Below are 67,991 nucleotides of genomic sequence, written 5' to 3'. Positions count from 1 at the left end.
CTCCAAGTCGGGTAAGATTCCAGGTTTTCCCCCTGGATGGAAGTGGGGAAAAAAAAGAACACTTTACGTGCTTTAAAACAGCACACAAGCACCCTCACAGTGCCAGCACTGGGCCTGCAATGTCCCTGGCCCATTTGCAACCTTCCAGGCAGCTATTTTACACATTATGGGTGTTTCAGCTCCAAGGGGGAAAAGTCACTCCTTCTACCCAGGGCTGCGGAGCTCCAAGTAGGGTAAGATTCCAGGTTTTCCCCCTGGATGGAAGTGGAGTAAAAAGAACACTTTACGTGCTTCAAAACGGTACACAAGCACCCTCACAGCGTCAGCACTGGGCCTGCAATGTCCCTGGCCCATTTGCAACCTCCAGGCAGCTGTTTTCGACATTAGGCTCCAAGGGGGCAAAGTCACTCCTTCTACCCAGGGCTACGGAGCTCCAAGTAGGGTAATATTCCAGGTTTTCCCCCTGGATGGAAGTGGAAAAAAAAAGAACACTTTACGTGCTTCAAAATGTTACACAAGCACCCTCACAGTGTCAGCGCTGGGCCTGCAATGTCCCTGGGCCATTTGCAACCTTCCAGGCAGCTATTTTACACATTATGGGTGTTTCAGCTCCAAGGGGGCAAAGTCACTCCTTCTACCCAGGGCTACGGAGCTCCAAGTAGGGTAAGATTCCAGGTTTTCCCCCTGGATGGAAGTGGGATAAAAAAGAACACTTTACGTGCTTTAAAACCGCACACAAGCACCCTCACAGTGCCAGCACTGGGCCTGCAATGTCCCTGGCCCTTTTGCAACCTTCCAGGCTGCTATTTTACACATTATGGGTGTTTCAGCTCCAAGGGGGCAAAGTCACTCCTTCTACCCAGGGCTACGGAGCTCCAAGCAGGGTAAGATTCCAGGTTTTCCCCCTGGATGGAAGTGGAGAAAAAAGAACACTTTACGTGCTTTTAAACTGTACACAAGCACCCTCACAGTGCCAGCAGTGAGCCTGCAATGTCCCTGGCCCATTTGCAACCTTCCAGGCTGTTATTTTACACATTATGGGTGTTTCAGCTCCAAGGGGGCAAAGTCACTCCTTCTACCCAGGGCTACGGAGCTCCAAGTAGGGTAAGATTCCAGGTTTTCCCCCTGGATGGAAGTGGGAAAAAAAAGAACACTTTACGTGCTTTAAAACCGCACACAAGCACCCTCACAGTGCAAGCACTGGGCCTGCAATGTCCCTGGCCCATTTGCAAGCTCCAGGCAGCTGTTTTCGACATTAGGCTCCAAGGGGGCAAAGTCACTCCTTCTACCCAGGGCTACGGAGCTCCAAGTAGGGTAAGATTCCAGGTTTTACCCCTGGATGGAAGTGGAAAAAAAGAGAACACTTTACGTGCTTCAAAGAGGTACACAAGCACCCTCACAGTGTCAGCGCTGGGCCTACAATGTCCCTGGCCCTTTTTTAACCTCGTTTTACACATTATGAGTGTTTCAGCTCCACGGGGGTAAAGTCACTCCTTCTACCCAGGGCTACGGAGCTCCAAGTCGGGTAAGATTCCAGGTTTTCCCCCTGGATGGAAGTGGGAAAAAAAGAACACTTTACGTGCTTCAAAGAGGTACACAAGCACCCTCACAGTGTCAGCACTGGGCCTGCAGTGTCCCTGGGCCCATTTGTAACCTTCCAGGCAGCTATTTTACACATTATGAGTGTTTCAGCTCCAAGGGGGCAAAGTCACTCCTTCTACCCAGGGCTACGGAGCTCCAAGTAGGGTAAGATTCCAGGTTTAACCCCGGGATGGAAGTGAAAAATAAAAGAACACTTTACATGATTCAAAACGGTACACAAGCACCCTCACAGTGTCAGCACTGGGCCTGCAATGTCCCTGGCCCATTTGCAACCTCCAGGCAGCTGTTTTCGACATTAGGCTCCAAGGGGGCAAAGTCACTCCTTCTACCCAGGGCTACGGAGCTCCAAGTAGGGTAAGATTCCAGGTTTTCCCCCTGGATGGAAGTGGAGAAAAAAGAACACTTTACGTGCTTCAAAACTGTACACAAGCACCCACACAGTGTCAGCACTGGGCCTGCAATGTCCCTGGGCCATTTGCTACCTTCCAGGGAGCTATTTTACACATTATGGGTGTTTCAGCTTCAAGGGGGCAAAGTCACTCCTTCTACCCAGGGCTACGGAGCTCCAAGTAGGGTAAGATTCCAGGTTTTCCCACTGGATGGAAGTGGGGAAAAAAAGAACACTTTACGTGCTTTAAAACCGCACACAAGCACCCTCACAGTGCCAGCAGTGAGCCTGCAATGTCCCTGGCCCATTTGCAACCTTCCAGGCTGTTATTTTACACATTATGGGTGTTTCAGCTCCAAGGGGGCAAAGTCACTCCTTCTACCCAGGGCTACGGAGCACCAAGTAGGGTAAGATTCCAGGTTTTCCCCCTGGATGGAAGTGGAGAAAAAAGAACACTTTACGTGCTTCAAAACTGTGCACAAGCACCCTCACAGTGTCAGCACTGGGCCTGCAATGTCCCTGGCCCATTTGCAACCTTCCAGGAAGCTATTTTACACATTATGGGTGTTTCAGTTCCAAGGGGGCAAAGTCACTCCTTCTACCCAGGGCTACGGAGCTCCAAGTAGGGTAAGATTCCAGGTTTTCCCCCTGGATGGAAGTGGGAAAAAAAAGAACACTTTACGTGCTTTAAAACCGCACACAAGCACCTTCACAGTGCCAGCACTGAGCCTGCAATGTCCCTGTCCCATTTGCGACCTTCCAGGCTGCTATTTTACACATTATGAGTGTTTCAGCTCCAAGGGGGCAAAGTCACTCCTTCTACCCAGGGCTACGGAGCTCCAAGTAGGGTAAGATTCCAGGTTTTCCCCCTGGATGGAAGTGGAGAAAAAAGAACACTTTACGTGCTTCAAAACTGTACACAAGCACCCTCACAGTGTCAGCACTGGGCCTGCAATGTCCCTGGGCCATTTGCAACCTTCCAGGCAGCTATTTTACACATTATGAGTGTTTCAGCTCCAAGGGGGCAAAGTCACTCCTTCTACACGGGGCTACGGAGCTCCAAGTAGGGTAAGATTCCAGGTTTAACCCCGGGATGGAAGTGAAAAATAAAAGAACACTTTACATGATTCAAAACGGTACACAAGCACCCTCACAGTGTCAGCACTGGGCCTGCAATGTCCCTGGCCCATTTGCAACCTCCAGGCAGCGGTTTTCGACATTAGGCTCCAAGGGGGCAAAGTCACTCCTTCTACCCAGGGCTACGGAGCTCCAAGTAGGGTAAGATTCCAGGTTTTCCCCCTGGATGGAAGTGGGAAAAAAAAGAACACTTTACGTGCTTTAAAACGGTACACAAGCACCCTCACAGCGTCAGCACTGGGCCTGCAATGTCCCTGGCCCATTTGCAACCTTCCAGGCAGCTATATTTCACATTATGGGTGTTTCAGCTCCAAGGGGGCAAAGTCACTCCTTCTACCCAGGGCTACGGAGCTCCAAGTAGGGTAAGATTCCAGGTTTTCCCCCTGGATGGAAGTGGAGAAAAAAGAACTCTTTACGTGCTTCAAAACTGTACACAAGCACCCTCACAGTGTCAGCACTGGGCCTGCAATGTCCCTGGGCCATTTGCTACCTTCCAGGCAGCTATTTTACACATTATGGGTGTTTCAGCTCCAAGGGGGCAAAGTCACTCCTTCTACCCAGGGCTACGGAGCTCCAAGTAGTGTAAGATTCCAGGTTTTCCCCCTGGATGGAAGTGGAAAAAAAAGAACACTTTACGTGCTTCAAAACGGTACACAAGCACCCTCACAGTGTCAGCACTGGGCCTGCAATGTCCCTGGCCCATTTGCAAGCTCCAGGCAGCTGTTTTCGACATTAGGCTCCAAGGGGGAAAAGTCACTCCTTCTACCCAGGGCTACGGAGCTCCAAGTAGGGTAAGATTCCAGGTTTTTCCCCTGGATGGAAGTGGGGAAAAAAAAGAACACTTTACGTGCTTTAAAACCGCACATAAGCACCCTCACAGTGCAAGCACTGGGCCTGCAATGTCCCTGGCCCATTTGCAACCTCCAGGCAGCTGTTTTCGACATTAGGCTCCAAGGGGGCAAAGTCACTACTTCTACCCAGGGCTACGGAGCTCCAAGTAAGGTAAGATTCCAGGTTTTCCCCCTGGATGGAAGTGGAGAAAAAAGAACACTTTACGTGCTTTTAAACTGTACACAAGCACCCTCACAGTGCCAGCAGTGAGCCTGCAATGTCCCTGGCCCATTTGCAACCTTCCAGGCTGCTATTTTACTCATTATGAGTGTTTCAGCTCCAAGGGGGCAAAGTCACTCCTTCTACCCAGGGCTACGGAGCTCCAAGTATGGTAAGATTCCAGGTTTTCCCCCTGGATGGAAGTGGAGAAAAAAGAACACTTTACGTGCTTCAAAACTGTACACAAGCACCCCCACCGTGTCAGCACTGGGCCTGCAATGTCCCTGGGCCATTTGCAACCTTCCAGGCAGCTATTTTACACATTATGAGTGTTTCAGCTTCAAGGGGGCAAAGTCACTCCTTCTACACAGGGCTACGGAGCTCCAAGTAGGGTTAGATTCCAGGTTTTCCCCCTGGATGGAAGTGGAAAAAAAAGAACACTTTACGTGCTTCAAAACTGTACACAAGCACCCTCACAGTGTCAGCACTGGGCCTGCAATGTCCCTGGCCATTTGCAACCTCCAGGCAGCTGTTTTCGACATTAGGCTCCAAGGGGGCAAAGTCACTCCTTCTACCCAGGGCTACGGAGCTCCAAGTTGGGTAAGATTCCAGGTTTTCCCCCTGGATGGAAGTGGAGAAAAAAGAACACTTTACGTGCTTCAAAACTGTACACAAGCACCCTCACAGTGTCAGCACTGGGCCTGCAATGTCCCTCGGCCATTTGCAACCTTCCAGGCAGCTATTTTACACATTATGGGTGTTTCAGCTCCAAGGGGGCAAAGTCACTCCTTCTACCCAGGGCTACGGAGCACCAAGTAGGGTAAGATTCCAGGTTTTCCCCCTGGATGGAAGTGGAGAAAAAAGAACACTTTACGTGCTTCAAAACTGTGCACAAGCACCCTCACAGTGTCAGCACTGGGCCTGCAATGTCCCTGGCCCATTTGCAACCTTCCAGGAAGCTATTTTACACATTATGGGTGTTTCAGTTCCAAGGGGGCAAAGTCACTCCTTCTACCCAGGGCTACGGAGCTCCAAGTAGGGTAAGATTCCAGGTTTTCCCCCTGGATGGAAGTGGAAAAAAAAAGAACACTTTACGTGCTTCAAAATGTTACACAAGCACCCTCACAGTGTCAGCGCTGGGCCTGCAATGTCCCTGGGCCATTTGCAACCTTCCAGGCAGCTATTTTACACATTATGGGTGTTTCAGCTCCAAGGGGGCAAAGTCACTCCTTCTACCCAGGGCTACGGAGCTCCAAGTAGGGTAAGATTCCAGGATTTCCCCCTGGATGGAAGTTGGAAAAAAAGAACACTTTACGTGCTTCAAAACGGTACACAAGCACCCTCACAGCGTCAGCACTGGGCCTGCAATGTCCCTGGCCCATTTGCAAGCTCCAGGCAGCTGTTTTCGACATTAGGCTCCAAGGGGGCAAAGTCACTCCTTCTACCCAGGGCTACGGAGCTCCAAGTAGGGTAAGATTCCAGGTTTTCCCCCTGGATGGAAGTGGAAAAAAAATAACACTTTACGTGCTTCAAAACTGTACACAAGCACCCTCACAGTGTCAGCACTGGGCCTGCAATGTCCCTGGCCCATTTGTAACCTTCCAGGCTGCTATTTTACACATTATGAGTGTTTCAGCTCCAAGGGGACAAAGTCACTCCTTCTACCCAGGGCTACGGAGCTCCAAGTAGGGTAAGATTCCAGTTTTTCCCCCTGGATGGAAGTGGAAAAAAAAGAACACTTTACGTGCTTTTAAACTGTACACAAGCACCCTCACAGTGTCATCACTGGGCCTGCAATGTCCCTGGGCCATTTGCACCCTTCCAGGCAGCTATTTTACACATTATGAGTGTTTCAGCTCCAAGGGGGCAAAGTCACTCCTTCTACCCAGGGCTACGGAGCTCCAAGTAGGGTAAGATTCCAGTTTTTCCCCCTGGATGGAAGTGGAAAAAAAAGAACACTTTACGTGCTTCAAAACGGTACACAAGCACCCTCACAGTGTCAGCACTGGGCCTGCAATGTCCCTGGCCCATTTGCAACCTCCAGGCAGCTGTTTTCGACATTAGGCTCCAAGGGGGAAAAGTCACTCCTTCTACCCAGGGCTACGGAGCTCCAAGTAGGGTAAGATTCCAGGTTTTCCCCCTAGATGGAAGTGGAAAAAAAGATCATTTTTCGTGCTTCAAAACTGTACACAAGCACCATCACAGTGTCAGCACTGGGCCTGCAATGTCCCTGGGCCATTTGCAACCTTCCAGGCAGCTATTTTACACATTATGGGTGTTTCAGCTCCAAGGGGGCAAAGTCACTCCTTCTACCCAGGGCTACGGAGCTCCAAGTAGGGTTAGATTCCAGGTTTTCCCCCTGGATGGAAGTGGAAAAAAAAGAACACTTTACGTGCTTCAAAACTGTACACAAGCACCCTCACAGTGTCAGCACTGGGCCTGCAATGTCCCTGGCCCATTTGCAACCTCCAGGCAGCTGTTTTCGACATTAGGCTCCAAGGGGGCAAAGTCACTCCTTCTACCCAGGGCTACGGAGCTCCAAGTAGGGTAAGATTCCAGGTTTTCCCCCTAGATGGAAGTGGAAAAAAAGATCATTTTTCGTGCTTCAAAACTGTACACAAGCACCATCACAGTGTCAGCACTGGGCCTGCAGTGTCCCTGGGCCATTTGCAACCTTCCAGGCAGCTATTTTACACATTATGGGTGTTTCAGCTCCAAGGGGGAAAAGTCACTCCTTCTACCCAGGGCTGCGGAGCTCCAAGTAGGGTAAGATTCCAGGTTTTCCCCCTTGATGGAAGTGGAAAAAAAAGAACATGTTACGTGCTTCAAAACTGTACACAAGCACCCTCACAGTGTCAGCACTGGGCCTGCAATGTCCCTGGGCCATTTGCTACCTTCCAGGCAGCTATTTTACACATTATGGGTGTTTCAGCTCCAAGGGGGCAAAGTCACTCCTTCTACCCAGGGCTACGGAGCTCCAAGTAGGGTAAGATTCCAGGTTTTGCCCCTGGATGGAAGTGGAAAAAAAAGAACACTTTAAGGCCCGTATTTATACTTTTTTTAGCGCCGCATTTGCGCCGCTTTTTGACGGCTAACGGCGCAAACCTACAAAATACAATGGTATTTTGCAAGTTTGCGCCGTTTTTGCGTCAAAAAACGACGCAAATGCGGCGCTAAAAAAAGTATAAATACGGGCCTAAGTGCTTTAAAACCGCACACAAGCACCCTCACAGTGCCAGCAGTGAGCCTGCAATGTCCCTGGCCCATTTGCAACCTTCCAGGCAGCTATTTTACACATTATGGGTGTTTCAGCTCCCAGGGGGCAAAGTCACTCCTTCTACCCAGGGCTACGGAGCTCCAAGTAGGGTAAGATTCCAGGTTTTCCCCCTGGATGGAAGTGGAGAAAAAAGAACACTTTACGTGCTTCAAAACTGTACACAAGCACCCTCACAGTGTCAGCACTGGGCCTGCAATGTCCCTGGCCCATTTGCAACCTCCAGGCAGCTGTTTTCGACATTAGGCTCCAAGGGGGAAAAGTCACTCCTTCTACCCAGGGCTACGGAGCTCCAAGTAGGGTAAGATTCCAGGTTTTCCCCCTAGATGGAAGTGGAAAAAAAGATCATTTTTCGTGCTTCAAAACTGTACACAAGCACCATCACAGTGTCAGCACTGGGCCTGCAATGTCCCTGGGCCATTTGCAACCTTCCAGGCAGCTATTTTACACATTATGGGTGTTTCAGCTCCAAGAGGGAAAAGTCACTCCTTCTACCCAGGGCTACGGAGCTCCAAGTAGGGTAAGATTCCAGGTTTTCCCCCTGGATGGAAGTGGAAAAAAAAGAACACTTTACGTGCTTCAAAACGGTACACAAGCACCCTCACAGTGTCAGCACTGGGCCTGCAATGTCCCTGGCCCATTTGCAAGCTCCAGGCAGCTGTTTTCGACATTAGGCTCCAAGGGGGAAAAGTCACTCCTTCTACCCAGGGCTACGGAGCTCCAAGTAGGGTAAGATTCCAGGTTTTCCCCCTGGATGGAAGTGGGGAAAAAAAAGAACACTTTACGTGCTTTAAAACCGCACACAAGCACCCTCACAGTGCAAGCACTGGGCCTGCAATGTCCCTGGCCCATTTGCAACCTCCAGGCAGCTGTTTTCGACATTAGGCTCCAAGGGGGCAAAGTCACTCCTTCTACCCAGGGCTACGGAGCTCCAAGTAGGGTAATATTCCAGGTTTTCCCCCTGGATGGAAGTGGAAAAAAAAAGAACACTTTACGTGCTTCAAAATGTTACACAAGCACCCTCACAGTGTCAGCGCTGGGCCTGCAATGTCCCTGGGCCATTTGCAACCTTCCAGGCAGCTATTTTACACATTATGGGTGTTTCAGCTCCAAGGGGGCAAAGTCACTCCTTCTACCCAGGGCTACGGAGCTCCAAGTAGGGTAAGATTCCAGGATTTCCCCCTGGATGGAAGTTGGAAAAAAAGAACACTTTACGTGCTTCAAAACGGTACACAAGCACCCTCACAGCGTCAGCACTGGGCCTGCAATGTCCCTGGCCCATTTGCAAGCTCCAGGCAGCTGTTTTCGACATTAGGCTCCAAGGGGGCAAAGTCACTCCTTCTACCCAGGGCTACGGAGCTCCAAGTAGGGTAAGATTCCAGGTTTTCCCCCTGGATGGAAGTGGAAAAAAAATAACACTTTACGTGCTTCAAAACTGTACACAAGCACCCTCACAGTGTCAGCACTGGGCCTGCAATGTCCCTGGCCCATTTGTAACCTTCCAGGCTGCTATTTTACACATTATGAGTGTTTCAGCTCCAAGGGGACAAAGTCACTCCTTCTACCCAGGGCTACGGAGCTCCAAGTAGGGTAAGATTCCAGTTTTTCCCCCTGGATGGAAGTGGAAAAAAAAGAACACTTTACGTGCTTTTAAACTGTACACAAGCACCCTCACAGTGTCATCACTGGGCCTGCAATGTCCCTGGGCCATTTGCACCCTTCCAGGCAGCTATTTTACACATTATGAGTGTTTCAGCTCCAAGGGGGCAAAGTCACTCCTTCTACCCAGGGCTACGGAGCTCCAAGTAGGGTAAGATTCCAGTTTTTCCCCCTGGATGGAAGTGGAAAAAAAAGAACACTTTACGTGCTTCAAAACGGTACACAAGCACCCTCACAGTGTCAGCACTGGGCCTGCAATGTCCCTGGCCCATTTGCAACCTCCAGGCAGCTGTTTTCGACATTAGGCTCCAAGGGGGAAAAGTCACTCCTTCTACCCAGGGCTACGGAGCTCCAAGTAGGGTAAGATTCCAGGTTTTCCCCCTAGATGGAAGTGGAAAAAAAGATCATTTTTCGTGCTTCAAAACTGTACACAAGCACCATCACAGTGTCAGCACTGGGCCTGCAATGTCCCTGGGCCATTTGCAACCTTCCAGGCAGCTATTTTACACATTATGGGTGTTTCAGCTCCAAGGGGGAAAAGTCACTCCTTCTACCCAGGGCTGCGGAGCTCCAAGTAGGGTAAGATTCCAGGTTTTCCCCCTGGATGGAAGTGGAGTAAAAAGAACACTTTACGTGCTTCAAAACGGTACACAAGCACCCTCACAGCGTCAGCACTGGGCCTGCAATGTCCCTGGCCCATTTGCAACCTCCAGGCAGCTGTTTTCGACATTAGGCTCCAAGGGGGCAAAGTCACTCCTTCTACCCAGGGCTACGGAGCTCCAAGTAGGGTAATATTCCAGGTTTTCCCCCTGGATGGAAGTGGAAAAAAAAAGAACACTTTACGTGCTTCAAAATGTTACACAAGCACCCTCACAGTGTCAGCGCTGGGCCTGCAATGTCCCTGGGCCATTTGCAACCTTCCAGGCAGCTATTTTACACATTATGGGTGTTTCAGCTCCAAGGGGGCAAAGTCACTCCTTCTACCCAGGGCTACGGAGCTCCAAGTAGGGTAAGATTCCAGGTTTTCCCCCTGGATGGAAGTGGAGAAAAAAGAACACTTTACGTGCTTTTAAACTGTACACAAGCACCCTCACAGTGCCAGCAGTGAGCCTGCAATGTCCCTGGCCCATTTGCAACCTTCCAGGCTGCTATTTTACACATTATGAGTGTTTCAGCTCCAAGGGGGCAAAGTCACTCCTTCTACCCAGGGCTACGGAGCTCCAAGTCGGGTAAGATTCCAGGTTTTCCCCCTGGATGGAAGTGGGGAAAAAAAAGAACACTTTACGTGCTTTAAAACAGCACACAAGCACCCTCACAGTGCCAGCACTGGGCCTGCAATGTCCCTGGCCCATTTGCAACCTTCCAGGCAGCTATTTTACACATTATGGGTGTTTCAGCTCCAAGGGGGAAAAGTCACTCCTTCTACCCAGGGCTGCGGAGCTCCAAGTAGGGTAAGATTCCAGGTTTTCCCCCTGGATGGAAGTGGAGTAAAAAGAACACTTTACGTGCTTCAAAACGGTACACAAGCACCCTCACAGCGTCAGCACTGGGCCTGCAATGTCCCTGGCCCATTTGCAACCTCCAGGCAGCTGTTTTCGACATTAGGCTCCAAGGGGGCAAAGTCACTCCTTCTACCCAGGGCTACGGAGCTCCAAGTAGGGTAATATTCCAGGTTTTCCCCCTGGATGGAAGTGGAAAAAAAAAGAACACTTTACGTGCTTCAAAATGTTACACAAGCACCCTCACAGTGTCAGCGCTGGGCCTGCAATGTCCCTGGGCCATTTGCAACCTTCCAGGCAGCTATTTTACACATTATGGGTGTTTCAGCTCCAAGGGGGCAAAGTCACTCCTTCTACCCAGGGCTACGGAGCTCCAAGTAGGGTAAGATTCCAGGTTTTCCCCCTGGATGGAAGTGGGATAAAAAAGAACACTTTACGTGCTTTAAAACCGCACACAAGCACCCTCACAGTGCCAGCACTGGGCCTGCAATGTCCCTGGCCCTTTTGCAACCTTCCAGGCTGCTATTTTACACATTATGGGTGTTTCAGCTCCAAGGGGGCAAAGTCACTCCTTCTACCCAGGGCTACGGAGCTCCAAGCAGGGTAAGATTCCAGGTTTTCCCCCTGGATGGAAGTGGAGAAAAAAGAACACTTTACGTGCTTTTAAACTGTACACAAGCACCCTCACAGTGCCAGCAGTGAGCCTGCAATGTCCCTGGCCCATTTGCAACCTTCCAGGCTGTTATTTTACACATTATGGGTGTTTCAGCTCCAAGGGGGCAAAGTCACTCCTTCTACCCAGGGCTACGGAGCTCCAAGTAGGGTAAGATTCCAGGTTTTCCCCCTGGATGGAAGTGGGAAAAAAAAGAACACTTTACGTGCTTTAAAACCGCACACAAGCACCCTCACAGTGCAAGCACTGGGCCTGCAATGTCCCTGGCCCATTTGCAAGCTCCAGGCAGCTGTTTTCGACATTAGGCTCCAAGGGGGCAAAGTCACTCCTTCTACCCAGGGCTACGGAGCTCCAAGTAGGGTAAGATTCCAGGTTTTACCCCTGGATGGAAGTGGAAAAAAAGAGAACACTTTACGTGCTTCAAAGAGGTACACAAGCACCCTCACAGTGTCAGCGCTGGGCCTACAATGTCCCTGGCCCTTTTTTAACCTCGTTTTACACATTATGAGTGTTTCAGCTCCACGGGGGTAAAGTCACTCCTTCTACCCAGGGCTACGGAGCTCCAAGTCGGGTAAGATTCCAGGTTTTCCCCCTGGATGGAAGTGGGAAAAAAAGAACACTTTACGTGCTTCAAAGAGGTACACAAGCACCCTCACAGTGTCAGCACTGGGCCTGCAGTGTCCCTGGGCCCATTTGTAACCTTCCAGGCAGCTATTTTACACATTATGAGTGTTTCAGCTCCAAGGGGGCAAAGTCACTCCTTCTACCCAGGGCTACGGAGCTCCAAGTAGGGTAAGATTCCAGGTTTAACCCCGGGATGGAAGTGAAAAATAAAAGAACACTTTACATGATTCAAAACGGTACACAAGCACCCTCACAGTGTCAGCACTGGGCCTGCAATGTCCCTGGCCCATTTGCAACCTCCAGGCAGCTGTTTTCGACATTAGGCTCCAAGGGGGCAAAGTCACTCCTTCTACCCAGGGCTACGGAGCTCCAAGTAGGGTAAGATTCCAGGTTTTCCCCCTGGATGGAAGTGGAGAAAAAAGAACACTTTACGTGCTTCAAAACTGTACACAAGCACCCACACAGTGTCAGCACTGGGCCTGCAATGTCCCTGGGCCATTTGCTACCTTCCAGGGAGCTATTTTACACATTATGGGTGTTTCAGCTTCAAGGGGGCAAAGTCACTCCTTCTACCCAGGGCTACGGAGCTCCAAGTAGGGTAAGATTCCAGGTTTTCCCACTGGATGGAAGTGGGGAAAAAAAGAACACTTTACGTGCTTTAAAACCGCACACAAGCACCCTCACAGTGCCAGCAGTGAGCCTGCAATGTCCCTGGCCCATTTGCAACCTTCCAGGCTGTTATTTTACACATTATGGGTGTTTCAGCTCCAAGGGGGCAAAGTCACTCCTTCTACCCAGGGCTACGGAGCACCAAGTAGGGTAAGATTCCAGGTTTTCCCCCTGGATGGAAGTGGAGAAAAAAGAACACTTTACGTGCTTCAAAACTGTGCACAAGCACCCTCACAGTGTCAGCACTGGGCCTGCAATGTCCCTGGCCCATTTGCAACCTTCCAGGAAGCTATTTTACACATTATGGGTGTTTCAGTTCCAAGGGGGCAAAGTCACTCCTTCTACCCAGGGCTACGGAGCTCCAAGTAGGGTAAGATTCCAGGTTTTCCCCCTGGATGGAAGTGGGAAAAAAAAGAACACTTTACGTGCTTTAAAACCGCACACAAGCACCTTCACAGTGCCAGCACTGAGCCTGCAATGTCCCTGTCCCATTTGCGACCTTCCAGGCTGCTATTTTACACATTATGAGTGTTTCAGCTCCAAGGGGGCAAAGTCACTCCTTCTACCCAGGGCTACGGAGCTCCAAGTAGGGTAAGATTCCAGGTTTTCCCCCTGGATGGAAGTGGAGAAAAAAGAACACTTTACGTGCTTCAAAACTGTACACAAGCACCCTCACAGTGTCAGCACTGGGCCTGCAATGTCCCTGGGCCATTTGCAACCTTCCAGGCAGCTATTTTACACATTATGAGTGTTTCAGCTCCAAGGGGGCAAAGTCACTCCTTCTACACGGGGCTACGGAGCTCCAAGTAGGGTAAGATTCCAGGTTTAACCCCGGGATGGAAGTGAAAAATAAAAGAACACTTTACATGATTCAAAACGGTACACAAGCACCCTCACAGTGTCAGCACTGGGCCTGCAATGTCCCTGGCCCATTTGCAACCTCCAGGCAGCGGTTTTCGACATTAGGCTCCAAGGGGGCAAAGTCACTCCTTCTACCCAGGGCTACGGAGCTCCAAGTAGGGTAAGATTCCAGGTTTTCCCCCTGGATGGAAGTGGGAAAAAAAAGAACACTTTACGTGCTTTAAAACGGTACACAAGCACCCTCACAGCGTCAGCACTGGGCCTGCAATGTCCCTGGCCCATTTGCAACCTTCCAGGCAGCTATATTTCACATTATGGGTGTTTCAGCTCCAAGGGGGCAAAGTCACTCCTTCTACCCAGGGCTACGGAGCTCCAAGTAGGGTAAGATTCCAGGTTTTCCCCCTGGATGGAAGTGGAGAAAAAAGAACTCTTTACGTGCTTCAAAACTGTACACAAGCACCCTCACAGTGTCAGCACTGGGCCTGCAATGTCCCTGGGCCATTTGCTACCTTCCAGGCAGCTATTTTACACATTATGGGTGTTTCAGCTCCAAGGGGGCAAAGTCACTCCTTCTACCCAGGGCTACGGAGCTCCAAGTAGTGTAAGATTCCAGGTTTTCCCCCTGGATGGAAGTGGAAAAAAAAGAACACTTTACGTGCTTCAAAACGGTACACAAGCACCCTCACAGTGTCAGCACTGGGCCTGCAATGTCCCTGGCCCATTTGCAAGCTCCAGGCAGCTGTTTTCGACATTAGGCTCCAAGGGGGAAAAGTCACTCCTTCTACCCAGGGCTACGGAGCTCCAAGTAGGGTAAGATTCCAGGTTTTTCCCCTGGATGGAAGTGGGGAAAAAAAAGAACACTTTACGTGCTTTAAAACCGCACATAAGCACCCTCACAGTGCAAGCACTGGGCCTGCAATGTCCCTGGCCCATTTGCAACCTCCAGGCAGCTGTTTTCGACATTAGGCTCCAAGGGGGCAAAGTCACTACTTCTACCCAGGGCTACGGAGCTCCAAGTAAGGTAAGATTCCAGGTTTTCCCCCTGGATGGAAGTGGAGAAAAAAGAACACTTTACGTGCTTTTAAACTGTACACAAGCACCCTCACAGTGCCAGCAGTGAGCCTGCAATGTCCCTGGCCCATTTGCAACCTTCCAGGCTGCTATTTTACTCATTATGAGTGTTTCAGCTCCAAGGGGGCAAAGTCACTCCTTCTACCCAGGGCTACGGAGCTCCAAGTATGGTAAGATTCCAGGTTTTCCCCCTGGATGGAAGTGGAGAAAAAAGAACACTTTACGTGCTTCAAAACTGTACACAAGCACCCCCACCGTGTCAGCACTGGGCCTGCAATGTCCCTGGGCCATTTGCAACCTTCCAGGCAGCTATTTTACACATTATGAGTGTTTCAGCTTCAAGGGGGCAAAGTCACTCCTTCTACACAGGGCTACGGAGCTCCAAGTAGGGTTAGATTCCAGGTTTTCCCCCTGGATGGAAGTGGAAAAAAAAGAACACTTTACGTGCTTCAAAACTGTACACAAGCACCCTCACAGTGTCAGCACTGGGCCTGCAATGTCCCTGGCCATTTGCAACCTCCAGGCAGCTGTTTTCGACATTAGGCTCCAAGGGGGCAAAGTCACTCCTTCTACCCAGGGCTACGGAGCTCCAAGTTGGGTAAGATTCCAGGTTTTCCCCCTGGATGGAAGTGGAGAAAAAAGAACACTTTACGTGCTTCAAAACTGTACACAAGCACCCTCACAGTGTCAGCACTGGGCCTGCAATGTCCCTCGGCCATTTGCAACCTTCCAGGCAGCTATTTTACACATTATGGGTGTTTCAGCTCCAAGGGGGCAAAGTCACTCCTTCTACCCAGGGCTACGGAGCACCAAGTAGGGTAAGATTCCAGGTTTTCCCCCTGGATGGAAGTGGAGAAAAAAGAACACTTTACGTGCTTCAAAACTGTGCACAAGCACCCTCACAGTGTCAGCACTGGGCCTGCAATGTCCCTGGCCCATTTGCAACCTTCCAGGAAGCTATTTTACACATTATGGGTGTTTCAGTTCCAAGGGGGCAAAGTCACTCCTTCTACCCAGGGCTACGGAGCTCCAAGTAGGGTAAGATTCCAGGTTTTCCCCCTGGATGGAAGTGGAAAAAAAAAGAACACTTTACGTGCTTCAAAATGTTACACAAGCACCCTCACAGTGTCAGCGCTGGGCCTGCAATGTCCCTGGGCCATTTGCAACCTTCCAGGCAGCTATTTTACACATTATGGGTGTTTCAGCTCCAAGGGGGCAAAGTCACTCCTTCTACCCAGGGCTACGGAGCTCCAAGTAGGGTAAGATTCCAGGATTTCCCCCTGGATGGAAGTTGGAAAAAAAGAACACTTTACGTGCTTCAAAACGGTACACAAGCACCCTCACAGCGTCAGCACTGGGCCTGCAATGTCCCTGGCCCATTTGCAAGCTCCAGGCAGCTGTTTTCGACATTAGGCTCCAAGGGGGCAAAGTCACTCCTTCTACCCAGGGCTACGGAGCTCCAAGTAGGGTAAGATTCCAGGTTTTCCCCCTGGATGGAAGTGGAAAAAAAATAACACTTTACGTGCTTCAAAACTGTACACAAGCACCCTCACAGTGTCAGCACTGGGCCTGCAATGTCCCTGGCCCATTTGTAACCTTCCAGGCTGCTATTTTACACATTATGAGTGTTTCAGCTCCAAGGGGACAAAGTCACTCCTTCTACCCAGGGCTACGGAGCTCCAAGTAGGGTAAGATTCCAGTTTTTCCCCCTGGATGGAAGTGGAAAAAAAAGAACACTTTACGTGCTTTTAAACTGTACACAAGCACCCTCACAGTGTCATCACTGGGCCTGCAATGTCCCTGGGCCATTTGCACCCTTCCAGGCAGCTATTTTACACATTATGAGTGTTTCAGCTCCAAGGGGGCAAAGTCACTCCTTCTACCCAGGGCTACGGAGCTCCAAGTAGGGTAAGATTCCAGTTTTTCCCCCTGGATGGAAGTGGAAAAAAAAGAACACTTTACGAGCTTCAAAACGGTACACAAGCACCCTCACAGTGTCAGCACTGGGCCTGCAATGTCCCTGGCCCATTTGCAACCTCCAGGCAGCTGTTTTCGACATTAGGCTCCAAGGGGGAAAAGTCACTCCTTCTACCCAGGGCTACGGAGCTCCAAGTAGGGTAAGATTCCAGGTTTTCCCCCTAGATGGAAGTGGAAAAAAAGATCATTTTTCGTGCTTCAAAACTGTACACAAGCACCATCACAGTGTCAGCACTGGGCCTGCAATGTCCCTGGGCCATTTGCAACCTTCCAGGCAGCTATTTTACACATTATGGGTGTTTCAGCTCCAAGGGGGCAAAGTCACTCCTTCTACCCAGGGCTACGGAGCTCCAAGTAGGGTTAGATTCCAGGTTTTCCCCCTGGATGGAAGTGGAAAAAAAAGAACACTTTACGTGCTTCAAAACTGTACACAAGCACCCTCACAGTGTCAGCACTGGGCCTGCAATGTCCCTGGCCCATTTGCAACCTCCAGGCAGCTGTTTTCGACATTAGGCTCCAAGGGGGCAAAGTCACTCCTTCTACCCAGGGCTACGGAGCTCCAAGTAGGGTAAGATTCCAGGTTTTCCCCCTAGATGGAAGTGGAAAAAAAGATCATTTTTCGTGCTTCAAAACTGTACACAAGCACCATCACAGTGTCAGCACTGGGCCTGCAGTGTCCCTGGGCCATTTGCAACCTTCCAGGCAGCTATTTTACACATTATGGGTGTTTCAGCTCCAAGGGGGAAAAGTCACTCCTTCTACCCAGGGCTGCGGAGCTCCAAGTAGGGTAAGATTCCAGGTTTTCCCCCTTGATGGAAGTGGAAAAAAAAGAACATGTTACGTGCTTCAAAACTGTACACAAGCACCCTCACAGTGTCAGCACTGGGCCTGCAATGTCCCTGGGCCATTTGCTACCTTCCAGGCAGCTATTTTACACATTATGGGTGTTTCAGCTCCAAGGGGGCAAAGTCACTCCTTCTACCCAGGGCTACGGAGCTCCAAGTAGGGTAAGATTCCAGGTTTTGCCCCTGGATGGAAGTGGAAAAAAAAGAACACTTTAAGGCCCGTATTTATACTTTTTTTAGCGCCGCATTTGCGCCGCTTTTTGACGGCTAACGGCGCAAACCTACAAAATACAATGGTATTTTGCAAGTTTGCGCCGTTTTTGCGTCAAAAAACGACGCAAATGCGGCGCTAAAAAAAGTATAAATACGGGCCTAAGTGCTTTAAAACCGCACACAAGCACCCTCACAGTGCCAGCAGTGAGCCTGCAATGTCCCTGGCCCATTTGCAACCTTCCAGGCAGCTATTTTACACATTATGGGTGTTTCAGCTCCCAGGGGGCAAAGTCACTCCTTCTACCCAGGGCTACGGAGCTCCAAGTAGGGTAAGATTCCAGGTTTTCCCCCTGGATGGAAGTGGAGAAAAAAGAACACTTTACGTGCTTCAAAACTGTACACAAGCACCCTCACAGTGTCAGCACTGGGCCTGCAATGTCCCTGGCCCATTTGCAACCTCCAGGCAGCTGTTTTCGACATTAGGCTCCAAGGGGGAAAAGTCACTCCTTCTACCCAGGGCTACGGAGCTCCAAGTAGGGTAAGATTCCAGGTTTTCCCCCTAGATGGAAGTGGAAAAAAAGATCATTTTTCGTGCTTCAAAACTGTACACAAGCACCATCACAGTGTCAGCACTGGGCCTGCAATGTCCCTGGGCCATTTGCAACCTTCCAGGCAGCTATTTTACACATTATGGGTGTTTCAGCTCCAAGAGGGAAAAGTCACTCCTTCTACCCAGGGCTACGGAGCTCCAAGTAGGGTAAGATTCCAGGTTTTCCCCCTGGATGGAAGTGGAAAAAAAAGAACACTTTACGTGCTTCAAAACGGTACACAAGCACCCTCACAGTGTCAGCACTGGGCCTGCAATGTCCCTGGCCCATTTGCAAGCTCCAGGCAGCTGTTTTCGACATTAGGCTCCAAGGGGGAAAAGTCACTCCTTCTACCCAGGGCTACGGAGCTCCAAGTAGGGTAAGATTCCAGGTTTTCCCCCTGGATGGAAGTGGGGAAAAAAAAGAACACTTTACGTGCTTTAAAACCGCACACAAGCACCCTCACAGTGCAAGCACTGGGCCTGCAATGTCCCTGGCCCATTTGCAACCTCCAGGCAGCTGTTTTCGACATTAGGCTCCAAGGGGGCAAAGTCACTCCTTCTACCCAGGGCTACGGAGCTCCAAGTAGGGTAATATTCCAGGTTTTCCCCCTGGATGGAAGTGGAAAAAAAAAGAACACTTTACGTGCTTCAAAATGTTACACAAGCACCCTCACAGTGTCAGCGCTGGGCCTGCAATGTCCCTGGGCCATTTGCAACCTTCCAGGCAGCTATTTTACACATTATGGGTGTTTCAGCTCCAAGGGGGCAAAGTCACTCCTTCTACCCAGGGCTACGGAGCTCCAAGTAGGGTAAGATTCCAGGATTTCCCCCTGGATGGAAGTTGGAAAAAAAGAACACTTTACGTGCTTCAAAACGGTACACAAGCACCCTCACAGCGTCAGCACTGGGCCTGCAATGTCCCTGGCCCATTTGCAAGCTCCAGGCAGCTGTTTTCGACATTAGGCTCCAAGGGGGCAAAGTCACTCCTTCTACCCAGGGCTACGGAGCTCCAAGTAGGGTAAGATTCCAGGTTTTCCCCCTGGATGGAAGTGGAAAAAAAATAACACTTTACGTGCTTCAAAACTGTACACAAGCACCCTCACAGTGTCAGCACTGGGCCTGCAATGTCCCTGGCCCATTTGTAACCTTCCAGGCTGCTATTTTACACATTATGAGTGTTTCAGCTCCAAGGGGACAAAGTCACTCCTTCTACCCAGGGCTACGGAGCTCCAAGTAGGGTAAGATTCCAGTTTTTCCCCCTGGATGGAAGTGGAAAAAAAAGAACACTTTACGTGCTTTTAAACTGTACACAAGCACCCTCACAGTGTCATCACTGGGCCTGCAATGTCCCTGGGCCATTTGCACCCTTCCAGGCAGCTATTTTACACATTATGAGTGTTTCAGCTCCAAGGGGGCAAAGTCACTCCTTCTACCCAGGGCTACGGAGCTCCAAGTAGGGTAAGATTCCAGTTTTTCCCCCTGGATGGAAGTGGAAAAAAAAGAACACTTTACGTGCTTCAAAACGGTACACAAGCACCCTCACAGTGTCAGCACTGGGCCTGCAATGTCCCTGGCCCATTTGCAACCTCCAGGCAGCTGTTTTCGACATTAGGCTCCAAGGGGGAAAAGTCACTCCTTCTACCCAGGGCTACGGAGCTCCAAGTAGGGTAAGATTCCAGGTTTTCCCCCTAGATGGAAGTGGAAAAAAAGATCATTTTTCGTGCTTCAAAACTGTACACAAGCACCATCACAGTGTCAGCACTGGGCCTGCAATGTCCCTGGGCCATTTGCAACCTTCCAGGCAGCTATTTTACACATTATGGGTGTTTCAGCTCCAAGGGGGAAAAGTCACTCCTTCTACCCAGGGCTGCGGAGCTCCAAGTAGGGTAAGATTCCAGGTTTTCCCCCTGGATGGAAGTGGAGTAAAAAGAACACTTTACGTGCTTCAAAACGGTACACAAGCACCCTCACAGCGTCAGCACTGGGCCTGCAATGTCCCTGGCCCATTTGCAACCTCCAGGCAGCTGTTTTCGACATTAGGCTCCAAGGGGGCAAAGTCACTCCTTCTACCCAGGGCTACGGAGCTCCAAGTAGGGTAATATTCCAGGTTTTCCCCCTGGATGGAAGTGGAAAAAAAAAGAACACTTTACGTGCTTCAAAATGTTACACAAGCACCCTCACAGTGTCAGCGCTGGGCCTGCAATGTCCCTGGGCCATTTGCAACCTTCCAGGCAGCTATTTTACACATTATGGGTGTTTCAGCTCCAAGGGGGCAAAGTCACTCCTTCTACCCAGGGCTACGGAGCTCCAAGTAGGGTAAGATTCCAGGTTTTCCCCCTGGATGGAAGTGGAGAAAAAAGAACACTTTACGTGCTTTTAAACTGTACACAAGCACCCTCACAGTGCCAGCAGTGAGCCTGCAATGTCCCTGGCCCATTTGCAACCTTCCAGGCTGCTATTTTACACATTATGAGTGTTTCAGCTCCAAGGGGGCAAAGTCACTCCTTCTACCCAGGGCTACGGAGCTCCAAGTCGGGTAAGATTCCAGGTTTTCCCCCTGGATGGAAGTGGGGAAAAAAAAGAACACTTTACGTGCTTTAAAACAGCACACAAGCACCCTCACAGTGCCAGCACTGGGCCTGCAATGTCCCTGGCCCATTTGCAACCTTCCAGGCAGCTATTTTACACATTATGGGTGTTTCAGCTCCAAGGGGGAAAAGTCACTCCTTCTACCCAGGGCTGCGGAGCTCCAAGTAGGGTAAGATTCCAGGTTTTCCCCCTGGATGGAAGTGGAGTAAAAAGAACACTTTACGTGCTTCAAAACGGTACACAAGCACCCTCACAGCGTCAGCACTGGGCCTGCAATGTCCCTGGCCCATTTGCAACCTCCAGGCAGCTGTTTTCGACATTAGGCTCCAAGGGGGCAAAGTCACTCCTTCTACCCAGGGCTACGGAGCTCCAAGTAGGGTAATATTCCAGGTTTTCCCCCTGGATGGAAGTGGAAAAAAAAAGAACACTTTACGTGCTTCAAAATGTTACACAAGCACCCTCACAGTGTCAGCGCTGGGCCTGCAATGTCCCTGGGCCATTTGCAACCTTCCAGGCAGCTATTTTACACATTATGGGTGTTTCAGCTCCAAGGGGGCAAAGTCACTCCTTCTACCCAGGGCTACGGAGCTCCAAGTAGGGTAAGATTCCAGGTTTTCCCCCTGGATGGAAGTGGGATAAAAAAGAACACTTTACGTGCTTTAAAACCGCACACAAGCACCCTCACAGTGCCAGCACTGGGCCTGCAATGTCCCTGGCCCTTTTGCAACCTTCCAGGCTGCTATTTTACACATTATGGGTGTTTCAGCTCCAAGGGGGCAAAGTCACTCCTTCTACCCAGGGCTACGGAGCTCCAAGCAGGGTAAGATTCCAGGTTTTCCCCCTGGATGGAAGTGGAGAAAAAAGAACACTTTACGTGCTTTTAAACTGTACACAAGCACCCTCACAGTGCCAGCAGTGAGCCTGCAATGTCCCTGGCCCATTTGCAACCTTCCAGGCTGCTATTTTACACATTATGAGTGTTTCAGCTCCAAGGGGGCAAAGTCACTCCTTCTACCCAGGGCTACGGAGCTCCAAGTAGGGTAAGATTCCAGGTTTTCCCCCTGGATGGAAGTGGAGAAAAAAGAACACTTTACGTGCTTTTAAACTGTACACAAGCACCCTCACAGTGCCAGCAGTGAGCCTGCAATGTCCCTGGCCCATTTGCAACCTTCCAGGCTGCTATTTTACACATTATGAGTGTTTCAGCTCCAAGGGGGCAAAGTCACTCCTTCTACCCAGGGCTACGGAGCTCCAAGTCGGGTAAGATTCCAGGTTTTCCCCCTGGATGGAAGTGGGGAAAAAAAAGAACACTTTACGTGCTTTAAAACAGCACACAAGCACCCTCACAGTGCCAGCACTGGGCCTGCAATGTCCCTGGCCCATTTGCAACCTTCCAGGCAGCTATTTTACACATTATGGGTGTTTCAGCTCCAAGGGGGAAAAGTCACTCCTTCTACCCAGGGCTACGGAGCTCCAAGTAGGGTAAGATTCCAGGTTTTGCCCCTGGATGGAAGTGGAAAAAAAAGAACACTTTAAGGCCCGTATTTATACTTTTTTTAGCGCCGCATTTGCGCCGCTTTTTGACGGCTAACGGCGCAAACCTACAAAATACAATGGTATTTTGCAAGTTTGCGCCGTTTTTGCGTCAAAAAACGACGCAAATGCGGCGCTAAAAAAAGTATAAATACGGGCCTTAAGTGCTTTAAAACCGCACACAAGCACCCTCACAGTGCCAGCAGTGAGCCTGCAATGTCCCTGGCCCATTTGCAACCTTCCAGGCAGCTATTTTACACATTATGGGTGTTTCAGCTCCCAGGGGGCAAAGTCACTCCTTCTACCCAGGGCTACGGAGCTCCAAGTAGGGTAAGATTCCAGGTTTTCCCCCTGGATGGAAGTGGAGAAAAAAGAACACTTTACGTGCTTCAAAACTGTACACAAGCACCCTCACAGTGTCAGCACTGGGCCTGCAATGTCCCTGGCCCATTTGCAACCTCCAGGCAGCTGTTTTCGACATTAGGCTCCAAGGGGGAAAAGTCACTCCTTCTACCCAGGGCTACGGAGCTCCAAGTAGGGTAAGATTCCAGGTTTTCCCCCTAGATGGAAGTGGAAAAAAAGATCATTTTTCGTGCTTCAAAACTGTACACAAGCACCATCACAGTGTCAGCACTGGGCCTGCAATGTCCCTGGGCCATTTGCAACCTTCCAGGCAGCTATTTTACACATTATGGGTGTTTCAGCTCCAAGAGGGAAAAGTCACTCCTTCTACCCAGGGCTACGGAGCTCCAAGTAGGGTAAGATTCCAGGTTTTCCCCCTGGATGGAAGTGGAAAAAAAAGAACACTTTACGTGCTTCAAAACGGTACACAAGCACCCTCACAGTGTCAGCACTGGGCCTGCAATGTCCCTGGCCCATTTGCAAGCTCCAGGCAGCTGTTTTCGACATTAGGCTCCAAGGGGGAAAAGTCACTCCTTCTACCCAGGGCTACGGAGCTCCAAGTAGGGTAAGATTCCAGGTTTTCCCCCTGGATGGAAGTGGGGAAAAAAAAGAACACTTTACGTGCTTTAAAACCGCACACAAGCACCCTCACAGTGCAAGCACTGGGCCTGCAATGTCCCTGGCCCATTTGCAACCTCCAGGCAGCTGTTTTCGACATTAGGCTCCAAGGGGGCAAAGTCACTCCTTCTACCCAGGGCTACGGAGCTCCAAGTAGGGTAATATTCCAGGTTTTCCCCCTGGATGGAAGTGGAAAAAAAAAGAACACTTTACATGCTTCAAAATGTTACACAAGCACCCTCACAGTGTCAGCGCTGGGCCTGCAATGTCCCTGGGCCATTTGCAACCTTCCAGGCAGCTATTTTACACATTATGGGTGTTTCAGCTCCAAGGGGGCAAAGTCACTCCTTCTACCCAGGGCTACGGAGCTCCAAGTAGGGTAAGATTCCAGGATTTCCCCCTGGATGGAAGTTGGAAAAAAAGAACACTTTACGTGCTTCAAAACGGTACACAAGCACCCTCACAGCGTCAGCACTGGGCCTGCAATGTCCCTGGCCCATTTGCAAGCTCCAGGCAGCTGTTTTCGACATTAGGCTCCAAGGGGGCAAAGTCACTCCTTCTACCCAGGGCTACGGAGCTCCAAGTAGGGTAAGATTCCAGGTTTTCCCCCTGGATGGAAGTGGAAAAAAAATAACACTTTACGTGCTTCAAAACTGTACACAAGCACCCTCACAGTGTCAGCACTGGGCCTGCAATGTCCCTGGCCCATTTGTAACCTTCCAGGCTGCTATTTTACACATTATGAGTGTTTCAGCTCCAAGGGGACAAAGTCACTCCTTCTACCCAGGGCTACGGAGCTCCAAGTAGGGTAAGATTCCAGTTTTTCCCCCTGGATGGAAGTGGAAAAAAAAGAACACTTTACGTGCTTTTAAACTGTACACAAGCACCCTCACAGTGTCATCACTGGGCCTGCAATGTCCCTGGGCCATTTGCACCCTTCCAGGCAGCTATTTTACACATTATGAGTGTTTCAGCTCCAAGGGGGCAAAGTCACTCCTTCTACCCAGGGCTACGGAGCTCCAAGTAGGGTAAGATTCCAGTTTTTCCCCCTGGATGGAAGTGGAAAAAAAAGAACACTTTACGTGCTTCAAAACGGTACACAAGCACCCTCACAGTGTCAGCACTGGGCCTGCAATGTCCCTGGCCCATTTGCAACCTCCAGGCAGCTGTTTTCGACATTAGGCTCCAAGGGGGAAAAGTCACTCCTTCTACCCAGGGCTACGGAGCTCCAAGTAGGGTAAGATTCCAGGTTTTCCCCCTAGATGGAAGTGGAAAAAAAGATCATTTTTCGTGCTTCAAAACTGTACACAAGCACCATCACAGTGTCAGCACTGGGCCTGCAATGTCCCTGGGCCATTTGCAACCTTCCAGGCAGCTATTTTACACATTATGGGTGTTTCAGCTCCAAGGGGGAAAAGTCACTCCTTCTACCCAGGGCTGCGGAGCTCCAAGTAGGGTAAGATTCCAGGTTTTCCCCCTGGATGGAAGTGGAGTAAAAAGAACACTTTACGTGCTTCAAAACGGTACACAAGCACCCTCACAGCGTCAGCACTGGGCCTGCAATGTCCCTGGCCCATTTGCAACCTCCAGGCAGCTGTTTTCGACATTAGGCTCCAAGGGGGCAAAGTCACTCCTTCTACCCAGGGCTACGGAGCTCCAAGTAGGGTAATATTCCAGGTTTTCCCCCTGGATGGAAGTGGAAAAAAAAAGAACACTTTACGTGCTTCAAAATGTTACACAAGCACCCTCACAGTGTCAGCGCTGGGCCTGCAATGTCCCTGGGCCATTTGCAACCTTCCAGGCAGCTATTTTACACATTATGGGTGTTTCAGCTCCAAGGGGGCAAAGTCACTCCTTCTACCCAGGGCTACGGAGCTCCAAGTAGGGTAAGATTCCAGGTTTTCCCCCTGGATGGAAGTGGAGAAAAAAGAACACTTTACGTGCTTTTAAACTGTACACAAGCACCCTCACAGTGCCAGCAGTGAGCCTGCAATGTCCCTGGCCCATTTGCAACCTTCCAGGCTGCTATTTTACACATTATGAGTGTTTCAGCTCCAAGGGGGCAAAGTCACTCCTTCTACCCAGGGCTACGGAGCTCCAAGTCGGGTAAGATTCCAGGTTTTCCCCCTGGATGGAAGTGGGGAAAAAAAAGAACACTTTACGTGCTTTAAAACAGCACACAAGCACCCTCACAGTGCCAGCACTGGGCCTGCAATGTCCCTGGCCCATTTGCAACCTTCCAGGCAGCTATTTTACACATTATGGGTGTTTCAGCTCCAAGGGGGAAAAGTCACTCCTTCTACCCAGGGCTGCGGAGCTCCAAGTAGGGTAAGATTCCAGGTTTTCCCCCTGGATGGAAGTGGAGTAAAAAGAACACTTTACGTGCTTCAAAACGGTACACAAGCACCCTCACAGCGTCAGCACTGGGCCTGCAATGTCCCTGGCCCATTTGCAACCTCCAGGCAGCTGTTTTCGACATTAGGCTCCAAGGGGGCAAAGTCACTCCTTCTACCCAGGGCTACGGAGCTCCAAGTAGGGTAATATTCCAGGTTTTCCCCCTGGATGGAAGTGGAAAAAAAAAGAACACTTTACGTGCTTCAAAATGTTACACAAGCACCCTCACAGTGTCAGCGCTGGGCCTGCAATGTCCCTGGGCCATTTGCAACCTTCCAGGCAGCTATTTTACACATTATGGGTGTTTCAGCTCCAAGGGGGCAAAGTCACTCCTTCTACCCAGGGCTACGGAGCTCCAAGTAGGGTAAGATTCCAGGTTTTCCCCCTGGATGGAAGTGGGATAAAAAAGAACACTTTACGTGCTTTAAAACCGCACACAAGCACCCTCACAGTGCCAGCACTGGGCCTGCAATGTCCCTGGCCCTTTTGCAACCTTCCAGGCTGCTATTTTACACATTATGGGTGTTTCAGCTCCAAGGGGGCAAAGTCACTCCTTCTACCCAGGGCTACGGAGCTCCAAGCAGGGTAAGATTCCAGGTTTTCCCCCTGGATGGAAGTGGAGAAAAAAGAACACTTTACGTGCTTTTAAACTGTACACAAGCACCCTCACAGTGCCAGCAGTGAGCCTGCAATGTCCCTGGCCCATTTGCAACCTTCCAGGCTGTTATTTTACACATTATGGGTGTTTCAGCTCCAAGGGGGCAAAGTCACTCCTTCTACCCAGGGCTACGGAGCTCCAAGTAGGGTAAGATTCCAGGTTTTCCCCCTGGATGGAAGTGGGAAAAAAAAGAACACTTTACGTGCTTTAAAACCGCACACAAGCACCCTCACAGTGCAAGCACTGGGCCTGCAATGTCCCTGGCCCATTTGCAAGCTCCAGGCAGCTGTTTTCGACATTAGGCTCCAAGGGGGCAAAGTCACTCCTTCTACCCAGGGCTACGGAGCTCCAAGTAGGGTAAGATTCCAGGTTTTACCCCTGGATGGAAGTGGAAAAAAAGAGAACACTTTACGTGCTTCAAAGAGGTACACAAGCACCCTCACAGTGTCAGCGCTGGGCCTACAATGTCCCTGGCCCTTTTTTAACCTCGTTTTACACATTATGAGTGTTTCAGCTCCACGGGGGTAAAGTCACTCCTTCTACCCAGGGCTACGGAGCTCCAAGTCGGGTAAGATTCCAGGTTTTCCCCCTGGATGGAAGTGGGAAAAAAAGAACACTTTACGTGCTTCAAAGAGGTACACAAGCACCCTCACAGTGTCAGCACTGGGCCTGCAGTGTCCCTGGGCCCATTTGTAACCTTCCAGGCAGCTATTTTACACATTATGAGTGTTTCAGCTCCAAGGGGGCAAAGTCACTCCTTCTACCCAGGGCTACGGAGCTCCAAGTAGGGTAAGATTCCAGGTTTAACCCCGGGATGGAAGTGAAAAATAAAAGAACACTTTACATGATTCAAAACGGTACACAAGCACCCTCACAGTGTCAGCACTGGGCCTGCAATGTCCCTGGCCCATTTGCAACCTCCAGGCAGCTGTTTTCGACATTAGGCTCCAAGGGGGCAAAGTCACTCCTTCTACCCAGGGCTACGGAGCTCCAAGTAGGGTAAGATTCCAGGTTTTCCCCCTGGATGGAAGTGGAGAAAAAAGAACACTTTACGTGCTTCAAAACTGTACACAAGCACCCACACAGTGTCAGCACTGGGCCTGCAATGTCCCTGGGCCATTTGCTACCTTCCAGGGAGCTATTTTACACATTATGGGTGTTTCAGCTTCAAGGGGGCAAAGTCACTCCTTCTACCCAGGGCTACGGAGCTCCAAGTAGGGTAAGATTCCAGGTTTTCCCACTGGATGGAAGTGGGGAAAAAAAGAACACTTTACGTGCTTTAAAACCGCACACAAGCACCCTCACAGTGCCAGCAGTGAGCCTGCAATGTCCCTGGCCCATTTGCAACCTTCCAGGCTGTTATTTTACACATTATGGGTGTTTCAGCTCCAAGGGGGCAAAGTCACTCCTTCTACCCAGGGCTACGGAGCACCAAGTAGGGTAAGATTCCAGGTTTTCCCCCTGGATGGAAGTGGAGAAAAAAGAACACTTTACGTGCTTCAAAACTGTGCACAAGCACCCTCACAGTGTCAGCACTGGGCCTGCAATGTCCCTGGCCCATTTGCAACCTTCCAGGAAGCTATTTTACACATTATGGGTGTTTCAGTTCCAAGGGGGCAAAGTCACTCCTTCTACCCAGGGCTACGGAGCTCCAAGTAGGGTAAGATTCCAGGTTTTCCCCCTGGATGGAAGTGGGAAAAAAAAGAACACTTTACGTGCTTTAAAACCGCACACAAGCACCTTCACAGTGCCAGCACTGAGCCTGCAATGTCCCTGTCCCATTTGCGACCTTCCAGGCTGCTATTTTACACATTATGAGTGTTTCAGCTCCAAGGGGGCAAAGTCACTCCTTCTACCCAGGGCTACGGAGCTCCAAGTAGGGTAAGATTCCAGGTTTTCCCCCTGGATGGAAGTGGAGAAAAAAGAACACTTTACGTGCTTCAAAACTGTACACAAGCACCCTCACAGTGTCAGCACTGGGCCTGCAATGTCCCTGGGCCATTTGCAACCTTCCAGGCAGCTATTTTACACATTATGAGTGTTTCAGCTCCAAGGGGGCAAAGTCACTCCTTCTACCCGGGGCTACGGAGCTCCAAGTAGGGTAAGATTCCAGGTTTAACCCCGGGATGGAAGTGAAAAATAAAAGAACACTTTACATGATTCAAAACGGTACACAAGCACCCTCACAGTGTCAGCACTGGGCCTGCAATGTCCCTGGCCCATTTGCAACCTCCAGGCAGCGGTTTTCGACATTAGGCTCCAAGGGGGCAAAGTCACTCCTTCTACCCAGGGCTACGGAGCTCCAAGTAGGGTAAGATTCCAGGTTTTCCCCCTGGATGGAAGTGGGAAAAAAAAGAACACTTTACGTGCTTTAAAACGGTACACAAGCACCCTCACAGCGTCAGCACTGGGCCTGCAATGTCCCTGGCCCATTTGCAACCTTCCAGGCAGCTATATTTCACATTATGGGTGTTTCAGCTCCAAGGGGGCAAAGTCACTCCTTCTACCCAGGGCTACGGAGCTCCAAGTAGGGTAAGATTCCAGGTTTTCCCCCTGGATGGAAGTGGAGAAAAAAGAACTCTTTACGTGCTTCAAAACTGTACACAAGCACCCTCACAGTGTCAGCACTGGGCCTGCAATGTCCCTGGGCCATTTGCTACCTTCCAGGCAGCTATTTTACACATTATGGGTGTTTCAGCTCCAAGGGGGCAAAGTCACTCCTTCTACCCAGGGCTACGGAGCTCCAAGTAGTGTAAGATTCCAGGTTTTCCCCCTGGATGGAAGTGGAAAAAAAAGAACACTTTACGTGCTTCAAAACGGTACACAAGCACCCTCACAGTGTCAGCACTGGGCCTGCAATGTCCCTGGCCCATTTGCAAGCTCCAGGCAGCTGTTTTCGACATTAGGCTCCAAGGGGGAAAAGTCACTCCTTCTACCCAGGGCTACGGAGCTCCAAGTAGGGTAAGATTCCAGGTTTTTCCCCTGGATGGAAGTGGGGAAAAAAAAGAACACTTTACGTGCTTTAAAACCGCACATAAGCACCCTCACAGTGCAAGCACTGGGCCTGCAATGTCCCTGGCCCATTTGCAACCTCCAGGCAGCTGTTTTCGACATTAGGCTCCAAGGGGGCAAAGTCACTACTTCTACCCAGGGCTACGGAGCTCCAAGTAAGGTAAGATTCCAGGTTTTCCCCCTGGATGGAAGTGGAGAAAAAAGAACACTTTACGTGCTTTTAAACTGTACACAAGCACCCTCACAGTGCCAGCAGTGAGCCTGCAATGTCCCTGGCCCATTTGCAACCTTCCAGGCTGCTATTTTACTCATTATGAGTGTTTCAGCTCCAAGGGGGCAAAGTCACTCCTTCTACCCAGGGCTACGGAGCTCCAAGTATGGTAAGATTCCAGGTTTTCCCCCTGGATGGAAGTGGAGAAAAAAGAACACTTTACGTGCTTCAAAACTGTACACAAGCACCCCCACCGTGTCAGCACTGGGCCTGCAATGTCCCTGGGCCATTTGCAACCTTCCAGGCAGCTATTTTACACATTATGAGTGTTTCAGCTTCAAGGGGGCAAAGTCACTCCTTCTACACAGGGCTACGGAGCTCCAAGTAGGGTTAGATTCCAGGTTTTCCCCCTGGATGGAAGTGGAAAAAAAAGAACACTTTACGTGCTTCAAAACTGTACACAAGCACCCTCACAGTGTCAGCACTGGGCCTGCAATGTCCCTGGCCATTTGCAACCTCCAGGCAGCTGTTTTCGACATTAGGCTCCAAGGGGGCAAAGTCACTCCTTCTACCCAGGGCTACGGAGCTCCAAGTTGGGTAAGATTCCAGGTTTTCCCCCTGGATGGAAGTGGAGAAAAAAGAACACTTTACGTGCTTCAAAACTGTACACAAGCACCCTCACAGTGTCAGCACTGGGCCTGCAATGTCCCTCGGCCATTTGCAACCTTCCAGGCAGCTATTTTACACATTATGGGTGTTTCAGCTCCAAGGGGGCAAAGTCACTCCTTCTACCCAGGGCTACGGAGCACCAAGTAGGGTAAGATTCCAGGTTTTCCCCCTGGATGGAAGTGGAGAAAAAAGAACACTTTACGTGCTTCAAAACTGTGCACAAGCACCCTCACAGTGTCAGCACTGGGCCTGCAATGTCCCTGGCCCATTTGCAACCTTCCAGGAAGCTATTTTACACATTATGGGTGTTTCAGTTCCAAGGGGGCAAAGTCACTCCTTCTACCCAGGGCTACGGAGCTCCAAGTAGGGTAAGATTCCAGGTTTTCCCCCTGGATGGAAGTGGAAAAAAAAAGAACACTTTACGTGCTTCAAAATGTTACACAAGCACCCTCACAGTGTCAGCGCTGGGCCTGCAATGTCCCTGGGCCATTTGCAACCTTCCAGGCAGCTATTTTACACATTATGGGTGTTTCAGCTCCAAGGGGGCAAAGTCACTCCTTCTACCCAGGGCTACGGAGCTCCAAGTAGGGTAAGATTCCAGGATTTCCCCCTGGATGGAAGTTGGAAAAAAAGAACACTTTACGTGCTTCAAAACGGTACACAAGCACCCTCACAGCGTCAGCACTGGGCCTGCAATGTCCCTGGCCCATTTGCAAGCTCCAGGCAGCTGTTTTCGACATTAGGCTCCAAGGGGGCAAAGTCACTCCTTCTACCCAGGGCTACGGAGCTCCAAGTAGGGTAAGATTCCAGGTTTTCCCCCTGGATGGAAGTGGAAAAAAAATAACACTTTACGTGCTTCAAAACTGTACACAAGCACCCTCACAGTGTCAGCACTGGGCCTGCAATGTCCCTGGCCCATTTGTAACCTTCCAGGCTGCTATTTTACACATTATGAGTGTTTCAGCTCCAAGGGGACAAAGTCACTCCTTCTACCCAGGGCTACGGAGCTCCAAGTAGGGTAAGATTCCAGTTTTTCCCCCTGGATGGAAGTGGAAAAAAAAGAACACTTTACGTGCTTTTAAACTGTACACAAGCACCCTCACAGTGTCATCACTGGGCCTGCAATGTCCCTGGGCCATTTGCACCCTTCCAGGCAGCTATTTTACACATTATGAGTGTTTCAGCTCCAAGGGGGCAAAGTCACTCCTTCTACCCAGGGCTACGGAGCTCCAAGTAGGGTAAGATTCCAGTTTTTCCCCCTGGATGGAAGTGGAAAAAAAAGAACACTTTACGTGCTTCAAAACGGTACACAAGCACCCTCACAGTGTCAGCACTGGGCCTGCAATGTCCCTGGCCCATTTGCAACCTCCAGGCAGCTGTTTTCGACATTAGGCTCCAAGGGGGAAAAGTCACTCCTTCTACCCAGGGCTACGGAGCTCCAAGTAGGGTAAGATTCCAGGTTTTCCCCCTAGATGGAAGTGGAAAAAAAGATCATTTTTCGTGCTTCAAAACTGTACACAAGCACCATCACAGTGTCAGCACTGGGCCTGCAATGTCCCTGGGCCATTTGCAACCTTCCAGGCAGCTATTTTACACATTATGGGTGTTTCAGCTCCAAGGGGGCAAAGTCACTCCTTCTACCCAGGGCTACGGAGCTCCAAGTAGGGTTAGATTCCAGGTTTTCCCCCTGGATGGAAGTGGAAAAAAAAGAACACTTTACGTGCTTCAAAACTGTACACAAGCACCATCACAGTGTCAGCACTGGGCCTGCAATGTCCCTGGGCCATTTGCAACCTTCCAGGCAGCTATTTTACACATTATGGGTGTTTCAGCTCCAAGGGGGCAAAGTCACTCCTTCTACCCAGGGCTACGGAGCTCCAAGTAGGGTTAGATTCCAGGTTTTCCCCCTGGATGGAAGTGGAAAAAAAAGAACACTTTACGTGCTTCAAAACTGTACACAAGCACCCTCACAGTGTCAGCACTGGGCCTGCAATGTCCCTGGCCCATTTGCAACCTCCAGGCAGCTGTTTTCGACATTAGGCTCCAAGGGGGCAAAGTCACTCCTTCTACCCAGGGCTACGGAGCTCCAAGTAGGGTAAGATTCCAGGTTTTCCCCCTAGATGGAAGTGGAAAAAAAGATCATTTTTCGTGCTTCAAAACTGTACACAAGCACCATCACAGTGTCAGCACTGGGCCTGCAGTGTCCCTGGGCCATTTGCAACCTTCCAGGCAGCTATTTTACACATTATGGGTGTTTCAGCTCCAAGGGGGAAAAGTCACTCCTTCTACCCAGGGCTGCGGAGCTCCAAGTAGGGTAAGATTCCAGGTTTTCCCCCTTGATGGAAGTGGAAAAAAAAGAACATGTTACGTGCTTCAAAACTGTACACAAGCACCCTCACAGTGTCAGCACTGGGCCTGCAATGTCCCTGGGCCATTTGCTACCTTCCAGGCAGCTATTTTACACATTATGGGTGTTTCAGCTCCAAGGGGGCAAAGTCACTCCTTCTACCCAGGGCTACGGAGCTCCAAGTAGGGTAAGATTCCAGGTTTTGCCCCTGGATGGAAGTGGAAAAAAAAGAACACTTTAAGGCCCGTATTTATACTTTTTTTAGCGCCGCATTTGCGCCGCTTTTTGACGGCTAACGGCGCAAACCTACAAAATACAATGGTATTTTGCAAGTTTGCGCCGTTTTTGCGTCAAAAAACGACGCAAATGCGGCGCTAAAAAAAGTATAAATACGGGCCTAAGTGCTTTAAAACCGCACACAAGCACCCTCACAGTGCCAGCAGTGAGCCTGCAATGTCCCTGGCCCATTTGCAACCTTCCAGGCAGCTATTTTACACATTATGGGTGTTTCAGCTCCCAGGGGGCAAAGTCACTCCTTCTACCCAGGGCTACGGAGCTCCAAGTAGGGTAAGATTCCAGGTTTTCCCCCTGGATGGAAGTGGAGAAAAAAGAACACTTTACGTGCTTCAAAACTGTACACAAGCACCCTCACAGTGTCAGCACTGGGCCTGCAATGTCCCTGGCCCATTTGCAACCTCCAGGCAGCTGTTTTCGACATTAGGCTCCAAGGGGGAAAAGTCACTCCTTCTACCCAGGGCTACGGAGCTCCAAGTAGGGTAAGATTCCAGGTTTTCCCCCTAGATGGAAGTGGAAAAAAAGATCATTTTTCGTGCTTCAAAACTGTACACAAGCACCATCACAGTGTCAGCACTGGGCCTGCAATGTCCCTGGGCCATTTGCAACCTTCCAGGCAGCTATTTTACACATTATGGGTGTTTCAGCTCCAAGAGGGAAAAGTCACTCCTTCTACCCAGGGCTACGGAGCTCCAAGTAGGGTAAGATTCCAGGTTTTCCCCCTGGATGGAAGTGGAAAAAAAAGAACACTTTACGTGCTTCAAAACGGTACACAAGCACCCTCACAGTGTCAGCACTGGGCCTGCAATGTCCCTGGCCCATTTGCAAGCTCCAGGCAGCTGTTTTCGACATTAGGCTCCAAGGGGGAAAAGTCACTCCTTCTACCCAGGGCTACGGAGCTCCAAGTAGGGTAAGATTCCAGGTTTTCCCCCTGGATGGAAGTGGGGAAAAAAAAGAACACTTTACGTGCTTTAAAACCGCACACAAGCACCCTCACAGTGCAAGCACTGGGCCTGCAATGTCCCTGGCCCATTTGCAACCTCCAGGCAGCTGTTTTCGACATTAGGCTCCAAGGGGGCAAAGTCACTCCTTCTACCCAGGGCTACGGAGCTCCAAGTAGGGTAATATTCCAGGTTTTCCCCCTGGATGGAAGTGGAAAAAAAAAGAACACTTTACGTGCTTCAAAATGTTACACAAGCACCCTCACAGTGTCAGCGCTGGGCCTGCAATGTCCCTGGGCCATTTGCAACCTTCCAGGCAGCTATTTTACACATTATGGGTGTTTCAGCTCCAAGGGGGCAAAGTCACTCCTTCTACCCAGGGCTACGGAGCTCCAAGTAGGGTAAGATTCCAGGATTTCCCCCTGGATGGAAGTTGGAAAAAAAGAACACTTTACGTGCTTCAAAACGGTACACAAGCACCCTCACAGCGTCAGCACTGGGCCTGCAATGTCCCTGGCCCATTTGCAAGCTCCAGGCAGCTGTTTTCGACATTAGGCTCCAAGGGGGCAAAGTCACTCCTTCTACCCAGGGCTACGGAGCTCCAAGTAGGGTAAGATTCCAGGTTTTCCCCCTGGATGGAAGTGGAAAAAAAATAACACTTTACGTGCTTCAAAACTGTACACAAGCACCCTCACAGTGTCAGCACTGGGCCTGCAATGTCCCTGGCCCATTTGTAACCTTCCAGGCTGCTATTTTACACATTATGAGTGTTTCAGCTCCAAGGGGACAAAGTCACTCCTTCTACCCAGGGCTACGGAGCTCCAAGTAGGGTAAGATTCCAGTTTTTCCCCCTGGATGGAAGTGGAAAAAAAAGAACACTTTACGTGCTTTTAAACTGTACACAAGCACCCTCACAGTGTCATCACTGGGCCTGCAATGTCCCTGGGCCATTTGCACCCTTCCAGGCAGCTATTTTACACATTATGAGTGTTTCAGCTCCAAGGGGGCAAAGTCACTCCTTCTACCCAGGGCTACGGAGCTCCAAGTAGGGTAAGATTCCAGTTTTTCCCCCTGGATGGAAGTGGAAAAAAAAGAACACTTTACGTGCTTCAAAACGGTACACAAGCACCCTCACAGTGTCAGCACTGGGCCTGCAATGTCCCTGGCCCATTTGCAACCTCCAGGCAGCTGTTTTCGACATTAGGCTCCAAGGGGGAAAAGTCACTCCTTCTACCCAGGGCTACGGAGCTCCAAGTAGGGTAAGATTCCAGGTTTTCCCCCTAGATGGAAGTGGAAAAAAAGATCATTTTTCGTGCTTCAAAACTGTACACAAGCACCATCACAGTGTCAGCACTGGGCCTGCAATGTCCCTGGGCCATTTGCAACCTTCCAGGCAGCTATTTTACACATTATGGGTGTTTCAGCTCCAAGAGGGAAAAGTCACTCCTTCTACCCAGGGCTGCGGAGCTCCAAGTAGGGTAAGATTCCAGGTTTTCCCCCTGGATGGAAGTGGAAAAAAAAGAACACTTTACGTGCTTCAAAACGGTACACAAGCACCCTCACAGCGTCAGCACTGGGCCTGCAATGTCCCTGGCCCATTTGCAACCTCCAGGCAGCTGTTTTCGACATTAGGCTCCAAGGGGGCAAAGTCACTCATTCTACCCAGGGCTACGGAGCTCCAAGTAGGGTAATATTCCAGGTTTTCCCCCTGGATGGAAGTGGAAAAAAAAAGAACACTTTACGTGCTTCAAAATGTTACACAAGCACCCTCACAGTGTCAGCGCTGGGCCTGCAATGTCCCTGGGCCATTTGCAACCTTCCAGGCAGCTATTTTACACATTATGGGTGTTTCAGCTCCAAGGGGGCAAAGTCACTCCTTCTACCCAGGGCTACGGAGCTCCAAGTAGGGTAAGATTCCAGGTTTTCCCCCTGGATGGAAGTGGAGAAAAAAGAACACTTTACGTGCTTTTAAACTGTACACAAGCACCCTCACAGTGCCAGCAGTGAGCCTGCAATGTCCCTGGCCCATTTGCAACCTCCAGGCAGCTGTTTTCGACATTAGGCTCCAAGGAGGCAAAGTCACTCCTTCTACCCAGGGCTACGGAGCTCCAAGTAGGGTAAGATTCCAGGTTTTCCCCCTGGATGGAAGTGGAAAAAAAAGAACACTTTACGTGCTTCAAAACGGTACACAAGCACCCTCACAGTGTCAGCACTGGGCCTGCAATGTCCCTGGCCCATTTGCAACCTCCAGGCAGCTGTTTTCGACATTAGGCTCCAAGGGGGCAAAGTCACTCCTTCTACCCAGGGCTACGGAGCTCCAAGTAGGGTAAGATTCCAGGTTTTCCCCCTGGATGGAAGTGGAGAAAAAAGAACACTTTACGTGCTTCAAAACTGTACACAAGCACCCTCACAGTGTCAGCACTGGGCCTGCAATGTCCCTGGGCCATTTGCTACCTTCCAGGCAGCTATTTTACACATTATGGGTGTTTCAGCTCCAAGGGGGCAAAGTCACTCCTTCTACCCAGGGCTACGGAGCTCCAAGTAGGGTAAGATTCCAGGTTTTCCCCCTGGATGGAAGTGGAGAAAAAAGAACACTTTACGTGCTTCAAAACTGTACACAAGCACCCTCACAGCGTCAGCACTGGGCCTGCAATGTCCCTGGCCCATTTGCAACCTCCAGGCAGCTGTTTTCGACATTAGGCTCCAAGGGGGCAAAGTCACTCCTTCTACCCAGGGCTACGGAGCTCCAAGTAGGGTAAGATTCCAGGTTTTCCCCCTGGATGGAAGTGGAAAAAAAAGAACACTTTACGTGCTTCAAAACTGTACACAAGCACCCTCACAGTGTCAGCACTGGGCCTGCAATGTCCCTGGCCCATTTGTAACCTTCCAGGCTGCTATTTTACACATTATGAGTGTTTCAGCTCCAAGGGGACAAAGTCACTCCTTCTACCCAGGGCTACGGAGCTCCAAGTAGGGTAAGATTCCAGGTTTCCCCCCTGGATGGAAGTGGGAAAAAAAGAACACTTTACGTGCTTTAAAACCGCACACAAGCACCCTCACAGTGCCAGCACTGAGCCTGCAATGTCCCTGGCCCATTTGCGACCTTCCAGGCTGCTATTTTACACATTATGAGTGTTTCAGCTCCAAGGGGGCAAAGTCACTCCTTCTACCCAGGGCTACGGAGCTCCAAGTAGGGTAAGATTCCAAGTTTTCCCCCTGGATGGAAGTGGAGAAAAAAGAACACTTTACGTGCTTCAAAACTGTACACAAGCACCCTCACAGTGTCAGCACTGGGCCTGCAATGTCCCTGGGCCATTTGCTACCTTCCAGGCAGCTATTTTACACATTATGGGTGTTTCAGCTCCAAGGGGGCAAAGTCACTCCTTCTACCCAGGGCTACGGAGCTCCAAGTAGGGTAATATTCCAGGTTTTCCCCCTGGATGGAAGTGGAAAAAAAAAGAACACTTTACGTGCTTCAAAATGTTACACAAGCACCCTCACAGCGTCAGCACTGGGCCTGCAATGTCCCTGGCCCATTTGCAAGCTCCAGGCAGCTGTTTTCGACATTAGGCTCCAAGGGGGCAAAGTCACTCCTTCTACCCAGGGCTACGGAGCTCCAAGTAGGGTAAGATTCCAGGTTTTCCCCCTGGATGGAAGTGGAGTAAAAAGAACACTTTACGTGCTTCAAAACGGTACACAAGCACCCTCACAGCGTCAGCACTGGGCCTGCAATGTCCCTGGCCCATTTGCAACCTCCAGGCAGCTGTTTTCGACATTAGGCTCCAAGGGGGCAAAGTCACTCCTTCTACCCAGGGCTACGGAGCTCCAAGTAGGGTAAGATTCCAGGTTTTCCCCCTGGATGGAAGTGGAGTAAAAAGAACACTTTACGTGCTTCAAAACGGTACACAAGCACCCTCACAGCGTCAGCACTGGGCCTGCAATGTCCCTGGGCCATTTGCAACCTCCAGGCAGCTGTTTTCGACATTAGGCTCCAAGGGGGCAAAGTCACTCCTTCTACCCAGGGCTACGGAGCTCCAAGTAGGGTAAGATTCCAGGTTTTCCCCCTGGATGGAAGTGGGAAAAAAAAGAACACTTTACGTGCTTCAAAACTGTACACTAGCACCCTCACAGTGCCAGCACTGAGCCTGCAATGTCCCTTGCCCATTTGCAACCTTCCAGGCTGCTATTTTACACATTATGAGTGTTTCAGCTCCAAGGGGGCAAAGTCACTCCTTCTACCCAGGGCTACGGAGCTCCAAGTAGGGTAAGATTCCAGGTTTTCCCCCTGGATGGAAGTGGAGAAAAAAGAACACTTTACGTGCTTTTAAACTGTACACAAGCACCCTCACAGTGCCAGCAGTGAGCCTGCAATGTCCCTGGCCCATTTGCAACCTTCCAGGCTGCTATTTTACACATTATGGGTGTTTCAGCTCCAAGGGGGCAAAGTCACTCCTTCTACCCAGGGCTACGGAGCTCCAAGTAGGGTTAGATTCCAGGTTTTCCCCCTGGATGGAAGTGGAAAAAAAAGAACACTTTACGTGCTTCAAAACTGTACACAAGCACCCTCACAGTGTCAGCACTGGGCCTGCAATGTCCCTGGCCCATTTGCAACCTCCAGGCAGCTGTTTTCGACATTAGGCTCCAAGGGGGCAAAGTCACTCCTTCTACCCAGGGCTACGGAGATCCAAGTAGGGTAAGATTCCAGGTTTTCCCCCTGGATGGAAGTGGGAAAAAAAAAGAACACTTTACGTGCTTTAAAACCGCACACAAGCACCCTCACAGTGCAAGCACTGGGCCTGCAATGTCCCTGGCCCATTTGCAACCTCCAGGCAGCTGTTTTCGACATTAGGCTCCAAGGGGGAAAAGTCACTCCTTCTACCCAGGGCTACGGAGCTCCAAGTAGGGTAAGATTCCAGGTTTTCCCCCTAGATGGAAGTGGAAAAAAATATCATTTTTCGTGCTTCAAAACTGTACACAAGCACCATCACAGTGTCAGCACTGGGCCTGCAATGTCCCTGGGCCATTTGCAACCTTCCAGGCAGCTATTTTACACATTATGGGTGTTTCAGCTCCAAGGGGGAAAAGTCACTCCTTCTACCCAGGGCTGCGGAGCTCCAAGTAGGGTAAGATTCCAGGTTTTCCCCCTTGATGGAAGTGGAAAAAAAAGAACATGTTACGTGCTTCAAAACTGTACACAAGCACCCTCACAGTGTCAGCACTGGGCCTGCAATGTCCCTGGGCCATTTGCAACCTTCCAGGCAGCTATTTTACACATTATGAGTGTTTCAGCTCCAAGGGGGCAAGGTCACTCCTTCTACCCAGGGCTACGGAGCTCCAAGTAGGGTTAGATTCCAGGTTTTCCCCCTGGATGGAAGTGGAGAAAAAAGAACTTGTTACGTGCTTCAAAACTGTACACAAGCACCCTCACAGTGTCAGCACTGGGCCTGCAATGTCCCTGGTCCATTTGTAACCTTCCAGGCAGCTAATTTACACATTATGAGTGTTTCAGCTCCAAGGGGGCAAAGTCACTCCTTCTACCCAGGGCTGCGGTGCTCCAAGTAGGGTAAGATTCCAGGTTTTACCCCTGGATGGAAGTGGAAAAATAAAAGAACACTTTACGTGCTTCAAAACTGTACACAAGCACCCTCACAGTGTCAGCACTGGGCCTGCAATGTCCCTGGCCCATTTGCAACCTCCAGGCAGCTGTTTTCGACATTAGGCTCCAAGGGGGAAAAGTCACTCCTTCTACCCAGGGCTACGGAGCTCCAAGTAGGGTAAGATTCCAGGTTTTCCCCCTGGATGGAAGTGGAAAAAAAAAAAGAACACTTTACGTGCTTTAAAACCGCACACAAGCACCCTCACAGTGCAAGCACTGGGCCTGCAATGTCCCTGGCCCATTTGCAACCTCCAGGCAGCTGTTTTCGACATTAGGCTCCAAGGGGGCAAAGTCACTACTTCTACCCAGGGCTACGGAGCTCCAAGTAGGGTAAGATTCCAGGTTTTCCCCCTGGATGGAAGTGGAAAAAAAAGAACACTTTACGTGCTTCAAAGAGGTACACAAGCACCCTCACAGTGTCAGCACTGGGCCTGCAATGTCCCTGGCCCATTTGCAACCTCCAGGCAGCTGTTTTCGACATTAGGCTCCAAGGGGGCAAAGTCACTACTTCTACCCAGGGCTACGGAGCTCCAAGTAGGGTAAGATTCCAGGTTTTCCCCCTGGATGGAAGTGGAGAAAAAAGAACACTTTACGTGCTTTTAAACTGTACACAAGCACCCTCACAGTGCCAGCAGTGAGCCTGCAATGTCCCTGGCCCATTTGCAACCTTCCAGGCTGCTATTTTACACATTATGAGTGTTTCAGCTCCAAGGGGGCAAAGTCACTCCTTCTACCCAGGGCTACGGAGCTCCAAGTAGGGTTAGATTCCAGGTTTTCCCCTTGAATGGAAGTGGAAAAAAAAAAGAACACTTTACGTGCTTTAAAACCGCACACAAGCACCCTCACAGTGCCAGCACTGAGCCTGCAATGTCGCTGGCCCATTTGCGACCTTCCAGGCTGCTATTTTACACATTATGAGAGTTTCAGCTCCAAGGGGGCAAAGTCACTCCTTCTACCCAGGGCTGCGGAGCTCCAAGCAGGGTAAGATTCCAGGTTTTCCCCCTGGATGGAAGTGGGAAAAAAAGAACACTTTACGTGCTTCAAAGAGGTACACAAGCACCCTCACAGTGTCAGCACTGGGCCTGCAGTGTCCCTGGCCCATTTGCAACCTCCAGGCAGCTGTTTTCGACATTAGGCTCCAAGGGGGCAAAGTCACTCCTTCTACCCAGGGCTACGGAGCTCCAAGTAGGGTAAGATTCCAGGTTTTCCCCCTGGATGGAAGTGGAGAAAAAAGAACACTTTACGTCCTTCAAAACTGTACACAAGCACCCTCACAGTGTCAGCACTGGGCCTGCAATGTCCCTGGGCCATTTGCAACCTTCCAGGCAGCTATTTTACACATTATGGGTGTTTCAGCTCCAAGGGGGCAAAGTCACTCCTTCTACCCAGGGCTACGGAGCTCCAAGTAGTGTAAGATTCCAGGTTTTCCCCCTGGATGGAAGTGGAAAAAAAACAACACTTTACATGATTCCAAAAGGTACACAAGCACCCTCACAATGTCAGTACTGGGCCTGCAATGTCCCTGGGCTCATTTGTAACCTCCAGGCAGCTATTTTACACATTATGTGTGTTTCAGCTCCGAGGGGGCAACATCACTCCTTCTACCCAGGGCTACGGAGCTCCAAGTCGGGTAAGATTCCAGGTTTTCTCCCTTGTATGCAGGTGAACAAAATAATAGTTTACATGGTTAAATAAGGTAGGCAGGCACCTTCACTGTATCAGCGGTGTGCATTCAGTGAGTTTGGCCCGTTTCTATCCTCCTGGCTCCTGTTTCCCCTCTCGCTGGGCACACGAAGGCTTGTGTTATTTCTGCAGTTTATAAAACGTTGTTTCACGGGTGCCAAGAACCCCATTGTGGTGCCCCACGAGTCATTCGGTACAGAAGCACGCTACGATTGATATGCTATCTTTTCTGACCACAAACGTTAAGACTGTGTAGGTGAAAATGGGCTCGTGGACAAAGTTTTCTGACACAAAGGCATCAGCCATCGGAGGAGTGTGGAGTCTACCAGCTGACTAAAAGCCGGTGGCAGCGCGCTGAAACGAGAGGAGAGCACGCATAGGAAAGGGATGAAGTTGGGCTTCTTTTGATGTATAAATGAAAGCCCAGTTCTAACGTTTACTGTTTTAAAACATAGATAATCTGATGAGAGGAAACACAAAAGCCAGCTCGGAGCAGAGAGCCGAGTGTGCCGCGAACAGCCTCCCCTCCTGGGGACCAATCAGGAGGTGGCTCCTCCCTATATATGCGCGGAGCTCCGGCGGGAGGGACATTTCTCATCTGTGCTAGCGCCTCGACTCTCTGTACCATGGCTGAAACCGCTCCAGCTGCCGCGGCCCCTCCCGCTGAAGTAGCCCCCAAGAAGAAGGCGAAGAAGGCGGCGGGGCCGTCTAAGGCCAAGAAGCCCGCGGGACCCAGCGTCGCCGAGCTCATCCTGAAAGCGGTCACCGCCTCTGCCGAGAGGAAGGGGGTCTCCCTGGCGGCGCTGAAGAAGGTGCTGAGCGCCGACGGCTACGATGTGGACAAGAACAAGAGCCGCGTCAAGGCCGCCCTCAAGGGCCTGGTCAGCAAGGGCGCCCTGGCCCAGCTGAAGGGCACCGGCGCCTCCGGCTCCTTCAAGGTGAACAAGAAGCAGCTGGAGGGCAAGAAGGCGGCCAAGAAACCAGCGGCCAAGAAACCAGCGGCCAAGAAAGCCGCCCCGGCCGCCAAGAAGCCCAAGAAGGCCCCCGCGGGGGTGAAGAAGAGCCCGAAGAAGGCCAAGAAGCCGGCGGCGGCCAAGAGCCCCAAGAAGCCCAAAGCTGCCCCGGCCAAGAAGGCTGCCAAGAGTCCCGCGAAAGCAAAGGCGGCCAAGCCCAAGGCAGCCAAGAAAAGCCCCGCCAAGGTGGTGAAACCCAAGGCGGCCAAACCCAAAGCAGCCAAGCCCAAAAAGGCAGCGCCCAAGAAGAAGTAAGGGCTCCTGCCAGACACTGCGAACACAAGGGCTCTTTTAAGAGCCACCCACCCGGTCTAGAAGAGAGCCTGTTCACCCCCCAGCCCCGCGCACGCCGTGCCCCGCTCCCCAGCCATAAACGGCACCGTGAAATCCCGGCGCGCCTCTCCGCGCTCGAGCGCCGCGTGTGATCTTGGGCGGATGCTCGCACGGAGGTTATTATAACTCCTTGATAGTTTTAAGGCTAACTATACGTGTGGGAGGTACTAGACCTCGGTGGATGACACATTCGGGTGATTACGTGTGTGCTTAGCCGCAAACACTATGTCCGAGGCGGACTGGGAATAGTGTCTGCTTGAAGCAGACGAGTGTGCGCCTTAAATCCGTAGGAGGTAACGGCGTGTGCCAGGGTGACCAAAGGGGCTATAACACCGTGGGCTTGTCCCCCGCAGGTGACCGAGACGGGGAGGGGGTGACTGGTGGGGCGGCAGCTAGCCGGGGGGGCAAGGGGGAGAAGACCTGCCCAAAACGCGGGCTTTTTCGGCTCGGGGTACATCAACCAATCGGGGGGCTGCTTTCCATTTTGACCACATTTCATTGGCTACAGACAGCCACGAGCCGCCTCTTCAGTGAGTAACCAATCCTTGCTATTTCCAAACTTGGGCCCGTGGTTTCAACCAATCAGAGCAGCCCTCCGTCTCCCAGGGCATAAATAGGCCTCTGTGCGAGGCAGGCCCCATTCCTTCTCGCACGCCGCGCAGAGAAAGCTCCGTCTTCGCCATGGCCCGCACCAAGCAGACCGCCCGCAAGTCCACCGGAGGGAAGGCGCCTCGCAAGCAGCTGGCCACCAAGGCTGCCCGCAAGAGCGCGCCTGCCACCGGAGGAGTCAAGAAGCCTCACCGCTACAGGCCCGGGACCGTGGCTCTCCGCGAGATCCGCCGCTACCAGAAGTCCACCGAGCTGCTCATCCGCAAGCTGCCCTTCCAGCGCCTGGTGCGGGAGATCGCGCAGGACTTCAAGACCGACCTGCGCTTCCAGAGCTCGGCCGTCATGGCCCTGCAGGAGGCCAGCGAGGCCTACCTGGTCGGGCTCTTTGAGGACACCAACTTGTGCGCCATCCACGCCAAGAGGGTCACCATCATGCCCAAGGACATTCAGCTGGCCCGTCGTATCCGCGGCGAGAGGGCCTAAGGACCGACCCTAACCGACACCACATATACCACAAGGGCTCTTCTAAGAGCCACCACCTTGTCACGTAGGAGCTGTTCATATCCGTGTGTTGTACACGGGGGGAGGCGGGGGCGAAAGGAAGGTGTTGGTAGGCACCGGTACTCATTAACTCATACCGGCACTCGGAAAGCAGAGCGCCTCCTTTTCATATGATAAAGTGCTTTGTTTGGCAGACGGGTTGTGCAGCGACCGGCACCTCGCAAGCCGGGGCTGTGTGGTGTCTGTGCTACTTTTAAACCCCCGGTAATCTTGTCCGGCTTCAGCAGAGGGAGCGCCTGCTCGGGGGCGACTTGTAGCCGCTCTCGTCTCCCTTGGTTTTTAAGTACGAACGGAACGTGCCCCGTGCAAACTTTACACACTTCTCCCCTAACGTGGAAAGCAATAGCGGGACCGTCCGTGCGGGTCAAACGCTATTACATTACAGCGCTTAGTGACACTTTATCCCCAACAAAGCCTGTTCACATAGACGTTTTATTAGGAAGGGCGCTCTGCTCTACCGTCCCTCGCTCTGCTGCAGGCCCCGTCAGAGCGGGACCTAATGCGCACCACACTACGCTTCATTCATAAGACACGCTAAGGGTACCTCTTCACCGATAATATCCGCACAGCAGCTCTTAGAGGAAAAAGTGTTGGCCCTTAAAAGAGCCCTTGTGTTAATTGGAGATGTGCCTCGAAGCCTTACTTGGCGCTAGTGTACTTGGTGACGGCCTTGGTGCCCTCGGACACGGCGTGCTTGGCCAGCTCTCCGGGGAGCAGCAGGCGCACGGCGGTCTGGATCTCCCGGGAGGTGATGGTGCGCCGCTGGTTGTAGTGAGCCAGGCGGGAAGCCTCCCCGGCGATGCGCTCAAAGATGTCGTTGACGAAGGAGTTCATGATGCCCATGGCCTTGGAGGAGATGCCGGTGTCGGGGTGCACCTGCTTCATCACTTTGTAAATGTAGATAGCGTAGCTCTCCTTCCTGGTCCTCTTGCGCTTCTTGCCGTCCTTCTTGGGCGGCTTGGACAGCGCTTTCTTGGAGCCCTTCTTGGGAGCCGGCGCGGACTTGGCTGGTTCAGGCATGATCGACACTGGGCAGGCGCTCGCTGTGCAATCAGGAGAAATGCGGAAGCTGCGCCCGGGCTGCTGTACTTATAGGCTGGGCGTGTAAAGCAGCTGCTTGTTCCATTCTCCGTTCCCATTGGTAGGCACAACCGGCACCCCCTCCGTCCTCATCTTAATACGCGCCTTTCACTTCTGTAATTCTGATTGGTGGAGTAGGTTATTCCTTCCTCCAATGTGGGCCTCAGAGCTTAGCGGGCAACCAATCAGAGACGACCCGAAGTCTTTATATGACCGGGGTCCGGAGCACGCAGGGATAGTCTCTCTGTCTTCTTAGCCCGAGAACCTACAGCAGCTGCTCGCCATGTCTGGACGCGGAAAGCAAGGAGGCAAGGCCCGCGCTAAGGCCAAGACACGCTCTTCCAGAGCCGGACTGCAGTTCCCTGTGGGCCGTGTGCACAGGCTGCTCCGAAAGGGAAGCTACGCCGAGCGGGTCGGCGCCGGTGCCCCCGTCTATCTGGCTGCAGTCCTGGAGTACCTGACGGCCGAGATCCTCGAGCTGGCCGGCAACGCGGCCCGGGACAACAAGAAGACCCGCATCATCCCCAGGCACCTCCAGCTCGCCATCCGCAACGACGAGGAGCTCAACAAGCTGCTGGGCAGAGTCACCATCGCCCAGGGAGGCGTCCTGCCAAACATCCAGGCCGTGCTGCTGCCCAAGAAAACCGAGAGCCACAAGGCTGGGGGCAAAGCAAGCAAGTGAAGCGCCGCAGCCTCCCTTACGAACCACCGTATAAATACATTATAAACACAAGGGCTCTTTTCAGGGCCGCACACAGATTCCATCAAAGAGCTTATCCCTTCTAAGTCTCACTTTTGCCGGCTTCTTTAAATTCAGCGCTCGCACCTTCGCCTCACCGGGCGGCGTGTCCGACCCTCCGGCGATGCACGTGAATAATGTTAACACAGCCGCTAAGGCTACCTTGCGGTCCATACTTTTTATTCATGTTTATACATATATATTTTTCAGTTTGCGGGCACGCCGCTACCGGGCGCGGGGTGTGAACGTGTGCATGTTGTGGCTGCACGCACGCAGCGCGGTGGCGCCGGGGAGGGCTTCGGTGCGCTGGCCCCATTGAGACATTTGAGAGCGGTCGGAGGGGGACCCCGGGTTAGGGTTGCTTCAGGCCGGAACAACCAGCGAGGGGCTGGGGTGCTTTGCACCGTTCCGTTTGCGTGGCCTGAACGCCGGTGGCGTGTGAGGAGGGAAGAGCAGAAGCTGCGGAGCCCGCCCGCCCGCAGGCGAGCCCAGGACAAAGGGGCGCTGGGAGCCCGCGCTTTTTCAAACGGCAGCGGCCGCTCGGGGCCCGCTCTCTGCAGAGGGCGGGCCGGACAGCGGCTCTCCCGCCTCTCGGCCTCACACGTCAGAGGCTCCCTCGCCGGTCCGCAGCTGCTCCATATAAGCAGCCGTTCTCGGGCTGCTGCTCGTATTTCTGCTTCGACCGAGAAGAGAGCATGTCTGGACGCGGCAAAGGAGGAAAGGGGCTCGGCAAAGGCGGTGCCAAGAGGCACAGGAAGGTGCTCCGCGACAACATCCAGGGCATCACCAAGCCCGCCATTCGCCGCCTGGCTCGCCGCGGCGGTGTCAAGCGCATCTCCGGCCTCATCTACGAGGAGACCCGCGGTGTGCTGAAGGTTTTCCTGGAGAACGTCATCCGGGACGCCGTCACCTATACCGAGCACGCCAAGAGAAAGACCGTCACCGCCATGGATGTGGTGTACGCCCTGAAGCGCCAGGGACGTACTCTCTACGGATTTGGCGGTTAAACACCACTCGCCGAGAACGCACAAAAAAACAACCTAAAGGCCCTTCTGAGGGCCGCCCACTGGATCATAACAGAGCTGTGTGTATACGACACCATTTTATTACATTTTCCCTGCCGGGTTGGGCTGCTCTCCAGGCCCATACCCAATTTCTTTACACCTTCCCGTATTTTCGACTATTAAGCCCCCACAGGGTGGGGGCTTACAAATGCGGGTAAAGAACAAAAAGTCGAGTTATCCCGGCCGGCTGGCACTCCGGCCATCTGGTCGCACATCACGCTGAGCCATCTGGTTGCACACGTGGCCGACCAGATGGCCGGAGTGCCAGCCGGCCGGGATAACTCGACTTTTTGTTCCTCACACGCTTTTGTAAGCCCCCACTCTGTGGGGGCTTAATAGTCGAGAATATGTGTACATGTTTCCTTTTTCAGCTCCAAGGGGGCAAAGTCACTCCTTCTACCCAGGGCTGCGGAGCTCCAAGTAGGGTAAGATTCAAGGTTTTCCCCCTGGATGGAAGTGGGGAAAAAAAAAGAACATTTTACGTGCTTCAAAACCGTACACAAGCACCCTCACAGTGCCAGCACTGGGCCTGCAATGTCCCTGGCCCATTTGCAACCTCCAGCCTGCTGTTTTCGACATTAGGCTCCAAGGGGGCAAAGTCACTCCTTCTACCCAGGGCTACGGAGCTCCAAGTAGGGTAAGATTCCAGGTTTTCCCCCTGGATGGAAGTGGAAAAAAAAGAACACTTTACGTGCTTCAAAACCGTACACAAGCACCCTCACAGTGCCAGCACTGGGCCTGCAATGTCCCTGGCCCATTTGCAAGCTCCAGGCAGCTGTTTTCGACATTAGGCTCCAAGGGGGCAAAGTCACTCCTTCTACCCAGGGCTACGGAGCTCCAAGTAGGGTAAGATTCCAGGTTTTCCCCCTGGATGGAAGTGGAAAAAAAAGAACATTTTACGTGCTTCAAAACCGTACACAAGCACCCTCACAGTGCCAGCACTGGGCCTGCAATGTCCCTGGCCCATTTGCAAGCTCCAGGCAGCTGTTTTCGACATTAGGCTCCAAGGGGGAAAAGTCACTCCTTCTACCCAGGGCTACGGAGCTCCAAGTAGGGTAAGATTCCAGGTTTTTCCCCTGGATGGAAGTGGGGAAAAAAAAGAACACTTTACGTGCTTTAAAACCGCACATAAGCACCCTCACAGTGCAAGCACTGGGCCTGCAATGTCCCTGGCCCATTTGCAACCTCCAGGCAGCTGTTTTCGACATTAGGCTCCAAGGGGGCAAAGTCACTACTTCTACCCAGGGCTACGGAGCTCCAAGTAAGGTAAGATTCCAGGTTTTCCCCCTGGATGGAAGTGGAGAAAAAAGAACACTTTACGTGCTTTTAAACTGTACACAAGCACCCTCACAGTGCCAGCAGTGAGCCTGCAATGTCCCTGGCCCATTTGCAACCTTCCAGGCTGCTATTTTACTCATTATGAGTGTTTCAGCTCCAAGGGGGCAAAGTCACTCCTTCTACCCAGGGCTACGGAGCTCCAAGTATGGTAAGATTCCAGGTTTTCCCCCTGGATGGAAGTGGAGAAAAAAGAACACTTTACGTGCTTCAAAACTGTACACAAGCACCCCCACCGTGTCAGCACTGGGCCTGCAATGTCCCTGGGCCATTTGCAACCTTCCAGGCAGCTATTTTACACATTATGAGTGTTTCAGCTTCAAGGGGGCAAAGTCACTCCTTCTACACAGGGCTACGGAGCTCCAAGTAGGGTTAGATTCCAGGTTTTCCCCCTGGATGGAAGTGGAAAAAAAAGAACACTTTACGTGCTTCAAAACTGTACACAAGCACCCTCACAGTGTCAGCACTGGGCCTGCAATGTCCCTGGCCATTTGCAACCTCCAGGCAGCTGTTTTCGACATTAGGCTCCAAGGGGGCAAAGTCACTCCTTCTACCCAGGGCTACGGAGCTCCAAGTTGGGTAAGATTCCAGGTTTTCCCCCTGGATGGAAGTGGAGAAAAAAGAACACTTTACGTGCTTCAAAACTGTACACAAGCACCCTCACAGTGTCAGCACTGGGCCTGCAATGTCCCTCGGCCATTTGCAACCTTCCAGGCAGCTATTTTACACATTATGGGTGTTTCAGCTCCAAGGGGGCAAAGTCACTCCTTCTACCCAGGGCTACGGAGCACCAAGTAGGGTAAGATTCCAGGTTTTCCCCCTGGATGGAAGTGGAGAAAAAAGAACACTTTACGTGCTTCAAAACTGTGCACAAGCACCCTCACAGTGTCAGCACTGGGCCTGCAATGTCCCTGGCCCATTTGCAACCTTCCAGGAAGCTATTTTACACATTATGGGTGTTTCAGTTCCAAGGGGGCAAAGTCACTCCTTCTACCCAGGGCTACGGAGCTCCAAGTAGGGTAAGATTCCAGGTTTTCCCCCTGGATGGAAGTGGAAAAAAAAAGAACACTTTACGTGCTTCAAAATGTTACACAAGCACCCTCACAGTGTCAGCGCTGGGCCTGCAATGTCCCTGGGCCATTTGCAACCTTCCAGGCAGCTATTTTACACATTATGGGTGTTTCAGCTCCAAGGGGGCAAAGTCACTCCTTCTACCCAGGGCTACGGAGCTCCAAGTAGGGTAAGATTCCAGGATTTCCCCCTGGATGGAAGTTGGAAAAAAAGAACACTTTACGTGCTTCAAAACGGTACACAAGCACCCTCACAGCGTCAGCACTGGGCCTGCAATGTCCCTGGCCCATTTGCAAGCTCCAGGCAGCTGTTTTCGACATTAGGCTCCAAGGGGGCAAAGTCACTCCTTCTACCCAGGGCTACGGAGCTCCAAGTAGGGTAAGATTCCAGGTTTTCCCCCTGGATGGAAGTGGAAAAAAAATAACACTTTACGTGCTTCAAAACTGTACACAAGCACCCTCACAGTGTCAGCACTGGGCCTGCAATGTCCCTGGCCCATTTGTAACCTTCCAGGCTGCTATTTTACACATTATGAGTGTTTCAGCTCCAAGGGGACAAAGTCACTCCTTCTACCCAGGGCTACGGAGCTCCAAGTAGGGTAAGATTCCAGTTTTTCCCCCTGGATGGAAGTGGAAAAAAAAGAACACTTTACGTGCTTTTAAACTGTACACAAGCACCCTCACAGTGTCATCACTGGGCCTGCAATGTCCCTGGGCCATTTGCACCCTTCCAGGCAGCTATTTTACACATTATGAGTGTTTCAGCTCCAAGGGGGCAAAGTCACTCCTTCTACCCAGGGCTACGGAGCTCCAAGTAGGGTAAGATTCCAGTTTTTCCCCCTGGATGGAAGTGGAAAAAAAAGAACACTTTACGTGCTTCAAAACGGTACACAAGCACCCTCACAGTGTCAGCACTGGGCCTGCAATGTCCCTGGCCCATTTGCAACCTCCAGGCAGCTGTTTTCGACATTAGGCTCCAAGGGGGAAAAGTCACTCCTTCTACCCAGGGCTACGGAGCTCCAAGTAGGGTAAGATTCCAGGTTTTCCCCCTAGATGGAAGTGGAAAAAAAGATCATTTTTCGTGCTTCAAAACTGTACACAAGCACCATCACAGTGTCAGCACTGGGCCTGCAATGTCCCTGGGCCATTTGCAACCTTCCAGGCAGCTATTTTACACATTATGGGTGTTTCAGCTCCAAGGGGGCAAAGTCACTCCTTCTACCCAGGGCTACGGAGCTCCAAGTAGGGTTAGATTCCAGGTTTTCCCCCTGGATGGAAGTGGAAAAAAAAGAACACTTTACGTGCTTCAAAACTGTACACAAGCACCATCACAGTGTCAGCACTGGGCCTGCAATGTCCCTGGGCCATTTGCAACCTTCCAGGCAGCTATTTTACACATTATGGGTGTTTCAGCTCCAAGGGGGCAAAGTCACTCCTTCTACCCAGGGCTACGGAGCTCCAAGTAGGGTTAGATTCCAGGTTTTCCCCCTGGATGGAAGTGGAAAAAAAAGAACACTTTACGTGCTTCAAAACTGTACACAAGCACCCTCACAGTGTCAGCACTGGGCCTGCAATGTCCCTGGCCCATTTGCAACCTCCAGGCAGCTGTTTTCGACATTAGGCTCCAAGGGGGCAAAGTCACTCCTTCTACCCAGGGCTACGGAGCTCCAAGTAGGGTAAGATTCCAGGTTTTCCCCCTAGATGGAAGTGGAAAAAAAGATCATTTTTCGTGCTTCAAAACTGTACACAAGCACCATCACAGTGTCAGCACTGGGCCTGCAGTGTCCCTGGGCCATTTGCAACCTTCCAGGCAGCTATTTTACACATTATGGGTGTTTCAGCTCCAAGGGGGAAAAGTCACTCCTTCTACCCAGGGCTGCGGAGCTCCAAGTAGGGTAAGATTCCAGGTTTTCCCCCTTGATGGAAGTGGAAAAAAAAGAACATGTTACGTGCTTCAAAACTGTACACAAGCACCCTCACAGTGTCAGCACTGGGCCTGCAATGTCCCTGGGCCATTTGCTACCTTCCAGGCAGCTATTTTACACATTATGGGTGTTTCAGCTCCAAGGGGGCAAAGTCACTCCTTCTACCCAGGGCTACGGAGCTCCAAGTAGGGTAAGATTCCAGGTTTTGCCCCTGGATGGAAGTGGAAAAAAAAGAACACTTTAAGGCCCGTATTTATACTTTTTTTAGCGCCGCATTTGCGCCGCTTTTTGACGGCTAACGGCGCAAACCTACAAAATACAATGGTATTTTGCAAGTTTGCGCCGTTTTTGCGTCAAAAAACGACGCAAATGCGGCGCTAAAAAAAGTATAAATACGGGCCTAAGTGCTTTAAAACCGCACACAAGCACCCTCACAGTGCCAGCAGTGAGCCTGCAATGTCCCTGGCCCATTTGCAACCTTCCAGGCAGCTATTTTACACATTATGGGTGTTTCAGCTCCCAGGGGGCAAAGTCACTCCTTCTACCCAGGGCTACGGAGCTCCAAGTAGGGTAAGATTCCAGGTTTTCCCCCTGGATGGAAGTGGAGAAAAAAGAACACTTTACGTGCTTCAAAACTGTACACAAGCACCCTCACAGTGTCAGCACTGGGCCTGCAATGTCCCTGGCCCATTTGCAACCTCCAGGCAGCTGTTTTCGACATTAGGCTCCAAGGGGGAAAAGTCACTCCTTCTACCCAGGGCTACGGAGCTCCAAGTAGGGTAAGATTCCAGGTTTTCCCCCTAGATGGAAGTGGAAAAAAAGATCATTTTTCGTGCTTCAAAACTGTACACAAGCACCATCACAGTGTCAGCACTGGGCCTGCAATGTCCCTGGGCCATTTGCAACCTTCCAGGCAGCTATTTTACACATTATGGGTGTTTCAGCTCCAAGAGGGAAAAGTCACTCCTTCTACCCAGGGCTACGGAGCTCCAAGTAGGGTAAGATTCCAGGTTTTCCCCCTGGATGGAAGTGGAAAAAAAAGAACACTTTACGTGCTTCAAAACGGTACACAAGCACCCTCACAGTGTCAGCACTGGGCCTGCAATGTCCCTGGCCCATTTGCAAGCTCCAGGCAGCTGTTTTCGACATTAGGCTCCAAGGGGGAAAAGTCACTCCTTCTACCCAGGGCTACGGAGCTCCAAGTAGGGTAAGATTCCAGGTTTTCCCCCTGGATGGAAGTGGGGAAAAAAAAGAACACTTTACGTGCTTTAAAACCGCACACAAGCACCCTCACAGTGCAAGCACTGGGCCTGCAATGTCCCTGGCCCATTTGCAACCTCCAGGCAGCTGTTTTCGACATTAGGCTCCAAGGGGGCAAAGTCACTCCTTCTACCCAGGGCTACGGAGCTCCAAGTAGGGTAATATTCCAGGTTTTCCCCCTGGATGGAAGTGGAAAAAAAAAGAACACTTTACGTGCTTCAAAATGTTACACAAGCACCCTCACAGTGTCAGCGCTGGGCCTGCAATGTCCCTGGGCCATTTGCAACCTTCCAGGCAGCTATTTTACACATTATGGGTGTTTCAGCTCCAAGGGGGCAAAGTCACTCCTTCTACCCAGGGCTACGGAGCTCCAAGTAGGGTAAGATTCCAGGATTTCCCCCTGGATGGAAGTTGGAAAAAAAGAACACTTTACGTGCTTCAAAACGGTACACAAGCACCCTCACAGCGTCAGCACTGGGCCTGCAATGTCCCTGGCCCATTTGCAAGCTCCAGGCAGCTGTTTTCGACATTAGGCTCCAAGGGGGCAAAGTCACTCCTTCTACCCAGGGCTACGGAGCTCCAAGTAGGGTAAGATTCCAGGTTTTCCCCCTGGATGGAAGTGGAAAAAAAATAACACTTTACGTGCTTCAAAACTGTACACAAGCACCCTCACAGTGTCAGCACTGGGCCTGCAATGTCCCTGGCCCATTTGTAACCTTCCAGGCTGCTATTTTACACATTATGAGTGTTTCAGCTCCAAGGGGACAAAGTCACTCCTTCTACCCAGGGCTACGGAGCTCCAAGTAGGGTAAGATTCCAGTTTTTCCCCCTGGATGGAAGTGGAAAAAAAAGAACACTTTACGTGCTTTTAAACTGTACACAAGCACCCTCACAGTGTCATCACTGGGCCTGCAATGTCCCTGGGCCATTTGCACCCTTCCAGGCAGCTATTTTACACATTATGAGTGTTTCAGCTCCAAGGGGGCAAAGTCACTCCTTCTACCCAGGGCTACGGAGCTCCAAGTAGGGTAAGATTCCAGTTTTTCCCCCTGGATGGAAGTGGAAAAAAAAGAACACTTTACGTGCTTCAAAACGGTACACAAGCACCCTCACAGTGTCAGCACTGGGCCTGCAATGTCCCTGGCCCATTTGCAACCTCCAGGCAGCTGTTTTCGACATTAGGCTCCAAGGGGGAAAAGTCACTCCTTCTACCCAGGGCTACGGAGCTCCAAGTAGGGTAAGATTCCAGGTTTTCCCCCTAGATGGAAGTGGAAAAAAAGATCATTTTTCGTGCTTCAAAACTGTACACAAGCACCATCACAGTGTCAGCACTGGGCCTGCAATGTCCCTGGGCCATTTGCAACCTTCCAGGCAGCTATTTTACACATTATGGGTGTTTCAGCTCCAAGAGGGAAAAGTCACTCCTTCTACCCAGGGCTGCGGAGCTCCAAGTAGGGTAAGATTCCAGGTTTTCCCCCTGGATGGAAGTGGAAAAAAAAGAACACTTTACGTGCTTCAAAACGGTACACAAGCACCCTCACAGCGTCAGCACTGGGCCTGCAATGTCCCTGGCCCATTTGCAACCTCCAGGCAGCTGTTTTCGACATTAGGCTCCAAGGGGGCAAAGTCACTCATTCTACCCAGGGCTACGGAGCTCCAAGTAGGGTAATATTCCAGGTTTTCCCCCTGGATGGAAGTGGAAAAAAAAAGAACACTTTACGTGCTTCAAAATGTTACACAAGCACCCTCACAGTGTCAGCGCTGGGCCTGCAATGTCCCTGGGCCATTTGCAACCTTCCAGGCAGCTATTTTACACATTATGGGTGTTTCAGCTCCAAGGGGGCAAAGTCACTCCTTCTACCCAGGGCTACGGAGCTCCAAGTAGGGTAAGATTCCAGGTTTTCCCCCTGGATGGAAGTGGAGAAAAAAGAACACTTTACGTGCTTTTAAACTGTACACAAGCACCCTCACAGTGCCAGCAGTGAGCCTGCAATGTCCCTGGCCCATTTGCAACCTCCAGGCAGCTGTTTTCGACATTAGGCTCCAAGGAGGCAAAGTCACTCCTTCTACCCAGGGCTACGGAGCTCCAAGTAGGGTAAGATTCCAGGTTTTCCCCCTGGATGGAAGTGGAAAAAAAAGAACACTTTACGTGCTTCAAAACGGTACACAAGCACCCTCACAGTGTCAGCACTGGGCCTGCAATGTCCCTGGCCCATTTGCAACCTCCAGGCAGCTGTTTTCGACATTAGGCTCCAAGGGGGCAAAGTCACTCCTTCTACCCAGGGCTACGGAGCTCCAAGTAGGGTAAGATTCCAGGTTTTCCCCCTGGATGGAAGTGGAGAAAAAAGAACACTTTACGTGCTTCAAAACTGTACACAAGCACCCTCACAGTGTCAGCACTGGGCCTGCAATGTCCCTGGGCCATTTGCTACCTTCCAGGCAGCTATTTTACACATTATGGGTGTTTCAGCTCCAAGGGGGCAAAGTCACTCCTTCTACCCAGGGCTACGGAGCTCCAAGTAGGGTAAGATTCCAGGTTTTCCCCCTGGATGGAAGTGGAGAAAAAAGAACACTTTACGTGCTTCAAAACTGTACACAAGCACCCTCACAGCGTCAGCACTGGGCCTGCAATGTCCCTGGCCCATTTGCAACCTCCAGGCAGCTGTTTTCGACATTAGGCTCCAAGGGGGCAAAGTCACTCCTTCTACCCAGGGCTACGGAGCTCCAAGTAGGGTAAGATTCCAGGTTTTCCCCCTGGATGGAAGTGGAAAAAAAAGAACACTTTACGTGCTTCAAAACTGTACACAAGCACCCTCACAGTGTCAGCACTGGGCCTGCAATGTCCCTGGCCCATTTGTAACCTTCCAGGCTGCTATTTTACACATTATGAGTGTTTCAGCTCCAAGGGGACAAAGTCACTCCTTCTACCCAGGGCTACGGAGCTCCAAGTAGGGTAAGATTCCAGGTTTCCCCCCTGGATGGAAGTGGGAAAAAAAGAACACTTTACGTGCTTTAAAACCGCACACAAGCACCCTCACAGTGCCAGCACTGAGCCTGCAATGTCCCTGGCCCATTTGCGACCTTCCAGGCTGCTATTTTACACATTATGAGTGTTTCAGCTCCAAGGGGGCAAAGTCACTCCTTCTACCCAGGGCTACGGAGCTCCAAGTAGGGTAAGATTCCAAGTTTTCCCCCTGGATGGAAGTGGAGAAAAAAGAACACTTTACGTGCTTCAAAACTGTACACAAGCACCCTCACAGTGTCAGCACTGGGCCTGCAATGTCCCTGGGCCATTTGCTACCTTCCAGGCAGCTATTTTACACATTATGGGTGTTTCAGCTCCAAGGGGGCAAAGTCACTCCTTCTACCCAGGGCTACGGAGCTCCAAGTAGGGTAATATTCCAGGTTTTCCCCCTGGATGGAAGTGGAAAAAAAAAGAACACTTTACGTGCTTCAAAATGTTACACAAGCACCCTCACAGCGTCAGCACTGGGCCTGCAATGTCCCTGGCCCATTTGCAAGCTCCAGGCAGCTGTTTTCGACATTAGGCTCCAAGGGGGCAAAGTCACTCCTTCTACCCAGGGCTACGGAGCTCCAAGTAGGGTAAGATTCCAGGTTTTCCCCCTGGATGGAAGTGGAGTAAAAAGAACACTTTACGTGCTTCAAAACGGTACACAAGCACCCTCACAGCGTCAGCACTGGGCCTGCAATGTCCCTGGCCCATTTGCAACCTCCAGGCAGCTGTTTTCGACATTAGGCTCCAAGGGGGCAAAGTCACTCCTTCTACCCAGGGCTACGGAGCTCCAAGTAGGGTAAGATTCCAGGTTTTCCCCCTGGATGGAAGTGGAGTAAAAAGAACACTTTACGTGCTTCAAAACGGTACACAAGCACCCTCACAGCGTCAGCACTGGGCCTGCAATGTCCCTGGGCCATTTGCAACCTCCAGGCAGCTGTTTTCGACATTAGGCTCCAAGGGGGCAAAGTCACTCCTTCTACCCAGGGCTACGGAGCTCCAAGTAGGGTAAGATTCCAGGTTTTCCCCCTGGATGGAAGTGGGAAAAAAAAGAACACTTTACGTGCTTCAAAACTGTACACTAGCACCCTCACAGTGCCAGCACTGAGCCTGCAATGTCCCTTGCCCATTTGCAACCTTCCAGGCTGCTATTTTACACATTATGAGTGTTTCAGCTCCAAGGGGGCAAAGTCACTCCTTCTACCCAGGGCTACGGAGCTCCAAGTAGGGTAAGATTCCAGGTTTTCCCCCTGGATGGAAGTGGAGAAAAAAGAACACTTTACGTGCTTTTAAACTGTACACAAGCACCCTCACAGTGCCAGCAGTGAGCCTGCAATGTCCCTGGCCCATTTGCAACCTTCCAGGCTGCTATTTTACACATTATGGGTGTTTCAGCTCCAAGGGGGCAAAGTCACTCCTTCTACCCAGGGCTACGGAGCTCCAAGTAGGGTTAGATTCCAGGTTTTCCCCCTGGATGGAAGTGGAAAAAAAAGAACACTTTACGTGCTTCAAAACTGTACACAAGCACCCTCACAGTGTCAGCACTGGGCCTGCAATGTCCCTGGCCCATTTGCAACCTCCAGGCAGCTGTTTTCGACATTAGGCTCCAAGGGGGCAAAGTCACTCCTTCTACCCAGGGCTACGGAGATCCAAGTAGGGTAAGATTCCAGGTTTTCCCCCTGGATGGAAGTGGGAAAAAAAAAGAACACTTTACGTGCTTTAAAACCGCACACAAGCACCCTCACAGTGCAAGCACTGGGCCTGCAATGTCCCTGGCCCATTTGCAACCTCCAGGCAGCTGTTTTCGACATTAGGCTCCAAGGGGGAAAAGTCACTCCTTCTACCCAGGGCTACGGAGCTCCAAGTAGGGTAAGATTCCAGGTTTTCCCCCTAGATGGAAGTGGAAAAAAATATCATTTTTCGTGCTTCAAAACTGTACACAAGCACCATCACAGTGTCAGCACTGGGCCTGCAATGTCCCTGGGCCATTTGCAACCTTCCAGGCAGCTATTTTACACATTATGGGTGTTTCAGCTCCAAGGGGGAAAAGTCACTCCTTCTACCCAGGGCTGCGGAGCTCCAAGTAGGGTAAGATTCCAGGTTTTCCCCCTTGATGGAAGTGGAAAAAAAAGAACATGTTACGTGCTTCAAAACTGTACACAAGCACCCTCACAGTGTCAGCACTGGGCCTGCAATGTCCCTGGGCCATTTGCAACCTTCCAGGCAGCTATTTTACACATTATGAGTGTTTCAGCTCCAAGGGGGCAAGGTCACTCCTTCTACCCAGGGCTACGGAGCTCCAAGTAGGGTTAGATTCCAGGTTTTCCCCCTGGATGGAAGTGGAGAAAAAAGAACTTGTTACGTGCTTCAAAACTGTACACAAGCACCCTCACAGTGTCAGCACTGGGCCTGCAATGTCCCTGGTCCATTTGTAACCTTCCAGGCAGCTAATTTACACATTATGAGTGTTTCAGCTCCAAGGGGGCAAAGTCACTCCTTCTACCCAGGGCTGCGGTGCTCCAAGTAGGGTAAGATTCCAGGTTTTACCCCTGGATGGAAGTGGAAAAATAAAAGAACACTTTACGTGCTTCAAAACTGTACACAAGCACCCTCACAGTGTCAGCACTGGGCCTGCAATGTCCCTGGCCCATTTGCAACCTCCAGGCAGCTGTTTTCGACATTAGGCTCCAAGGGGGAAAAGTCACTCCTTCTACCCAGGGCTACGGAGCTCCAAGTAGGGTAAGATTCCAGGTTTTCCCCCTGGATGGAAGTGGAAAAAAAAAAAGAACACTTTACGTGCTTTAAAACCGCACACAAGCACCCTCACAGTGCAAGCACTGGGCCTGCAATGTCCCTGGCCCATTTGCAACCTCCAGGCAGCTGTTTTCGACATTAGGCTCCAAGGGGGCAAAGTCACTACTTCTACCCAGGGCTACGGAGCTCCAAGTAGGGTAAGATTCCAGGTTTTCCCCCTGGATGGAAGTGGAAAAAAAAGAACACTTTACGTGCTTCAAAGAGGTACACAAGCACCCTCACAGTGTCAGCACTGGGCCTGCAATGTCCCTGGCCCATTTGCAACCTCCAGGCAGCTGTTTTCGACATTAGGCTCCAAGGGGGCAAAGTCACTACTTCTACCCAGGGCTACGGAGCTCCAAGTAGGGTAAGATTCCAGGTTTTCCCCCTGGATGGAAGTGGAGAAAAAAGAACACTTTACGTGCTTTTAAACTGTACACAAGCACCCTCACAGTGCCAGCAGTGAGCCTGCAATGTCCCTGGCCCATTTGCAACCTTCCAGGCTGCTATTTTACACATTATGAGTGTTTCAGCTCCAAGGGGGCAAAGTCACTCCTTCTACCCAGGGCTACGGAGCTCCAAGTAGGGTTAGATTCCAGGTTTTCCCCTTGAATGGAAGTGGAAAAAAAAAAGAACACTTTACGTGCTTTAAAACCGCACACAAGCACCCTCACAGTGCCAGCACTGAGCCTGCAATGTCGCTGGCCCATTTGCGACCTTCCAGGCTGCTATTTTACACATTATGAGAGTTTCAGCTCCAAGGGGGCAAAGTCACTCCTTCTACCCAGGGCTGCGGAGCTCCAAGCAGGGTAAGATTCCAGGTTTTCCCCCTGGATGGAAGTGGGAAAAAAAGAACACTTTACGTGCTTCAAAGAGGTACACAAGCACCCTCACAGTGTCAGCACTGGGCCTGCAGTGTCCCTGGCCCATTTGCAACCTCCAGGCAGCTGTTTTCGACATTAGGCTCCAAGGGGGCAAAGTCACTCCTTCTACCCAGGGCTACGGAGCTCCAAGTAGGGTAAGATTCCAGGTTTTCCCCCTGGATGGAAGTGGAGAAAAAAGAACACTTTACGTCCTTCAAAACTGTACACAAGCACCCTCACAGTGTCAGCACTGGGCCTGCAATGTCCCTGGGCCATTTGCAACCTTCCAGGCAGCTATTTTACACATTATGGGTGTTTCAGCTCCAAGGGGGCAAAGTCACTCCTTCTACCCAGGGCTACGGAGCTCCAAGTAGGGTAAGATTCCAGGTTTTCCCCCTGGATGGAAGTGGAAAAAAAACAACACTTTACATGATTCCAAAAGGTACACAAGCACCCTCACAATGTCAGTACTGGGCCTGCAATGTCCCTGGGCTCATTTGTAACCTCCAGGCAGCTATTTTACACATTATGTGTGTTTCAGCTCCGAGGGGGCAACATCACTCCTTCTACCCAGGGCTACGGAGCTCCAAGTCGGGTAAGATTCCAGGTTTTCTCCCTTGTATGCAGGTGAACAAAATAATAGTTTACATGGTTAAATAAGGTAGGCAGGCACCTTCACTGTATCAGCGGTGTGCATTCAGTGAGTTTGGCCCGTTTCTATCCTCCTGGCTCCTGTTTCCCCTCTCGCTGGGCACACGAAGGCTTGTGTTATTTCTGCAGTTTATAAAACGTTGTTTCACGGGTGCCAAGAACCCCATTGTGGTGCCCCACGAGTCATTCGGTACAGAAGCACGCTACGATTGATATGCTATCTTTTCTGACCACAAACGTTAAGACTGTGTAGGTGAAAATGGGCTCGTGGACAAAGTTTTCTGACACAAAGGCATCAGCCATCGGAGGAGTGTGGAGTCTACCAGCTGACTAAAAGCCGGTGGCAGCGCGCTGAAACGAGAGGAGAGCACGCATAGGAAAGGGATGAAGTTGGGCTTCTTTTGATGTATAAATGAAAGCCCAGTTCTAACGTTTACTGTTTTAAAACATAGATAATCTGATGAGAGGAAACACAAAAGCCAGCTCGGAGCAGAGAGCCGAGTGTGCCGCGAACAGCCTCCCCTCCTGGGGACCAATCAGGAGGTGGCTCCTCCCTATATATGCGCGGAGCTCCGGCGGGAGGGACATTTCTCATCTGTGCTAGCGCCTCGACTCTCTGTACCATGGCTGAAACCGCTCCAGCTGCCGCGGCCCCTCCCGCTGAAGTAGCCCCCAAGAAGAAGGCGAAGAAGGCGGCGGGGCCGTCTAAGGCCAAGAAGCCCGCGGGACCCAGCGTCGCCGAGCTCATCCTGAAAGCGGTCACCGCCTCTGCCGAGAGGAAGGGGGTCTCCCTGGCGGCGCTGAAGAAGGTGCTGAGCGCCGACGGCTACGATGTGGACAAGAACAAGAGCCGCGTCAAGGCCGCCCTCAAGGGCCTGGTCAGCAAGGGCGCCCTGGCCCAGCTGAAGGGCACCGGCGCCTCCGGCTCCTTCAAGGTGAACAAGAAGCAGCTGGAGGGCAAGAAGGCGGCCAAGAAACCAGCGGCCAAGAAACCAGCGGCCAAGAAAGCCGCCCCGGCCGCCAAGAAGCCCAAGAAGGCCCCCGCGGGGGTGAAGAAGAGCCCGAAGAAGGCCAAGAAGCCGGCGGCGGCCAAGAGCCCCAAGAAGCCCAAAGCTGCCCCGGCCAAGAAGGCTGCCAAGAGTCCCGCGAAAGCAAAGGCGGCCAAGCCCAAGGCAGCCAAGAAAAGCCCCGCCAAGGTGGTGAAACCCAAGGCGGCCAAACCCAAAGCAGCCAAGCCCAAAAAGGCAGCGCCCAAGAAGAAGTAAGGGCTCCTGCCAGACACTGCGAACACAAGGGCTCTTTTAAGAGCCACCCACCCGGTCTAGAAGAGAGCCTGTTCACCCCCCAGCCCCGCGCACGCCGTGCCCCGCTCCCCAGCCATAAACGGCACCGTGAAATCCCGGCGCGCCTCTCCGCGCTCGAGCGCCGCGTGTGATCTTGGGCGGATGCTCGCACGGAGGTTATTATAACTCCTTGATAGTTTTAAGGCTAACTATACGTGTGGGAGGTACTAGACCTCGGTGGATGACACATTCGGGTGATTACGTGTGTGCTTAGCCGCAAACACTATGTCCGAGGCGGACTGGGAATAGTGTCTGCTTGAAGCAGACGAGTGTGCGCCTTAAATCCGTAGGAGGTAACGGCGTGTGCCAGGGTGACCAAAGGGGCTATAACACCGTGGGCTTGTCCCCCGCAGGTGACCGAGACGGGGAGGGGGTGACTGGTGGGGCGGCAGCTAGCCGGGGGGGCAAGGGGGAGAAGACCTGCCCAAAACGCGGGCTTTTTCGGCTCGGGGTACATCAACCAATCGGGGGGCTGCTTTCCATTTTGACCACATTTCATTGGCTACAGACAGCCACGAGCCGCCTCTTCAGTGAGTAACCAATCCTTGCTATTTCCAAACTTGGGCCCGTGGTTTCAACCAATCAGAGCAGCCCTCCGTCTCCCAGGGCATAAATAGGCCTCTGTGCGAGGCAGGCCCCATTCCTTCTCGCACGCCGCGCAGAGAAAGCTCCGTCTTCGCCATGGCCCGCACCAAGCAGACCGCCCGCAAGTCCACCGGAGGGAAGGCGCCTCGCAAGCAGCTGGCCACCAAGGCTGCCCGCAAGAGCGCGCCTGCCACCGGAGGAGTCAAGAAGCCTCACCGCTACAGGCCCGGGACCGTGGCTCTCCGCGAGATCCGCCGCTACCAGAAGTCCACCGAGCTGCTCATCCGCAAGCTGCCCTTCCAGCGCCTGGTGCGGGAGATCGCGCAGGACTTCAAGACCGACCTGCGCTTCCAGAGCTCGGCCGTCATGGCCCTGCAGGAGGCCAGCGAGGCCTACCTGGTCGGGCTCTTTGAGGACACCAACTTGTGCGCCATCCACGCCAAGAGGGTCACCATCATGCCCAAGGACATTCAGCTGGCCCGTCGTATCCGCGGCGAGAGGGCCTAAGGACCGACCCTAACCGACACCACATATACCACAAGGGCTCTTCTAAGAGCCACCACCTTGTCACGTAGGAGCTGTTCATATCCGTGTGTTGTACACGGGGGGAGGCGGGGGCGAAAGGAAGGTGTTGGTAGGCACCGGTACTCATTAACTCATACCGGCACTCGGAAAGCAGAGCGCCTCCTTTTCATATGATAAAGTGCTTTGTTTGGCAGACGGGTTGTGCAGCGACCGGCACCTCGCAAGCCGGGGCTGTGTGGTGTCTGTGCTACTTTTAAACCCCCGGTAATCTTGTCCGGCTTCAGCAGAGGGAGCGCCTGCTCGGGGGCGACTTGTAGCCGCTCTCGTCTCCCTTGGTTTTTAAGTACGAACGGAACGTGCCCCGTGCAAACTTTACACACTTCTCCCCTAACGTGGAAAGCAATAGCGGGACCGTCCGTGCGGGTCAAACGCTATTACATTACAGCGCTTAGTGACACTTTATCCCCAACAAAGCCTGTTCACATAGACGTTTTATTAGGAAGGGCGCTCTGCTCTACCGTCCCTCGCTCTGCTGCAGGCCCCGTCAGAGCGGGACCTAATGCGCACCACACTACGCTTCATTCATAAGACACGCTAAGGGTACCTCTTCACCGATAATATCCGCACAGCAGCTCTTAGAGGAAAAAGTGTTGGCCCTTAAAAGAGCCCTTGTGTTAATTGGAGATGTGCCTCGAAGCCTTACTTGGCGCTAGTGTACTTGGTGACGGCCTTGGTGCCCTCGGACACGGCGTGCTTGGCCAGCTCTCCGGGGAGCAGCAGGCGCACGGCGGTCTGGATCTCCCGGGAGGTGATGGTGCGCCGCTGGTTGTAGTGAGCCAGGCGGGAAGCCTCCCCGGCGATGCGCTCAAAGATGTCGTTGACGAAGGAGTTCATGATGCCCATGGCCTTGGAGGAGATGCCGGTGTCGGGGTGCACCTGCTTCATCACTTTGTAAATGTAGATAGCGTAGCTCTCCTTCCTGGTCCTCTTGCGCTTCTTGCCGTCCTTCTTGGGCGGCTTGGACAGCGCTTTCTTGGAGCCCTTCTTGGGAGCCGGCGCGGACTTGGCTGGTTCAGGCATGATCGACACTGGGCAGGCGCTCGCTGTGCAATCAGGAGAAATGCGGAAGCTGCGCCCGGGCTGCTGTACTTATAGGCTGGGCGTGTAAAGCAGCTGCTTGTTCCATTCTCCGTTCCCATTGGTAGGCACAACCGGCACCCCCTCCGTCCTCATCTTAATACGCGCCTTTCACTTCTGTAATTCTGATTGGTGGAGTAGGTTATTCCTTCCTCCAATGTGGGCCTCAGAGCTTAGCGGGCAACCAATCAGAGACGACCCGAAGTCTTTATATGACCGGGGTCCGGAGCACGCAGGGATAGTCTCTCTGTCTTCTTAGCCCGAGAACCTACAGCAGCTGCTCGCCATGTCTGGACGCGGAAAGCAAGGAGGCAAGGCCCGCGCTAAGGCCAAGACACGCTCTTCCAGAGCCGGACTGCAGTTCCCTGTGGGCCGTGTGCACAGGCTGCTCCGAAAGGGAAGCTACGCCGAGCGGGTCGGCGCCGGTGCCCCCGTCTATCTGGCTGCAGTCCTGGAGTACCTGACGGCCGAGATCCTCGAGCTGGCCGGCAACGCGGCCCGGGACAACAAGAAGACCCGCATCATCCCCAGGCACCTCCAGCTCGCCATCCGCAACGACGAGGAGCTCAACAAGCTGCTGGGCAGAGTCACCATCGCCCAGGGAGGCGTCCTGCCAAACATCCAGGCCGTGCTGCTGCCCAAGAAAACCGAGAGCCACAAGGCTGGGGGCAAAGCAAGCAAGTGAAGCGCCGCAGCCTCCCTTACGAACCACCGTATAAATACATTATAAACACAAGGGCTCTTTTCAGGGCCGCACACAGATTCCATCAAAGAGCTTATCCCTTCTAAGTCTCACTTTTGCCGGCTTCTTTAAATTCAGCGCTCGCACCTTCGCCTCACCGGGCGGCGTGTCCGACCCTCCGGCGATGCACGTGAATAATGTTAACACAGCCGCTAAGGCTACCTTGCGGTCCATACTTTTTATTCATGTTTATACATATATATTTTTCAGTTTGCGGGCACGCCGCTACCGGGCGCGGGGTGTGAACGTGTGCATGTTGTGGCTGCACGCACGCAGCGCGGTGGCGCCGGGGAGGGCTTCGGTGCGCTGGCCCCATTGAGACATTTGAGAGCGGTCGGAGGGGGACCCCGGGTTAGGGTTGCTTCAGGCCGGAACAACCAGCGAGGGGCTGGGGTGCTTTGCACCGTTCCGTTTGCGTGGCCTGAACGCCGGTGGCGTGTGAGGAGGGAAGAGCAGAAGCTGCGGAGCCCGCCCGCCCGCAGGCGAGCCCAGGACAAAGGGGCGCTGGGAGCCCGCGCTTTTTCAAACGGCAGCGGCCGCTCGGGGCCCGCTCTCTGCAGAGGGCGGGCCGGACAGCGGCTCTCCCGCCTCTCGGCCTCACACGTCAGAGGCTCCCTCGCCGGTCCGCAGCTGCTCCATATAAGCAGCCGTTCTCGGGCTGCTGCTCGTATTTCTGCTTCGACCGAGAAGAGAGCATGTCTGGACGCGGCAAAGGAGGAAAGGGGCTCGGCAAAGGCGGTGCCAAGAGGCACAGGAAGGTGCTCCGCGACAACATCCAGGGCATCACCAAGCCCGCCATTCGCCGCCTGGCTCGCCGCGGCGGTGTCAAGCGCATCTCCGGCCTCATCTACGAGGAGACCCGCGGTGTGCTGAAGGTTTTCCTGGAGAACGTCATCCGGGACGCCGTCACCTATACCGAGCACGCCAAGAGAAAGACCGTCACCGCCATGGATGTGGTGTACGCCCTGAAGCGCCAGGGACGTACTCTCTACGGATTTGGCGGTTAAACACCACTCGCCGAGAACGCACAAAAAAACAACCTAAAGGCCCTTCTGAGGGCCGCCCACTGGATCATAACAGAGCTGTGTGTATACGACACCATTTTATTACATTTTCCCTGCCGGGTTGGGCTGCTCTCCAGGCCCATACCCAATTTCTTTACACCTTCCCGTATTTTCGACTATTAAGCCCCCACAGGGTGGGGGCTTACAAATGCGGGTAAAGAACAAAAAGTCGAGTTATCCCGGCCGGCTGGCACTCCGGCCATCTGGTCGCACATCACGCTGAGCCATCTGGTTGCACACGTGGCCGACCAGATGGCCGGAGTGCCAGCCGGCCGGGATAACTCGACTTTTTGTTCCTCACACGCTTTTGTAAGCCCCCACACTGTGGGGGCTTAATAGTCGAGAATATGTGTACATGTTTCCTTTTTCAGCTCCAAGGGGGCAAAGTCACTCCTTCTACCCAGGGCTGCGGAGCTCCAAGTAGGGTAAGATTCAAGGTTTTCCCCCTGGATGGAAGTGGGGAAAAAAAAAGAACATTTTACGTGCTTCAAAACCGTACACAAGCACCCTCACAGTGCCAGCACTGGGCCTGCAATGTCCCTGGCCCATTTGCAAGCTCCAGGCAGCTGTTTTCGACATTAGGCTCCAAGGGGGAAAAGTCACTCCTTCTACCCAGGGCTACGGAGCTCCAAGTAGGGTAAGATTCCAGGTTTTTCCCCTGGATGGAAGTGGGGAAAAAAAAGAACACTTTACGTGCTTTAAAACCGCACATAAGCACCCTCACAGTGCAAGCACTGGGCCTGCAATGTCCCTGGCCCATTTGCAACCTCCAGGCAGCTGTTTTCGACATTAGGCTCCAAGGGGGCAAAGTCACTACTTCTACCCAGGGCTACGGAGCTCCAAGTAAGGTAAGATTCCAGGTTTTCCCCCTGGATGGAAGTGGAGAAAAAAGAACACTTTACGTGCTTTTAAACTGTACACAAGCACCCTCACAGTGCCAGCAGTGAGCCTGCAATGTCCCTGGCCCATTTGCAACCTTCCAGGCTGCTATTTTACTCATTATGAGTGTTTCAGCTCCAAGGGGGCAAAGTCACTCCTTCTACCCAGGGCTACGGAGCTCCAAGTATGGTAAGATTCCAGGTTTTCCCCCTGGATGGAAGTGGAGAAAAAAGAACACTTTACGTGCTTCAAAACTGTACACAAGCACCCCCACCGTGTCAGCACTGGGCCTGCAATGTCCCTGGGCCATTTGCAACCTTCCAGGCAGCTATTTTACACATTATGAGTGTTTCAGCTTCAAGGGGGCAAAGTCACTCCTTCTACACAGGGCTACGGAGCTCCAAGTAGGGTTAGATTCCAGGTTTTCCCCCTGGATGGAAGTGGAAAAAAAAGAACACTTTACGTGCTTCAAAACTGTACACAAGCACCCTCACAGTGTCAGCACTGGGCCTGCAATGTCCCTGGCCATTTGCAACCTCCAGGCAGCTGTTTTCGACATTAGGCTCCAAGGGGGCAAAGTCACTCCTTCTACCCAGGGCTACGGAGCTCCAAGTTGGGTAAGATTCCAGGTTTTCCCCCTGGATGGAAGTGGAGAAAAAAGAACACTTTACGTGCTTCAAAACTGTACACAAGCACCCTCACAGTGTCAGCACTGGGCCTGCAATGTCCCTCGGCCATTTGCAACCTTCCAGGCAGCTATTTTACACATTATGGGTGTTTCAGCTCCAAGGGGGCAAAGTCACTCCTTCTACCCAGGGCTACGGAGCACCAAGTAGGGTAAGATTCCAGGTTTTCCCCCTGGATGGAAGTGGAGAAAAAAGAACACTTTACGTGCTTCAAAACTGTGCACAAGCACCCTCACAGTGTCAGCACTGGGCCTGCAATGTCCCTGGCCCATTTGCAACCTTCCAGGAAGCTATTTTACACATTATGGGTGTTTCAGTTCCAAGGGGGCAAAGTCACTCCTTCTACCCAGGGCTACGGAGCTCCAAGTAGGGTAAGATTCCAGGTTTTCCCCCTGGATGGAAGTGGAAAAAAAAAGAACACTTTACGTGCTTCAAAATGTTACACAAGCACCCTCACAGTGTCAGCGCTGGGCCTGCAATGTCCCTGGGCCATTTGCAACCTTCCAGGCAGCTATTTTACACATTATGGGTGTTTCAGCTCCAAGGGGGCAAAGTCACTCCTTCTACCCAGGGCTACGGAGCTCCAAGTAGGGTAAGATTCCAGGATTTCCCCCTGGATGGAAGTTGGAAAAAAAGAACACTTTACGTGCTTCAAAACGGTACACAAGCACCCTCACAGCGTCAGCACTGGGCCTGCAATGTCCCTGGCCCATTTGCAAGCTCCAGGCAGCTGTTTTCGACATTAGGCTCCAAGGGGGCAAAGTCACTCCTTCTACCCAGGGCTACGGAGCTCCAAGTAGGGTAAGATTCCAGGTTTTCCCCCTGGATGGAAGTGGAAAAAAAATAACACTTTACGTGCTTCAAAACTGTACACAAGCACCCTCACAGTGTCAGCACTGGGCCTGCAATGTCCCTGGCCCATTTGTAACCTTCCAGGCTGCTATTTTACACATTATGAGTGTTTCAGCTCCAAGGGGACAAAGTCACTCCTTCTACCCAGGGCTACGGAGCTCCAAGTAGGGTAAGATTCCAGTTTTTCCCCCTGGATGGAAGTGGAAAAAAAAGAACACTTTACGTGCTTTTAAACTGTACACAAGCACCCTCACAGTGTCATCACTGGGCCTGCAATGTCCCTGGGCCATTTGCACCCTTCCAGGCAGCTATTTTACACATTATGAGTGTTTCAGCTCCAAGGGGGCAAAGTCACTCCTTCTACCCAGGGCTACGGAGCTCCAAGTAGGGTAAGATTCCAGTTTTTCCCCCTGGATGGAAGTGGAAAAAAAAGAACACTTTACGTGCTTCAAAACGGTACACAAGCACCCTCACAGTGTCAGCACTGGGCCTGCAATGTCCCTGGCCCATTTGCAACCTCCAGGCAGCTGTTTTCGACATTAGGCTCCAAGGGGGAAAAGTCACTCCTTCTACCCAGGGCTACGGAGCTCCAAGTAGGGTAAGATTCCAGGTTTTCCCCCTAGATGGAAGTGGAAAAAAAGATCATTTTTCGTGCTTCAAAACTGTACACAAGCACCATCACAGTGTCAGCACTGGGCCTGCAATGTCCCTGGGCCATTTGCAACCTTCCA

The 67,991-nt window shown here is 51.8% G+C and overlaps 10 protein-coding genes across 10 annotated transcripts; 8 read left to right on the top strand and 2 right to left on the bottom strand.

Moving 5' to 3' along the window:
- Window positions 1-41,515: 41,515 nt before the first annotated feature.
- LOC138274933 (histone H1-like) lies at window positions 41,516-42,424 on the top strand. The gene has a single exon (XM_069219053.1). It carries the CDS (start codon window positions 41,702-41,704, stop codon window positions 42,404-42,406), a length of 705 nt encoding a protein of 234 aa, XP_069075154.1. The 5' UTR covers window positions 41,516-41,701; the 3' UTR covers window positions 42,407-42,424.
- A 367-nt stretch (window positions 42,425-42,791) lies between these two features.
- Window positions 42,792-44,715, top strand: LOC138274934 (histone H3). Its single transcript, XM_069219054.1, has one exon. The coding sequence runs from the start codon at window positions 43,166-43,168 to the stop codon at window positions 43,574-43,576; it is 411 nt and encodes a 136-aa protein (XP_069075155.1). The 5' UTR covers window positions 42,792-43,165; the 3' UTR covers window positions 43,577-44,715.
- On the bottom strand, window positions 44,243-44,674 carry LOC138274936 (histone H2B 1.2-like). Its single transcript, XM_069219057.1, has one exon. It carries the CDS (start codon window positions 44,672-44,674, stop codon window positions 44,294-44,296), a length of 381 nt encoding a protein of 126 aa, XP_069075158.1. The 3' UTR covers window positions 44,243-44,293.
- Window positions 44,716-44,851: 136 nt separating the features above from the next.
- On the top strand, window positions 44,852-45,489 carry LOC138274935 (histone H2A type 2-C). Its single transcript, XM_069219056.1, has one exon. It carries the CDS (start codon window positions 45,018-45,020, stop codon window positions 45,414-45,416), a length of 399 nt encoding a protein of 132 aa, XP_069075157.1. The 5' UTR covers window positions 44,852-45,017; the 3' UTR covers window positions 45,417-45,489.
- A 545-nt stretch (window positions 45,490-46,034) lies between these two features.
- On the top strand, window positions 46,035-46,536 carry LOC138274937 (histone H4). Its single transcript, XM_069219058.1, has one exon. It carries the CDS (start codon window positions 46,169-46,171, stop codon window positions 46,478-46,480), a length of 312 nt encoding a protein of 103 aa, XP_069075159.1. The 5' UTR covers window positions 46,035-46,168; the 3' UTR covers window positions 46,481-46,536.
- A 13,285-nt stretch (window positions 46,537-59,821) lies between these two features.
- On the top strand, window positions 59,822-60,730 carry LOC138274922 (histone H1-like). Its single transcript, XM_069219042.1, has one exon. The coding sequence runs from the start codon at window positions 60,008-60,010 to the stop codon at window positions 60,710-60,712; it is 705 nt and encodes a 234-aa protein (XP_069075143.1). The 5' UTR covers window positions 59,822-60,007; the 3' UTR covers window positions 60,713-60,730.
- Window positions 60,731-61,097: 367 nt separating this feature from the next.
- On the top strand, window positions 61,098-63,021 carry LOC138274923 (histone H3). Its single transcript, XM_069219043.1, has one exon. It carries the CDS (start codon window positions 61,472-61,474, stop codon window positions 61,880-61,882), a length of 411 nt encoding a protein of 136 aa, XP_069075144.1. The 5' UTR covers window positions 61,098-61,471; the 3' UTR covers window positions 61,883-63,021.
- On the bottom strand, window positions 62,549-62,980 carry LOC138274925 (histone H2B 1.2-like). The gene has a single exon (XM_069219046.1). It carries the CDS (start codon window positions 62,978-62,980, stop codon window positions 62,600-62,602), a length of 381 nt encoding a protein of 126 aa, XP_069075147.1. The 3' UTR covers window positions 62,549-62,599.
- Window positions 63,022-63,157: 136 nt separating the features above from the next.
- On the top strand, window positions 63,158-63,795 carry LOC138274924 (histone H2A type 2-C). The gene has a single exon (XM_069219045.1). The coding sequence runs from the start codon at window positions 63,324-63,326 to the stop codon at window positions 63,720-63,722; it is 399 nt and encodes a 132-aa protein (XP_069075146.1). The 5' UTR covers window positions 63,158-63,323; the 3' UTR covers window positions 63,723-63,795.
- A 545-nt stretch (window positions 63,796-64,340) lies between these two features.
- Window positions 64,341-64,842, top strand: LOC138274926 (histone H4). Its single transcript, XM_069219047.1, has one exon. It carries the CDS (start codon window positions 64,475-64,477, stop codon window positions 64,784-64,786), a length of 312 nt encoding a protein of 103 aa, XP_069075148.1. The 5' UTR covers window positions 64,341-64,474; the 3' UTR covers window positions 64,787-64,842.
- The last annotated feature ends 3,149 nt before the right edge of the window (window positions 64,843-67,991 follow it).

Source organism: Pleurodeles waltl, unplaced genomic scaffold, assembly GCF_031143425.1.
Source record: "Pleurodeles waltl isolate 20211129_DDA unplaced genomic scaffold, aPleWal1.hap1.20221129 scaffold_210, whole genome shotgun sequence".
NCBI lineage: Eukaryota > Metazoa > Chordata > Amphibia > Caudata > Salamandridae > Pleurodeles > Pleurodeles waltl.
Note: the sequence above shows the minus strand (reverse complement) of the source record. Positions and strands in the feature narration are given on the sequence as shown.

Excerpts from the sequence above, each read along its gene's own strand:
- LOC138274933 (XM_069219053.1), top strand. The coding sequence starts at position 41,702 with ATGCGCGGAGCTCCGGCGGGAGGGACATTTCTCATCTGTGCTAGCGCC.
- LOC138274935 (XM_069219056.1), top strand. The coding sequence starts at position 45,018 with ATGTCTGGACGCGGAAAGCAAGGAGGCAAGGCCCGCGCTAAGGCCAAG.
- LOC138274926 (XM_069219047.1), top strand. The coding sequence starts at position 64,475 with ATGTCTGGACGCGGCAAAGGAGGAAAGGGGCTCGGCAAAGGCGGTGCC.
- LOC138274934 (XM_069219054.1), top strand. The coding sequence starts at position 43,166 with ATGGCCCGCACCAAGCAGACCGCCCGCAAGTCCACCGGAGGGAAGGCG.
- LOC138274923 (XM_069219043.1), top strand. The coding sequence starts at position 61,472 with ATGGCCCGCACCAAGCAGACCGCCCGCAAGTCCACCGGAGGGAAGGCG.
- LOC138274924 (XM_069219045.1), top strand. The coding sequence starts at position 63,324 with ATGTCTGGACGCGGAAAGCAAGGAGGCAAGGCCCGCGCTAAGGCCAAG.
- LOC138274937 (XM_069219058.1), top strand. The coding sequence starts at position 46,169 with ATGTCTGGACGCGGCAAAGGAGGAAAGGGGCTCGGCAAAGGCGGTGCC.
- LOC138274936 (XM_069219057.1), bottom strand. The coding sequence starts at position 44,674 with ATGCCTGAACCAGCCAAGTCCGCGCCGGCTCCCAAGAAGGGCTCCAAG.
- LOC138274925 (XM_069219046.1), bottom strand. The coding sequence starts at position 62,980 with ATGCCTGAACCAGCCAAGTCCGCGCCGGCTCCCAAGAAGGGCTCCAAG.
- LOC138274922 (XM_069219042.1), top strand. The coding sequence starts at position 60,008 with ATGCGCGGAGCTCCGGCGGGAGGGACATTTCTCATCTGTGCTAGCGCC.